The sequence below is a fragment of the Schistocerca americana genome, chromosome 11 (genome assembly GCF_021461395.2).
Source record: "Schistocerca americana isolate TAMUIC-IGC-003095 chromosome 11, iqSchAmer2.1, whole genome shotgun sequence".
Lineage (NCBI taxonomy): Eukaryota > Metazoa > Arthropoda > Insecta > Orthoptera > Acrididae > Schistocerca > Schistocerca americana.
Window position 1 is genome coordinate 125519332 of NC_060129.1, and position 72089 is coordinate 125591420.

At 44.2% G+C, this 72089-nt stretch overlaps 1 protein-coding gene across 1 annotated transcript; it reads left to right on the forward strand.

Moving 5' to 3' along the window:
• Window positions 1–4399: 4399 nt before the first annotated feature.
• LOC124554019 (poly [ADP-ribose] polymerase tankyrase-1-like) lies at window positions 4400–36522 on the forward strand. Its single transcript, XM_047128047.1, has 4 exons — window positions 4400–4453; window positions 23598–24174; window positions 31024–31227; window positions 35931–36522. Exons 2-4 carry the CDS (start codon window positions 23609–23611, stop codon window positions 36415–36417), a joined length of 1257 nt encoding a protein of 418 aa, XP_046984003.1. The 5' UTR covers window positions 4400–4453; window positions 23598–23608; the 3' UTR covers window positions 36418–36522.
• The last annotated feature ends 35567 nt before the right edge of the window (window positions 36523–72089 follow it).

Here is a 72089-nt window from a genome sequence, read left to right on the forward strand (position 1 = left end):
GATTCATTGGAAGAATCCTAAGGAAATGCAGCCCGAAAACAAAGGAAGTAGGTTACAGTACGCTTGTTCGCCCACTGCTTGAATGCTGCTCAGCAGTGTGGGATCTGTACCAGATAGGGTTGATAGATAGAGAAGATCCAACGGAGAGCAGCGCGCTTTGTTACAGGATCATTTAGTAATCGCGAAAGCGTTACGGAGATGATAGATAAACTCCAGTGGATGACTCTGCAGGAGAGACGCTCAGTAGCTCGGTACGGGCTTTTGTTAAAGTTTCACCGAGGAGTCGAGCAGTATATTGCTCCCTTCTACGTATATCTCGCGAAGAGACCTTGAGGATAAAATCAGAGAGATTAGAGCCCACACAGAGGCATACCGACAATCCTTCTTTCCACGAACAATACGAGACTGAAATAGGAGAACCGATAGAGGTACTCAAGGTACCCTCCGCCACACACCGTCAGGTGGCTTGCGGAGTATAGACGTAGATGTAGATGTAGATGCCTCCCTGTTCTTTAAATGGAATGCACAGAGCTGCGTCTTGAAAGGGTTCGGCCTTAGGTGGTTTTCCTGATAATACTGGGAGAGAGCTTCCAAGGTACTGGTTAATTTCTCCTCTACATCCATAAAATTATTAGCTTGGGCTGCAACTGCAGTGTCATCGGCATACATAAATTGGCGCGTGATGTTTTTTTTTTCTTTATTGTTATTTTGCTCCTCATACAAGGTGGGCTGGCAGCGAAAAATTGTACTCCGCTCTTCAGCCACAAGCAGTACAATAACAAAGAAAATGAAGACAAAAAAGTAACAGACTGGTGCTTAGAAAACAGTAGACACAATAATTAAAAACATGAAGCCATTCACACTCGACGAATAAACAAGGAAAACTGTCGGCACTATGCACAAACACTGATGATTTAGACGGCACACGTGAACGAAGAAGCGTGGCAGCGAAAAACACTAAATCACAAAGATGACGGCACACACACGAGAAACTGATGGCGATGATCTCCGGCGCGCGAATGTCCACTGAACGTGTGCGAGTCCGGGGACCTGCCAAGAGGGGAATAAGGTGGTGGGGGAGGGAGAGTGGAGAGCAGAGATGCCAATGGCAGGGGAGATGGTAGGAGGAATGAAGGTATGGGGGTAGGGGAAGCCCGGGGGAGGAGGGGGGAGAAAGGGAGGAGGGAGGAGGGAGGGAGGGGGAGAGAAGCGAGAGAGGGTGCCCATAGGAACAAACACAACGCTACCTACGTCACAGGCGCGCCGTCTCTCTTCAGTACAGAGTTGTGAGGCGCCATATTGGCATTCATTTCAAGCCTATATGTATATATGCCGTTTATGAGCACCAGCAAATTGAAAATCACTGGAAAACCCGTTGTTAACTGTGTGATTCGTTCCTATAAAATAATGAGAAACATCATATTCGTGGCAAAAGAATTATTGTAACTTGCGTATTATTAGAGTAGGCTATTTGGAGGCAGCGACACACTGAAGATCCACCCAAAACGTATTGTTTTTGGCGCAATTTGTTATAATTAAATTTCAATTACTAACATATCTAAGATTTTCAGCAATACATACCATAACATGTTGTTGTGATGTAGGTTTAGCATAATGAGTGGAGTCACTGAGCTCTGAAGAGTTTTATGGTGAAGCAGTGGTTCGCGTCTTGGCAGGAGGGGTAGATGGAGGGGATGAGGGCATCATCATGGTAGGGGAGCTGGCGGAAGTCACCTTTGGAGAGGGTAAGGAGAGTGGAAAGATGGAGAGCAGGTGGGACTTGGAAATACAGGCATGGCAGTGGGCAGGGGTGGGAGAGGATGTGAGAAACCAGTGGGTGAGGAGGATCGTGTTTACAGGAGATGTAGAGGATCCGTATCTGTTCGAGGAAAAGGAGGAGGTGGCGAAAGGGAATAAGGTCGTACAGGATCTGTGTGGGGGAGGGGAGACGGATGTGATAGGTGAGGCGAAGAGCATGGTGTTCGAGGATTTGAAGGGATTTGTAAAAGGTAGGAGGGGTGGAGATCCGGGCAGGGTGGACGTAGCAGAGGATAGGGCGGATGAGGGATTTATAGGTGTGGAGGATGGTGGAGGGGTCCAGACCCCACGTACGGCGAGAAGGGAACTTGAGGAGACGGAGGCGGGAGCGTGCCTCAGCTTGGATTGTCCGGAGATGGGGGGTCCAGGAGAGGCGACGGTCGAGGGTGACGCCAAGGTACATGAGGGTGGGGATGGGGGTGAGGGCGATAGGACGGCCATAGATGGTGACATAGAAGTCGAGGAGGCGGAAGGAAGGGGTGGTTTTGCTTACAATGATCGCCTGGGTTTTGGAAGGATTGACGTTAAGCAACTACTCGTTACACCAAGCGGTGAACCGGGCAAGATGGGATTGGAGAAGGTGTTGGGAGTGGTGCGTGGTGCGCGATGTTTGGCACTGGTTGGTCATTTGTATATATATTACACTCCTGGAAATTGAAATAAGAACACCGTGAATTCATTGTCCCAGGAAGGGGAAACTTCATTGACACATTCGTGGGGTCAGATGCATCACATGATCACACTGACAGAACCACAGGCACATAGACACAGGCAACAGAGCATGCACAATGTCGGCACTAGTACAGTGTATATCCACCTTTCGCAGCAATGCAGGCTGCTATTCTCCCATGGAGACGATCGTAGAGATGCTGGATGTAGTCCTGTGGAACGGCTTGCCATGCCATTTCCACCTGCTGCCTCAGTTGGACCAGCGTTCGTGCTGGACGTGCAGACTGCGTGAGACGACGCTTCATCCAGTCCCAAACATGCTCAATGGGGGACAGATCCGGAGATCTTGCTGGCCAGGGTAGTTGACTTACACCTTCTAGAGCACGTTGGGTGGCACGGGATACATGCGGACGTGCATTGTCCTGTTGGAACAGCAAGTTCCCTTGCCGGTCTAGGAATGGTAGAACGATGGGTTCGATGACGGTTTGGATGTACCGTGCACTATTCAGTGTCCCCTCGACGATCACCAGTGGTGTACGGCCAGTGTAGGAGATCGCTCCCCACACCATGATGCCGGGTGTTGGCCCTGTGTGCCTCGGTCGTATGCAGTCCTGATTGTGGCGCTCACCTGCACGGCGGCAAACACGCATACGACCATCATTGGCACCAAGGCAGAAGCGACTCTCATCGCTGAAGACGACACGTCTCCATTCGTCCCTCCATTCACGCCTGTCGCGACACCACTGGAGGCGGGCTGCACGATGTTGGGGCGTGAGCGGAAGACGGCCTAACGGTGTGCGGGACCGTAGCCCAGCTTCATGGAGACGGTTGCGAATGGTCCTCGCCGATACCCCAGGAGCAACAGTGTCCCTAATTTGCTGGGAAGTGGCGGTGCGGTCCCCTACGGCACTGCGTAGGATCCTACGGTCTTGGCGTGCATCCGTGCGTTGCTGCGGTCCGGTCCCAGGTCGACGGGCACGTGCACCTTCCGCCGACCACTGGCGACAACATCGATGTACTGTGGAGACCTCACGCCCCACGTGTTGAGCAATTCGGCGGTACGTCCACCCGGCCTCCCGCATGCCCACTATACGCCCTCGCTCAAAGTCCGTCAACTGCACATACGGTTCACGTCCACGCTGTCGCGGCATGCTACCAGTGTTAAAGACTGCGATGGAGCTCCGTATGCCGCCCGCATCTCGTGGTCGTGCGGTAGCGTTCTCGCTTCCCACGCCCGGGTTCCCGGGTTCGATTCCCGGCGGGGTCAGGGATTTTCTCTACCTCGTGATGGCTGGGTGGTGTGTGCTGTCCTTAGGTTAGTTAGGTTTAAGTAGTTCTAAGTTCTAGGGGACTTATGACCACAGCAGTTGAGTCCCATAGTGCTCAGAGCCATTTGAGCTCCGTATGCCACGGCAAACTGGCTGACACTGACGGCGGCGGTGCACAAATGCTGCGCAGCTAGCGCCATTCGACGGCCAACACCGCGGTTCCTGGTGTGTCCGCTGTGCCGTGCGTGTGATCATTGCTTGTACAGCCCTCTCGCAGTGTCCGGAGCAAGTATGGTGGGTCTGACACACCGGTGTCAATGTGTTCTTTTTTCCATTTCCAGGAGTGTATATAGAGCTGGGGCGAGAACGCTTCCCTGAGGTAGGCCATTCCTTTGATTTCTCCACCTGCTCTTCAATATCCACGTGGGAGTGGATAAGAAGATTACACAAGCCTACTTGAGTGGCTTACTCGAGAGCTCCGGCTCGCACACTTGACGGAAAAAGATTCGAGGCGACGAGAGCGATAAGCTGACAGGCGCCGCCTGCTCGCGATCACGCGAGGTGACGTCACGCGGCCGCTGCGACCTCCTGCAGGTGCCTATAAGAGGGGCGGGGAGCCGCGCCGTGGCTGTCTGTACGCCGTGTGAGCCGCACGCGACTCAACTCACCACCTGACGGAACTCCGCCACGACTGCAAGGTGAGTAGGGGCGCTGCAAGGTCTGCTTCCTCTGCGTAAGCCGTCGCCACAGGGACCGTGCTGTCGAACGTAAACGTCGAGTGTGCTACGTTCAGCGTGCTGCTCAACGCTCAGGAACGATGCGACTTGTGCATGCGGTACGTGGGCCACAACGTGGTATACCAACACTGACTCCAAGGGAGGCCTCGGCGCTTGTTGGTGACGTCACGTCAGCTAGGCACGGCGAACGCCAGGTCTGTTGCAGGCAGAAACGCCTGGGCGTGCTTATCACTATAAATCTCTTATTTTTGGACAAAATGTTTGGTATTGTTTTGGATTCTGCAGTTTTATTTACATGAAAGATTTTCTTACTATGGTTGGTTGGTTGTTTCGGGGAAGGAGACCAGACAGCGAGGTCATTGGTCTCATCGGATTAGGGAAGGACGGGGAAGGAAGTCGGCCGTGCCCTTTGAAATGAACCATCCCGGCATTTGCCTGGAGCGATTTAGGGAAATCACGGAAAACCTAAATCAGGATGGCCGGACGCGGGATTGAACCGTCGTCCTCCCGAATGCGAGTCCAGTGTCTAACCACTGCGCCACCTCGCTCGGTCTTACTATGGTAAAGCTACAAATTAAGATCGTAGTTCTGTATTACTGAATCCTGTCGAAACAAACGTAGATCAATATGAGACGATGCTTTGCCCCATTGTAAGCTTCGGAAGTTTTACATTCAAGTAACTTTATTTACTTGATCCATTTTGCTACCGAAACTTACCCCAACCCCCTCACAATTAACTCGTTTCTTATATTTATTTATTTATTTTTGTTTGACATCGTCACTGCAAATGTGAACTAATTTACATGTGTAAATGTCCAACTGTTGCCAGTCATTAGACTACAGACGTTTTCAACGAAAGGAATTTTAAACAGGAAAAATATAGTAATTAAAACTTCCGGGCTAAGAGGCCGTGGTCCAATAGTAGAAATACTTCTCCCTGACGTTTCGTTGCCAGCTGCGGGCAACATCATCTGAGGTGAGTCTACGACTGGCTGCTAGGCAGTGGAGGTCCTTTTTATATAGAACGCGTAGAGGGCGCCACCACTCGTCACGTGTTGTCAACAGTAAAACTATCTCTGGCTGGCGTCATTACTCTCGATCGAAGGTAATCGATTGTCACATCTTTGGTACAGAGTCGATCGCCATATCTTATCTAGCTTCAAGCCTTCTTCTTTCCTGTTAAAATTATTGTGGTGTTTAAAAATCTCTACAGCCTCTCTATACATACGAGCATAATAATGCGATGTCTTAGCTAGCACGCTCGTCTCACTAAATCTTATTTCATGGTCACCCGTTTCAAAAACATGTTCCGCTACAGCCGATTTGTCCGTGTGTCCCAGTCGACAGGTTCCTTTTATGTTCAGTTAGGCGAGTATTGATACTTCTTTTTGTGGTTCCAATGTAAACCTTCCCACAACTACACGGAATCTTATAGACACCAGGAGTAGCTAGAGGGTGTCGTGCATCTTTCGCCGATCTTAAGCATTCACTAATCTTCTTGGTGGGTCTGAAGATTGTTTCAACTCTGAACTTGGACAGCACTTTCCCGATACGGTCCGTAATATTGTGGATGAATGGAAGAAAAACTTTCCCCACCGATGGTTGTTGTTGTTGCACGTTTCCGGACATTTTTCTCCTGGGAGGGAGTGCTCTATCTATCTCCTTGCCAGCGTACCCATTTTTCTGGAAAGCGGTTCGCAAGTGGTTTAGTTCCTCTTTCAAATAAGCTGGCTCACAGATTTCATTAGCCCTGTCCACCAATGTATTGATAATACCTCTCTTCTGCCTGGGATGATAGTTTGAATGCTTATGAAGATAACGATCGGTATGCGTATCTTTTCTGTAGACTTTGTGACCCAGAGTCCCATCTGCTCGTTTAATTACTGAGACGTCCAAAAAATTTATCTGTCCATTACTTTCTGTCTCCATAGTGAATTGTATTTTTGAATTGATGCTATTCAAATGCTTCAAAAAACGGTTCAGTTCTTCTTCACCGTGATTCCATATGACAAAAGTGTCGTCCACATACCAATACCACTTCAAAGGCCTTTTTCTGGCTGACTGCAGTGCTTGCTGTTCAAAAAATTCCATAAAAATATTAGCAACGGCTGGACTTAGAGGGCTACCCATCGCCACTCCATTAATTTGTTCATAGAACTCATTATTATACTGAAAATAAGTCGTGGAAAGGCAATGTCAAAACAAAGCTACTATATCAGTCGGAAATATGTCAGATATGCAAGCAAGAGCTTCGTTGACAGGAGCTTCAAAGTCCTGCTCAGACACACAGCCATAGGCCATTCTATGAAATGGCCTCACGGTAAGTGAGGTCTCCTTGTCAGGGTGATTTAAGTAGGCAAATAAAAAAGTATCTTATCGCTACTGCATTTCATAATATGTTGTTACTTGACGCTACTGCATTTGTAGAATACGTTGTTAGTTGGTGTACGCGCGTTAAAGCGCGTGACCTTGATTCGGACTTAGAAATTTTCAGCGTGCCGTACATTTACTTAACCCGTGTTGCAGAAAAACTCACTTCCGCTCTGTGTTATTCTTATGGAGATTAAAGCGCTGGTAGGCAATAATTGCAGAAAACTAACTTCCGGCTTTTAATGAGCGCTGATAAGGACGTCCGCCGCGCTTCCCCCTGCTTGGAGTCACTGTGCGCCCAGCAGGCGGAATTTTTTGAACTGCAAGCACTGCAGTCAGCCAGAAAAAGGCCTTTGAAGTGGTATCAGTATGTGGACGACACTTTTGTCATATGGAATCACGGCGAAGAAGAACTGAACCGTTTTTTGAAGCATTTGAATAGCATCAATTCAAAAATACAATTCACTATGGAGACAGAAAGTAATGGACAGATAAATTTTTTGGACGTCTCAGTAATTAAACGAGCAGATGGGACTCTGGGTCACAAAGTCTACAGAAAAGATACGCATACCGATCGTTATCTTCATAAGCATTCAAACCATCATCCCAGGCAGAAGAGAGGTATTATCAAGACATTGGTGGACAGGGCTAATAAAATCTGTGAGCCACCTTATTTGCAAGAGGAACTAAACCACTTGCGAACCGCTTTCCAGGAAAATGGGTACGCTGGCAAGGACATAGATAGAGCACTCCATCCCAGAAGAAAAATGTCCGGAAACGTGCAACAACAACAACCGTCGGTGGGGAAAGTTTTTCTTCCATTCATCCACAATGTTACGGACCGTATCGGGAAAGTGCTGGCCACGTTCAGAGTTGAAACAATCTTCAGACCCACCAAGAAGATTAGTGAATGCTTAAGATCGGCGAAAGATGTTCGACACCCTCTAGCTACTCCTGGTGTCTATAAGATTACGTGTAGTTGTGGGAAGGTTTACATTGGAACCACAAAAAGAAGTATCAATACTCGCCTAACTGAACATAAAAGGAACTGTCGACTGGGACACACGGACAAATCGGCTGTAGCGGAACATGTTTTTGAAACGGGTGACCATGAAATAAAATTTAGTGAGACGAGCGTGCTAGCTAAGACATCGCATTATTATGCACGTATGTATAGAGAGGCTGTAGAGATTTTTAAACACCACAATAATTTTAACAGGAAAGAAGAAGGCTTGAAGCTAGATAAGATATGGCGATCGACTCTGTACCAAAGATGTGACAATCGATTACCTTCGATCGAGAGTAATGACGCCAGCCAGAGATAGTTTTACTGTTGACAACACGTGACGAGTGGTGGCGCCCTCTACGCGTTCTATATAAAAAGGACCTCCACGGCCTAGCAGCCAGTCATAGACTCACCTCAGATGATGTTGCCCACAGCTGGCAACGAAACGTCAGGGAGAAGTATTTCTACTATTGGACCACGGCCTCTTAGCCCGGAAGTTTTAATTACTGAAGACGTCGGCTGTGAAAGCCTACACGCTATGAGGAAACAAAATAGCTTCATACATCGAAAATACTGCTGATGTTAAACTTTTTTAACACGCACGTTAGAAAAGATAAATATTCCCCTCTTGCAACTGAAAGGAGAAACTTTATAAGATAAAAAAAAAAAATTATTTGATAAAACAAGTATCTCTCTTTTGCCTCTTCTTCTGTCCCCCCACTTCTTCCCCCAACGCGTAAAATCGCAAGAGATTTCATTAACATTCAGTGCTCCTCACCCCATAATCAACCAAGATACGTAAAGAAGAGCACCAATATGTTCACAGTGTCTTGTAAAAGCAACTCAGTACAAACGTAACTTCCTCAGATTTACAAATAAGGTAAAGAAGCACGAATTCTGTTGTTGCTGGACCATGAAGTTGTTTTTGTATGTCAGTCCTTAAAACAGGTGGAAATTTAAGTTCAGGAGGGCACTATTTGTTAAGAAATGTAATGAATTGCACAATTAATTGATTGCAGAAATCTCTCAGAACAATGTGTGTTGGTCAACTACCGCCAATAGTTTCACATTTTCCTGTGTCAGAGAGGGAGACACCGCCATTATGAGTATGCCTGCAACAGACCGGGCGTTCGCCGTGCCTAGCTGATGTGACGTCACGAACAAGCGCCGAGGCCTTCCTTTGAGTCGGTGTTGGCTATACGCAATCACAACGCACTCCAGCAGCAGTTGAGGAATGTTTCTAGTTCGTAAATCACACTGTTTGCTCAACGGGCGGGCGTAAAATTCCCACGTTAGCTCTATTAAAACGCACATTTCCTCCATCGTCCACCAGAAGGAAAGTACCATGTCCAATCAATAAGGATACAAGCTTCTAAAAGTTCCATTACAAACAGTGCGATACAAATTTACAATACTTCTCCAAGTAAGATAAACATTATTTCATCATTCCCACATTTTAGTAAAATCCCAGTGTCAGTCTTACTTGATCACTGTTCCTACCCAGTGGCAGAATCTTTGCAACATGTGAATTAGGAAGCTTAAAAGAAAAAGGAGCAAAATATCTTTATACAAGTAGCGCAAGCTGTCCTATAGATTAAGCCAATCGAACAAAGTCACCCCTCAAAAAAAGGTGAACTTACATTTACGTAACATCAAATATTATTGTATATGCTTATATTAAACTAATAATAAAGTAACAGAACCTAATAAAAACGCGAATGGAAAAAAAATTTGGCAGGCTCAAGACGCGAACCACTGCCTCACCATAAAACTCTTCAGAGCTCAGTGACTCCACTCATTATGGTAAACCTACATCACAACAACATGTTATGATATGTCTTGCTGAAAACCTTAGATATGTTAGTAATTGAAATTTAATTATAACAAATTGCGCCAAAAACAATACATTTTGGGTGGATCTTCAGTGTGTCGCTGCCTTCAAATAGCCTACTCTCATAATACGCAAGTTACAGTAATTCTTTTGCCACGAATATGATGTTTCTCATTATTTTATAGGAACGAATCACACAGTTAACAACGGGTTTTCCAGTGATTTTCAATTTGCTGATGCTCATAAACGGCATATATACATATAGGCTTGAAATGAATGCCAATATGGCGCCTCACAACTCTGTACTGAAGGGAGACGGCGTGCGTGTGACGTAGGTGGCGTTGTGCCGTCTCATTGGTCAAGGCTCAGACGCACGCTGAGAATATCTGACATCTTACAAGGGAACCTCCCCATCGCACCCCCTCAGATTTAGTTATAAGTTGGCACAGTGGATAGGGCTTGAAAATCTGAACACAGATCAATCGAGAAAGCAGGAAGAAGTTGTGTGGAACTATGAAAAAAATAAGTCCATCTGCAAGAGAGGCAACATCAAGGGCAGTGAGAGTTGCGAAGCGCCGCGGTCCCGTGGTTAGCGTGAGGAACTGAGAAACGAGAGGTCCTTGGTTCAAGTCTTTCCTTGAGGGAGAAGTTTATTTTCTTTATTTTCGCAAAGTTGTGATCTGTCCGTTCGTTCATTGACGTCTCTGTTCACTGTAATAAGTTTAGTGTCTGTGTTTTGCGACTGCACCGCAAAACCGTGGGATTAGTAGACGAAAGGACGTGCCTCTCCAATGGGAACCGAAAACATTTGATCGAAAGGTCATAGATCAACCGATTCCTCCACAGGAAAACACGTCTGATATATTCTATACGACACTGGTGACGGCATGTGTGTCACATGACAGGAATATGTTGTCGACCCTCCTAACTTGTACACTCGGCGAATGGGTAAAAAGATTTTTCTACCTTGCCCGATTTAGATTTTCTTGTGGATGTGATCATCACTCCCAAAAAAGGGATGAAAATATGAGTTTGTCACGGACGGACGGACAAATAATAATTGTCTGAAAATAAAAAATTAAACTTTTCACTAGAGGGAAAACTTGAACCTAAATCCTCTCGTTCCACAGCTGCTCGCGCTAACCACGGGACCACGGCGCTCCTGAGCTCACAGTACCCTTGATGTTGCCTATCTTGCACATGGACTACTCAGTTTGTATATTTTGCTTATTTTTTTTTCATAGTTACACACAACTTCATCCTGTTTTCTCGATTGAATAGTATTTCAAGGCCTATCCACTGCGCCAACTTATAACTAAATCTGAGGGGGTTGCGATGGGGAGGTTCCCTTGTTAGATACTGCTCTGCACGTCCGGAAAGACTCCCGAACGTGCTATTCCACGCTATGACGTTAGAAACTCGGCACGCTCAACGCTCAACGTTCTGATGCACGGTCCGTGTGCCGACGGCTTTAGTCTCCCAGTTTCTCCGGGTAATGGGCGGGCGCTGCTTTGCACTGTTTCCCGGTAATTCCTCTCCCAACTTCAGGCTCACAAGGGGAAGGCCTCAGACACGGTCAACCGATTCGGCTCAGATCTGGCAGGTCGCTTGTGTACAACCTAAAATAGCAATTGAGATATGGAAAGATATAAGCGAGAAGAATAACATCCGCAAGGTTTCCTCGAGATTCGAACCCAGCTTCTCCGCTTCCCAGCCATTTACTTTGACTGTCGCGTTGCGATGTGGGCAGGGGTCACTGTACAAGGCCTGGCCACTATGTCTCCATCGCCATACAGGAACATATGGAAGGGGTAAATGGCCATAGGAGAATATTCATTTATATTGACAAAAAATAAATCCACCGTGTCTTTGAAAGAAAGAAAAATAAACACAAAGCTACACTTCTGTAACACGCACATACAGCGTCGATACTCCATGGACGCTGCTGCCGCTTTTTCATGGCATGTTTTCTTGTAATGTCGTGTAGCTTCTTATCTGTTCATCTCCTTGTGCGTACGTATCAAATTAATCCCCTGCGGCCGGCCGTTGTGGCCGAGCGGTTCTAGGCGCTTCAGTCTGGAACCGCCCGACCGCTAGGGTCACAGGCTCGAATCCTACCTCGGGCATGGATGTGTGTGATGTCCTTAGGTTAGTTAGGTTTAAGTAGTTCTAAGTTCTAGGGGACTTATGACCTCAGAAGTTAAGTCCCATAGTGCTTAGAGTCATTTGAACCATTTTATCTCCTGAGATAAATAATCGAACTAAGGCGCGGATCGTGGACGATGCTCCGCAAGAAGTTCGAAAAGTATTGACCGCACTTAGGGTTCTTCACAATAGCGCAATGACGATCGTTTAAATAGTTCCAAAAACCCACGAGTTCTGTGACACCACGTCCAAATAAACAATGAATCACGTGACCTCTGATCCACGTGACGGCATTGTGTTTCGTCCTCGGGTAATAAACAGCGTCCGGGTAGAGGCGAGGGCGGGATTCGACGTAAGAGGGCGAAATGCGTAAAAAAAAAAAAAAAAAAAAAAAAGCAAAAATTTTAGCAACAAAATACCATATCTCTTCCGCCGTCCAACAACGGAGCCGGACTACTTGCGTTGCTGCTCTCGGCGAAGAGCGTTTACCATGCGGGTGCACAAGCGGGAGCTGTAAAAGTTTCTTTCTTCGATTTCTGGGAAAGTATGCATTTGTGGTCCCTACACCTCACGATGAGAAATACTCTAGTTACAATTGTCTTCCTATCCCGCCAATTTTGGGTCAGTTGCTGGACGTAGCCTTTAGGGGTGGTTTTCTCAAAAACGTGAGGGCGTTGAGCCAAAATACACTACCGGCCATTAAAATTGCTACACCACGGAGATGACGTGCTACAGACGCGAAATTTAACCGACAGGAAGAAGATGCTCTGATATGCAAATGATAAGCTTTTCAGAGCTTTCACACAAGGTTGGCGCCGGTGGCGACACCTACAACGTGCTGACATGGGGAAAGTTTCCAATCGATTTCTCACACACAGTCAGCAGCTGACCGGCGTTGCCTGGTGAAACGTTGTTGTGATGCCTCGTGTAAGGAGGAGAAATGTGTACCATCACGTTTCCGACTTTGATAAAGGTCGGATTGTAGCCTATCGCGATTGCGGTTTATCGTATCGCGACATTGCTGCTCGCGTTAGTCGAGATCCAATGACTGTTAGCAGAATATGGAAGCGGTGGGTTCAGGAGGGTAATACAGAACGCCGTGCTGGATCCCAAAGACCTTGTGTCACTAGCAGTCGAGATGACAGGCATCTTATCCACACAGATGTAACGGATCGTGCAGCCACGTCTCGATCCCTGAGTCAACAGATGGGGACGTTTGCAAAACAACAACCATCTGCAAGAACAGTTCGACGACGTTTGCAGCAGCACGGTCTATCAGCTCGGAGACCGTGGCTGCGGTTACCCTTGACGCTGCATCACAGACAGGAGCGCCTGCTATGGTGTACTCGACGACGAACCTGGGTGCACGAATGGCAAAACGTCATTTTTTCGGATGTATCCAGATTTTGTTTACAGCATCATGATGGTCGCATCCGTGTTTGGCGACATCGCAGTGAACGCACATTGGAAGCGTGTATTCGTCGTCACCATACTGGCGTACCACTCGGCGTGACGGTATGGGGTGCCACTGGTTACACGTCTCGGTCACCTCTTGTTCGCATTGACGCCACTTTGAACAGTGGACGTTGCATTTCAGATATGTTACGACCCGTGGCTCCACCCTTCATTCGATCCCTGCGAAACCCTACATTTCACCAGGATAATGCACGATCGCACGTTGCAGGTCCTTTACGGGCCTTTCTTGATACAGAAAATGTCCGACTGCTGCAAATGGTTCAAATGGCTCTGAGCACTATAGGACTTAACTGATGTGGTCATCAGTCCCCTAGAACTTAGAACCACTTAAACCTAACTAACTTAAGGAGACCACACACATCCATGCCCGAGGCAGGATTAGAACCTGCGACCGTAGCGGTCGCGCGGTTCCAGACTGTAGCGCCTAGAACCGCTCGGCCACTTCGGCGGACTCGACTGCTGCCCCGGCCAGCACATTCTCCAGATCTCTCACGAATTGAAAACGTCTGGTCAATGTTGGCCGAACAACTGGCTTGTCACAATTCGCCAGTCACTACTCTTGATGAACTGTGGTATCGTGTTGAAGCTGCATGGGCAGCTGTACCTGTACACACCGTCGAAGCTCTGTTTGACTCAATGCCCAGGCGTATCAAGGCCGTTATTACGGCCAGAGGTGGTTGTTCCGGGTACTGACTGCTCAGGTTCTATGCACCCAAATTGCGTGAAAATGTAATCACATGTCATTTCTAGTATAATGTATTTGTCCGATGAATACCCATTTATCATCTGCATTTCTTCTTGGTCTGGCAATTTTAATGGCCAGTAGGGTATCTTAGAGTCCTTGGTTTTGGATTGTACATAAGCGACCTGCCTAATTTGAGCCGAATCGGTTGGCTATGCCTGAGGCCTTCGCCTTGACAGTCAAGTCTATAGTTGGCGTGGCCGATCCCAAGTGTCCAGCTTTTGCCCAAAGCGTTGGGGGAGTTCATTCATTTGTTCTGTCGGCGATGGCAGAACCGACGCGCATGCCGTGCAATCTTTCTCGGACGATTTTACCGAAACTATTCAGTAAAAAAATTTCAGTTTTGCTTCACTTGTATCTTTATACGTCAGCTCCATTATGATGTGCCTATCGTTTCGTTGACGATCATAGTTATTGTGATATTTGCGTACAAGTAAGACACTGCTCGGATTTCTAAAGTTTGCTACGATAAACAGGAGTCGCTATGATTTTCCGTCTGGTGCATGTTACATAATATGTTGCTGAAATTTAGCTAACATATTGAATTTTTCTTTAGACTTGGGTGTAAGTCTGTATCTGTCACCCATGTCGAGAAAATTGGTTTCCGACCGCATTGCGCCAGAGATAAAGCCAGACATCCACAACATTCTTCGTGTATCATAAACGGTTTGAGATATTGGAATGAGATTTTGGCGAGTGATAGCACAGAAACAGTATTTTGCTGTATGGTTATTATGCAATACTTCTTTATGTACCTTGTTATTCGTGGCCGAGCAGTTGTAGACGTTTCAGTCTGGAACCGTGCTACTGCTTTCGCAGGTTCGAATTCTACCTCGGGCATGGCTGTGTGTGATGTCCTTAGGTTAAGTTAGGTTTAAGTAATTCTATGTGTTGTGTTGGCAGAAGAGCCAACACCGCGTTACTAGAGGAGGCCGAAAGGCACGCGTTTTAGCTCACGCAGGCTGGCGTGAGGAGGGAAGGGCTATACTGACGTGAGTTCTGGAACATGACAAGGAATTAGAATTCAGAAAGCGGACGTAATTAGTTTGATACTTAACTTTAATCCATTAATGATGAACGTCGCTCTCGACGGTACATGATTCACAATATTATCTGTTCAGAAGACATATAGTAACTGAATATGGCGCCTTGCTAGGTTGTAGCAAAGGACGTAGCTGAAGGCTATGCTAAACTGTCGTCTCGGCAAATGAGAGCGTATGCAGACAGTGAACCATGGCTAGCAAAGTCGGCTGTCCAAGTGGAGCGAGTGCTAGGGAGTCTCTCTAGACTAGACCTGCCGTGTGGTGGCGCTCGGTCTGCAATCACTGATAGTGGCGACACGCGGGTCCGACGTATACTAACGGACCGCGGCCGATTTAAAGGCTACCACCTAGCAAGTGTGGTGTCTGGCGGTGACACCACACTAGGTTCTAGGGGACGGATGACCAGTGCTCGGAGTCATTTTAGCCTTGTTATTCCACTAACTACAGACTGTTCCGATGAAAGGACGTAATTGGTGAAACGGGAAATCCTACTGGTTTTGGAACAACGTACGTGAAGTCATTACACGTTTATTTTATACCAAGGATGTGCGTTTTCATAAGATGCTGACCTTGCTTTTCCTTAGTTCCTCACCTAATAACGCTCGCAGCGCCCGCTGCCGTCTACTCTGCAGTCATTGTACAGGGCCCATTTCGCAGCGCCGCTGCATCGAGATAGCAGTCAAAGCAAGCTAGGTCGGTGATATCGCCGCTGGGGTAGCGGTTATCGTCCGCGCTTTACTGTCCCTGTCACTCGTACATGTCGATAAGATGGATATCGCACTAGATCAGTCGGGAACCGCTCTATCGAATGGCCACGTAAAATTCCGTTTCAAAAATTATTTTGCTCGTAACGGGAAACAAACCGACGCTCTGCGTTGACACTGGGTGACGCATGAAAGACGTGATGACGTGATGAGCAGCACTTCTTTGGTATAGCTCCAGCTACACAATACGAAATAGCTATTGGAAAACGACTTTCACCGATATTAATGTAGGGCTGGGGCCCATGAATGTACATATTTGGAAACATTCTAAAACGAAAGCATATGTGTTTTTTAACACAAACTTATGTTTTTTTTAAATGGACCTCCTATATTTTTTCTTCAGCAATCCATAGTATGACAAAGCACATACAAAATGGCGTTGATTGCATCGCAATATTCCCAATGCATCCCGAGACATTGAGACGCGAAGTTGACGCTTGAAACACCCGACATGCGCTGCTAGCGCACGTCCTGAGGCTCAGGCGTGAACCCCATGCTGCCCGTAATCGCGATGTGATTGACATGCGTAATCACACCTCCATACTTATCAAGAGGGACGCTTACTATATACACTATATATATATATATGAGGTGTTACATTTTAAACATAATGTTTAGAAAAAACTCAAATTTTATAGTCATTATCTCAATTTTTACCATAGTTTTTAATAGATTCGGAAAACTCTAGAGTTTAGCATTAAGGATTAAACAATAGTATATACTGATCTACAATTTTAATTTGATAGTATCTAACTCAGCTGAAGGACAAGCAGGTTCTCTATGACGCTCAGACATATCCCTGAAGCATTATCAGGTGTTGTCCTGTTTTAATATTTCAGACGCGTTGTACATGAGCTGCAGCCTGAGTATGCCTGCTACCCTAAGGTAACGTTTTCCTGGAATGCATCTCAGCCTTAAGCAGGAGATGACTGATCTTCTGTGTAAACCAACTCCTCAATGGTTACATGCAAGACTAATGGTTAAAAGCAGAATAAATCAGATTCCGTTCATAAAATATCTTTGTCTCCTTAAATAACTGGAGAAATCAACAGAATAACGCGTTGAATAAAATCCTGCTATAGTTACTTACGACCTCTTTAGTACTGTGGTACATCTTCATTTCGAATTATTTCCTGGTCAAGTAACATTGCAGTGTTCTACGAAATCAGAAGAAGTGAGGTCTCCGTCCCTTCTGAGGCTTCCTATGCAAACGAAATGTGCTGAAACCGAAAGGAAATTCTTTAAAACGGTATTATTACAGATTTGTGTCTATTCTCCTGTCGCATTAAGTTGACATGGCAACGATATTGTTGCGTTGAAGCTGACCCAGATATCTCTGTGCCTCATACAAGTATCGAAGGTGAACTGTGAACAACCACTTACCTGCATTGTTGAATTATGATTACGAAACCCGGTTGACATAATTGGCCTGTCTGAACATCACGACACACTCTTATAGACGTGTGATGTGTTGCAGGACTCAGGTTAGCATCTCACTTTTGTAGGACATAAATGGAGAAAAGACGGAATTGCCACACTCATCAGTAATTCTCGTATCAAAAAGTTTGCTTAGAAAAGCATGTCGAAGCATATGCGGCCGATGTTGAATTTCGTAATAAATCCTTCATAATACACCGGCGGAACAAAAATCCCACTACCAAGAAGGAGTTTTGCGGGATAAACTAAAGTTGGTAGGCGTGTTTCTACATCTAAAAGATGATGTCTATTGAAATTTGGCGCCAGTCGCATGGGAGTGGCTCTAGTGGCGCCACGATGAGAATGGAAGTCTAGTTGGCTTTAAATATGCGCTGTAACGATCGTGTGAGTTAGTTATCTTTGAGATTGGAGGTGGTGAGTTGATTTTAATCAGGAATGCACGTAAGGCAATATTGACCTTACGACTTATCTTAGAAGGAATATTCAGGAAAGGAAAACCTACATTTCTAGCATTTGTGGACTTAGAGAAAGCTTTTGACAATGTTGACTGGAATACTCTCTTTCAAATTCTAAAGGTGGCAGGGGTAAAATACAGGGAGCGAAAGGTTATTTGCAATTTGTACAGAAACCAGATGGCGGATATAAGAGTCAAGGGGCATGAAAGGGAAGCAGTGGTTGGGAAGGGAGTGAGACAGGGTTTTAGCCTCTCCCCGATGTTATTCAATCTCTATATTGAGCAAGCAGTAAAGGAAACAAAAGAAAAATTCGGAGTAGGTATTAAAGTCCATGGAGAAGAAATAAAAACGTTGAGGTTCGCCGATGACATTGTAATTCTGTCAGAGATAGGAAAGGACTTGGAAGAGCAGTTGAACGGAATGGACAGTGTCTTGAAAGGAGGATATAAGATGAACATCAAGAAAAGCAAAACGAGGATAATGGAATGTAGTCGAATTAAGTCGGATGATGCTGAGGGAATTAGATTAGGAAATTAGACACTTAAAGTAGTAAAGGAGTTTTGCTATTTGGGGAGCAAAATAACTGATGATGGTCGAAGTAGAGAGTATATAAAATGTAGACTGGCAATGGCAGGGAAAGCGTTCCTGAAGAAGAGAAATTTGTTAACATCAAGTATAGATTTAAGTGTCAGGAAGTCGTTTCTGAAAGTATTTGTATGGAGTGTAGCCATGTATCGAAGTGAAACATGGATAAATAGTTTGGACAAGAAGAGAATAGAAGCTTTCGAAATGTGGTGCTACAGAAGAATGCTGAAGATTGGATGGGTAGACCACATAACTAAGGAGGGGGTATTGAATAGAATTGGGGAGAAGAGGAGTATGTGGCACAACATGACCAGAAGAAAGGATCGGTTGGTAGGACATGTTCTGAGGCATCAAGAGATCACCAGTTAAGTAGTGGAGGACAATGTGGAGGGTAAAAATCGTAGAGGGAGACCAAGAGATGAATACACTAAGCAGATTCAGAAGGATGTAGGTTGCAGTAGGTACTGGGAGATGAAGAAGCTTGCACAGGATAGAGTAGCATGGAGAGCTGCATCAAACCAGTCTCAGGACTGAAGACAACAACAACAAGAACACATGCCTTTAAGGCGACAAAGTCGCCATTATCAACAGCACACTGAGTTTGAACGATGTCGTGTAGTGGTGCTACGAGAAGCTGGATGTTCCTTTCGTGATACTGCAAAAAAACTTGGCAGGAATGTAGTGACTGTACGTGAGTGTTGGCAGCAGTGGTCGCGGGAAGCTACGGTCACAAGAAGACCGGACTCCAGACTGCCACGTGACACTACCGAGAGGGAAGGCAGGCTCGTCCGGTGTATGGATGTGGCGCATCGTACTCCATCTGCAGCAGCGACCTGTGCAGTAGTTGGAACCACAGTGACACAACTGTTACAAATCGGTTACTTCAACGACAATCTCCGAGGCAGATTCCCTAAAGCGGTATTCCACTGACCCCAAACCACCAGCGTTCGTAGCATCAAACGTATCAAACGAGAGCGCACTGGAAGGCAGGGTGGAGGTCAGAGGCGTTTTCTGATGAAAGATGGTTCTACCTCGGTCCCGTTGATGGCTATGTGTGGTCAGAAGGAGGTCAGGTGAGCGACCCAACGACCCTGTGCCTGCAGCCTAGATACACTGTACTGGAGGGCGATTTGGTATGACAGTAGGAGCACCCTCGCGGTCACCCCATGAACTCTCACCGCAAATTTGTACGCGAGATTCGAGCTGTTCAGCTGTCACTAATGAACAGCATTTCAGGGTATGTTTTCCAACAGGATAACGCTCGCCCATGTATCCCTGTTGTGGCCCTACATGCTCTACAGATGGTCGACATGTTGCATTGGCCTACTCGATCACCATATCTGTCTCCAATCGATCTCGTCCTGTGGAACATCATTGTACTAGAACTTAAGCATCATCCACCACCAGCATTAGCCATCCTTGTATTAACCAACCAAGTGCAACAGGCATGGAACTCTATCCCAAACTCACATCCGGCACCTGTACGACACAATGCATGTCCGTTTGCACACTTACATTCAACATTCTGGCAGTTACACTGGTTGTTATGAAATAGGATATCACATTTGTATTGACTTCTATCACACTTACATGAACCAGTAATTATGTAACGTTAACCACGTTGCCTAGCCAAACGTACCCCAAAAATTTCATTACTCTACATTACTTGTTTCTTGGTGCAGGAATTTTTTTCTGTCATTGTAGTAAATGTAGTAATTTAGTAATTGTAGTAAATGTATACCAAGCACCTACAGATAACTTTAGTCTGTTTATAGTGGGTGTACCATAATTAATGGTGTAACCGCATATAGTTGAAAGTACATGATATTAGATGCAAGCAATCCAGCAGACAAAGGCTCTAAAATGCATACCAGAAGAGCTATGTGCATTTCTTCTTCGACACTGTGAAACAGAGCTCTTCTTCTGCAAGCTCTTTGTTTTCCATATTATGGGTGGAGACAGTATGGACCAAAACAGGCTGTAAAATGAGTATAGCTATGTGCACTTGTTCAGTAGAAGAGATGTCGACATAAAAGTTTTCTGGGTATGGTACCGCATCATAGTCTATAAAACTACTGCATTTATACAATATGACGTGGTACAATTTTTTTTCCAGAAAACTTTTATGTCGACTGACTCTGGCCATGGAAGCCTACGCAATATATTAGAAGAGATGTATTTCACTATAGCGAAGATGGCCAGGTGTTTATAGTTCTTATAGTACACACTTTAGAACCTATGTTTACTCAACATTTTTATCTTGTTTTGGTCCTTACTACCATCTCCAAAATATGGAAAGCAAAGAGCTTCAATATAAGAGACTTGTTTCACAGTATCGAAGATGTTCTTCTGATAGACGTTTTAGAGCCCACGTTTACCAGACTTGTTTGCATCTAGTGTTGTGTACTCTCAACTGTGGGCATTTACACCATTTGTTATGATACAAGCCACAAATCACCTTGAAGGTGTTTTGCCCTATTTAACGACAAAAAGAAATAGTGACAATTGATGATTTTGGCATACATGTTCTCAAAAATTTCTCCAGTAAAAATTCATTACAGTCAGTAACATTAGCATTAAGCTTAATTCCTACTGCAAATTTCCCAACTAGCGTAGCTAATTGCTTGAAAACAGCCAGTGATAATATCTTTGTACAAATAGCTAATGAAGAAATTATGTTACAAACCGTTAATATCTTTGTACAAAGAGCTAATGAAGAAAATTATGTTACAACTGTTAGTCAATGACCTCATACACCAGATCATGCAATTTCTTTTGTTAAATGTTAATAATAAGAAGGATATGAAACTTACTAAATCAGAGCTCAAGAGTGTAGCCAGCAAGCCACAAATTGATCATTTTGGCAAACTGCTCACAGATATGAACTGTAGTTGTGTATACAGGCTCACAGCATTAATGGAAAATACAAACAACGATTAATAATATACTTACCGTTTTTGAGAGCTGCTTTTGCCAAAACTAACCCAGATTAGACCAGAGTCTACAAATACACTGTGGATTACTCAAGGAATAAAGGTATCTTGGAAGACAAATAGGAATCTGTATCTGTCACTCAGACACAAGTCTGGTTTTGATACTGTAGCTTATAGCAAAATGCACTGCAAAATATTAAAAGTGGTGCTGTGGGTGTCAAAGCAAATGCATAACAAGAACCAGAGAATCACATCAGGCAAAATGAACAGAATATGGAATTTAGCAACAGGAGAGACAGGTAGAGAATTTGAGATGAAGAGGGACAGATAGTATTAAAAGTAAATGATACACTGGTAACAGATGTGTGCAATGTTGCAAAATTTGTATCAAGCGTTTCATAACTGTTACTGAAAAGTTGGTGATGCTGCCATGAAACATCTTGGACCATTCATTACAAATAACTTCGCCAACATATAATTCCTGTAGAAGTGATGTCAACCAATAAATATTCAAAATCAAAAAGGTCAGGTGGTTTTCATAAAATAGCAGCAAAGTTAATTAAAGAGCGTGCTTCTGAGTTTGGTAACATATTAAGTTATCTGTGTAGCCAGTCATTTATCAGTGGAACATTGCCTGAATTGTTGAAAGATGGTGAAGTTAAACCATTGTTTAATAAAGGAGATAAAGAAATACTGTTATGTTTATGTCCATTTTCACTTTTCCCATTGATCCAAATTTTAGAAAAGGTAGTATACAATCAGCTTCTTAACCATCTGACAACAAATAATATATTTTCATGTCACAGTTTGAATTTCTATAAATGGTTTCGATATTGGGAAGGCTGTTTATACACGCAGAAAGGATTTACGATTTTCATTATACAATAAATTACAAACTACTAATATATTTTGCAATCTCTTAAAAGCATTTGACTGTGTAAATTAAATGTATTATTGTTTTTATTTTATTTGATAATGTGCTTACATACCACACAGCAAATAAATAACTCCTTTTGAGTAAATTAGGATATTATGATGTAAGAGTAAATGCTGCAAATTGTTCACAATATTCTTTATGTCTGAAAAGACACAAAGGGTTTCATATACGGAAGGGACATGTATTAACGTTTCAGGCTTCATTCATCTGTGTACCAATGATAAGTAAAATCCCACAAGGTTCCATCTTAGGGCTCATAATTTTTCTTGTGTACATCAGTGACCTTTCGTCAATGACATTATGAGATGCCAAGTTAGTTTTGTATTCAGGTGTTATAAACATTGTAATAAATAGCACAAAAACTATTCAGTTCAGAGTTTATAAAGGTTCCCCACGAGCATATGCCTAAAATATGACATGGAGCAGATAGAAGAAGTTGACGGTGTTAAATTCTTTGGATTTCAGCAAGACAATAAGTTCAGCTAGGTGGAGCATATCACAGAATTGCTGATGTGCCTAAACAAATCTCTGTATGCATTGGAAATGTTGTAAGACATAATGGATATAAAAATGATAAATCTAGCATACTATGCACACTTTCATTCCATAATGTCATATAGGATTATTATTCAACATAATTCATCCAGTCAGCCTAACTTTCTGTGAGTTCAAAAACGTGTAATGAGAATTATTTGAGACATGAATTCAAGAAATTCTGCAGGAGACCTGTTTACAGAATTAGGTATACTAACTACTGCTTATCCATACATTTATTTCGTGGTGAAATTTCTCATTAAAAATATATCTCTTTTTCAATGGACAGTTCAGTTCATGGAATCAGTACTGGAAATAAGAATAAACTTCACAAAATTTTAATGTTAAAACTTGAGTCCAGAAAGGTGTCCATTATTCAGGAACACACATTTTCAATAAATTGCTAGCAGTCATGAAGCGTTTAACTACAAATGGAGTTCAGTTTATGAAGAGCGTGAAGAATTTATTGACGGGCAATTCCTTCCACTTCAGTAATGAATTTTGTTAGCAGAAACGACTGATGTGTAGATATACTGATAATATCAAACAATGTATCATGTACAATTCAGTCCAGTAATGTAGTCGTTGTTGATAAGTGTAGTAAATATTTTTCTCTGTCTAAAATTTTTCACCTGGAATCCATGGAAGATAATTTAGCATATCTATTTCTCTTTGTAAATGTTTATAGTGTATTCTTGTTTCCTGACATATTCTACATGTGGGGGGATCTACTCACTACAGATACATAATCTACGTCTGGGGGGATCTACTCACTACAGATATATTAGAACGACAACATATCGATTCTAATCTAGACAAAAGGCTGCTAAGTGATGCTATGTTTCAGAATCATCCACAATGGAAACAGTTAAGAAGGTTGAGGAGACGATGGCCACAGACCTGGGAGCCCTTCTGGACGCTGGGGACGGCGCCATCGTGATGCTGGTGGCAGGTGACACACGGCTGGCGGCGCACCGGGCAGTCCTGGTGGACAGGAGCCCTGTGTTCACTGCCATGTTCCAGCACGACACGCTGGAGGCCAGCAGCGGAGAGGTGGCCATCGCGGACGTGGAGGGCCCGGTGCTGCGCCAGCTGGTCTCATACCTGTACACCCTGCAGGCGCCCCAGCTGCCCAGCATAGCCCCCCAGCTGCTTGCTGCAGCAGATAAGTACGCCTTGTCGGGGCTTAAGGCAGAGTGTGAGAAACAGGTGGCCGCACAGCTGGCTTTGGAAACCGCAGCGGCCACAGCGGTTCTCGCGGTGAGGCACTCTTGTGGCAGCCTCAGGCAGGCTGCAATCACCTTCATCAAGGCACACACCCACCAGGTGATGGCCACCCAGGGATGGGCAGATGCGATGCTTCGTCAGCCTAAAGATTTGATTGAAGTGAGCCGGCTGCTCTCTGATCCACCGGCAGAAACCAGGTAGCTGAAGGCAAACCACTCACCTTTGTTTCTCGTGTATGTGTGTATTTCCAAGCCTACAATGCTTGTCACTGAGTTTCCTTAGATGTGTCTCTGCTGTAAAATACACCATTACAGACATTCGTTTTCTGGTAGCTCATGGTTCTTTAACTGCCTCCTCATAACAGGTTCATTGAACCTCTAAATTTAACTGTGTTTATTAGCAGATAAACAGGGTGTACATAAAGTCCGGGAACACTTTCAATTATTATTTATTGCACAAGAACTAAACATTGTACAGATGTCCTACGTATTGTATTTTGAAGAGAAACTCCGAAGGTTTTTTTTACAAACTTTTGATATACGAACCATGAGTGACCCGGCAGACATCAATACGGTAATCGAATTCTTGCCATAGCCGTCCCAGCATGGCATCGTCGACTGTGGCAGTCGCTTCCCGTATTCTCTCCTGGAGCTCTGCTACATCACATGGTAGAGGCGGTACGTACACCAGATCTGTAGTGTGGCCCCACAGAAAAAAGTCACACGGAGTGAGATCTGGTGATTGGGGAGGCCATTTCATGAAACAGCTATCCCCTGCGAACAAAAGGCTTGTCTTCGTTGTTGTCATTGAGCTTCTGCACCTGCTCCAGTTTGAATGGTTTCATAGACAGCTGCTGTCGCAGGACTTTCCACACTGGCATTGGAGACGAAATGAGTTCACAGAATGCACGACACACCGATATCTTTGTACTCATTACTAATGGCCGGCCGCTGTGGCCGAGCGGTTGTAGGCGCTACAGTCTGGAACCGCGCGACCGCTACGGTCGCAGGTTCGAATCCTGCCTCGGGCATGGATGTTTGTGATGTCCTTAGGTTAGTTAGGTTTAAGTAGTTCTAAGTTCTAGGGGACTGATGACCTCAGAAGTTAAGTGCCATAGTGCTCAGAGCCATTTTTGAACCTTACGAATGAATGTCTCTCGCACACGGTGCACATTCACTTCACTCACATTGGGATGTCCGCTTCTCTCTGCCGCACACAAGCAAGCCATCGTAACGAATTTGCTGTGCCAGTGGTAAATAGCCTTCCTTGTTGGTGGCTTCTTACTGAACTTGGTTCTAAACATCTGTTGAACAGCTGTAGCACACTTGCTTTTGTCGAACTCCAACACACCGAAAGTTCGCTCCACCCCTGAACTCGCCATGTTTGCGTCTAGCGCTATCAGCAAATTACAAAACTACGCTGTGGCGGATACAGAAAAAAAACTTTCAGGTTTTTTTTGTTTCAAAATGACATATGTATGATATCTGTACAGTGTTTGGTTCTTGTGCAATAAATAATTGAAGTTTCCAGAATGACATTTTCACGCTGCAGTGGAGTGTGAGCTGATATGAAACTTCCTGGCGGATTAAAACTGTGTGCCGGACCAAGACTCGAACTCGGAACCTTTGCCTTTCGCGGGCAACTGCTCTGAGCTACCCAACCACGACTCACGCCCCGTCCTCACAGCTTTACTTCCGCCAGTACCTCGTCTCCTACCTTCCAAACTTTACAGAAGCTCTACTGCGAACCTTGCAGAATTAGCACTCCTGAAAGAAAGTTTACTGCGGAAACATGGCTTAGCCACAGCGTGGCTTTCAGGAGTGCTAGTTCTGCAAGGTTCGCAGGAGAGCTTCTGTAAAGTTTGGAAGGTAGGAGACGAGGTACTGGCGGAAGTAAAGCTGTGAGGACGGGGCGTGAGTCGTGCTTGGGTAGCTCAGGTGGTAGAGCACTTGCCCATGAAAGGCTAAGGTCCCGAGTTCGATTCTCGGTCCGGCACACAGTTTTAATCTGCCAGGAAGTTTAATATCAGCGCACACTCCGCTGCAGAGTGAAAATCTCATTCTGGAAACATCCCCCAGGCTGTGGCTAAGCCATGTCTCTGCAATATCCTTTCTTTCAGGAGTGCTAGTTCTGCAAGGTTCACAGGAGAGCTTCTGTAAAGTTTGGAAGGTAGGGGACGAGATACTGGCGGAAGTAAAGCTGTGAGGACGGGGCGTGAGTCGTGCTTGGGTAGCTTAGCTGGTAGAGCACTTGCCCGCGAAAGGCAAAGGTCCCGAGTTCGAATCTTGGTCCGGCACACAGTTTTAATCTGCCAGGAAGTTTCAATAATTGAAGTATTCCCGGACTTTATATACACCGTGTATTACCCAGAAGTCGAGTAAGAGTTAAGTTTAACATAGCATCATGAACCATTTTGACCTTTAGGTAATCCAACCTTATTTGCAGTCATTAATTGTGTTAAGCAAACGCTAGTTATTTAATTGTCTGGACAAATGCTCCATTGACTGTGTGACTACAGCTTGGGGTGTAGTAAATTTCATTCTCCTGCTGAAAAAAATTAAAAAAATTAGAGACGACTGTACAAAACTTTTTGAACGCCCTTTGTACTCAAGGAACACACAAGCACACTACAAGCAAACATAACAACAACGCACCCAGCAACTATGCAGGTTTGACTAACAATCTGTCCTGCGAAAACCGCACATCAGTAGCATTTTCAATTTCCGAATTATCTGCGGGGTAGGTTCGCCCTGTATATGCAATATCCCAATAACCTGCCCAACACAAGTTTTTGTTATTTTGGAAATTACTTACAAAGCACATCAAACGAAAGAGTGATTGCTTTTCCAGTCAGAGCTTGTATTTCGATGTGCAGAGAGAAAAGTGAAAGCAGCATTTGTGCTCCAATGGGTGGCTGCCTACTCCTCACACAGACACTCTGTGACCACCTCATGGTACCACAAACCACTCCTCATGGCAGCTGTGGTTGATCGTACACTATGCTGAGTCTACCCTTCTCGGTTTCTTCCCCTTTCTGTTCAGCCATAATCCAGAGCACACACAGTATGTGGGTGCATTCCACAGAAAAGGGCTGTAGTTGTCAACACACTTTCGTGCACCCTGGGTCAACAGGTGTCAGATCCCTATCCGGTTCTCCTGGTTGCTCATGGCTCTACTACCAGGCCTCAGCCGATGATCTTCTCTACCCCATCTGTTGTTGCTGCCGTTCCATCTCAACTTGGACACTGAAGAATCGTTTACATCTAGATTTTCCTTTATTCCACACCATCTTACAGTTATATATGCCACCTACAAGTCTGCTAACCAGGAACACTCATACATGTTTCAGTTAGATTTTAATATTATGCAATACATTATGTCCTATTTGACCTACTGGAAACCTTGGCGTGGAGGTGACATTGCTAGTACTTCCTCAATTACGTCTAATCAACTTATAGCCTGCACGGTAGTCGTCTGATCTCTATTGTACAGTGTAGATTAAAACGTAAATACATGTTTGAAGCAAGAAACATACACTCCTGGAAATGGAAAAAAGAACACATTGACACCGGTGTGTCAGACCCACCATACTTGCTCCGGACACTGCGAGAGGGCTGTACAAGCAATGATCACACGCACGGCACAGCGGACACACCAGGAACCGCGGTGTTGGCCGTCGAATGGCGCTAGCTGCGCAGCATTTGTGCACCGCTGCCGTCAGTGTTAGCCAGTTTGCCGTGGCATACGGAGCTCCATCGCAGTCTTTAACACTGGTAGCATGCCGCGACAGCGTGGACGTGAACCGTATGTGCAGTTGACGGACTTTGAGCGAGGGCGTATAGTGGGCATGCGGGAGGCCAGGTGGACGTACCGCAGTACATCGATGTTGTCGCCAGTGGTCGGCGGAAGGTGCACGTGCCCGTCGACCTGGGACCGGACCGCCGCGACGCACGGATGCACGCCAAGACCGTAGGATCCTACGCAGTGTCGTAGGGGACCGCACCGCCACTTCCCAGCAAATTAGGGACACTGTTGCTCCTGGGGTATCGGCGAGGACCATTCGCAACCGTCTCCATGAAGCTGGGCTACGGTCCCGCACACCGTTAGGCCATCTTCCGCTCACGCCCCAACATCGTGCAGCCCGCCTCCAGTGGTGTCGCGACAGGCGTGAATGGAGGGACGAATGGAGACGTGTCGTCTTCAGCGATGAGAGTCGCTTCTGCCTTGGTGCCAATGATGGTCGTATGCTTGTTTGGCGCCGTGCAGGTGAGCGCCACAATCAGGACTGCATACGACCGAGGCACACAGGGCCAACACCCGGCATCATGGTGTGGGGAGCGATCTCCTACACTGGCCGTACACCACTGGTGATCGTCGAGGGGACACTGAATAGTGCACGGTACATCCAAACCGTCATCGAACCCATCGTTATACCATTCCTAGACCGGCAAGGGAACTTGCTGTTCCAACAGGACAATGCACGTCCGCATGTATCGCGTGCCACCCAACGTGCTCTAGAAGGTGTAAGTCAACTACCCTGGCCAGCAAGATCTCCGGATCTGTCCCCCATTGAGCATGTTTGGGACTGGATGAAGTGTCGTCTCACGCGGTCTGCACATCCAGCACGAACGCTGGTCCAACTGAGGCGCCAGGTGGAAATGGCATGGCAAGCCGTTCCACAGGACTACATCCAGCATCTCTACGATCGTCTCCATGGGAGAATAGCAGCCTGCATTGCTGCGAAAGGTGGATATACACTGTACTAGTGCCGACATTGTGCATGCTCTGTTGCCTGTGTCTATGTGCCTGTGGTTCTGTCAGTGTGATCATGTGATGTATCTGACCCCAGGAATGTGTCAGTAAAGTTTCCCCTTCCTGGGACAATGAATTCACGGTGTTCTTATTTCAATTTCCAGGAGTGTATTACTATTGCTCTGTATTTTTATTGTAAAGAAATTGTTTTCTTAATACATTATACATAAATATATTTGTCTGCATTAAGCCAAACTTGTTCTGCATGCAGTCTCATATCACAAACACCCACAATTTTGAAGAGTTTGTTATTATCACGATAGTCACATCTGGCTGTGCATTTTTCAATTCCTGTTAATGATGTACATGAGATTCTTGTCCCATTACTCACAGCCTAACACTTCACACACATTTTGACATTAGTCATAGGTGAGGATCTAAAGGTCAGTTTTTTGGTTGCCACGCTCTCTTACTGATTTCTTCCTCTGCCCAAAACGTAGCGCACCATCACAACTACATCAAATGTGCTCCTCTCCCAAAAAAACAAGTTACTGTCACACCTACATTTAATGTGCCACCCTCGAAATGCAACTTGCCACTACACCCACTTTTAATGTGTGCCCAAAAATGCAACTTACCATCACATCCACATTTAATGCGCCACAGATGCTGTGGATTTTAATGATAATAAAAGTGAAACATATAAAATATTTTAATATAAACATAATAATTTTTTACATTTGTGGATAATAAAATGCTGTAAGGGGAGAGTTTCATGACCCCATGACTCAACCCATCCTTATATCCATGCTATTTTTAGTTTTCTGGCTCCTATTGGTAAATTTCTCATTGAGTTTAGCATTCACATCTACATGTGAATGACAGGCTTCATATACTATAAATCGTAGCATTCCTCATCACACAAACACACACACACACACACACACACACACACACACACACACACACACATACATACACATACAAAGACACACACACAAACTAACACATACAGATGATCCCTCCAGTGTCATCATTCAGGTCACTGTGAGTTCTACTCACTGGGCCGGCCGTGGTGGTCTAGCAGTTTTACGCGCTCAGTCCGCAACAGCGTGACTGCTACGGTTCTAGGGGACTGATGACCTCAGAAGTTGAGTCCCATAGTGCTCAGAGCCATTTTTCTACTCACTGGTAAATGTCACTGCTGATTTTAAGCACTTCATGACTTCATAGGTACTTAGAGAGTGAGAGCAAATGTTTTAAAATATCCAGTCTGGAACCGCGCGACCGATACGGTCGCTGGTTCGAATCCTACCTCGGGCATGGATGTGTGTGGTGTCCTTAGGTTGGTTAGGTTTAAGTAGTTCTAAGTTCTAGGGCACTGATGACCTCAACAGTTAAGCCCCATAGTGGTGAGAGCCATTTGAACCATTTTAAAATATCTAAATTTGTGAAAAATCTATGTACTGGATAAAATTTCAGTTTCTGCGATAAAATTTTTAATGCTCCCACTACCATAGGTTGTTTCTATCACGAAATCTTGATTTTCGCACTCCTGCACTATTTACTACTCTGAATTTTTTTCTCCAGTCAGTTAAAAACCAGCTGTCCACGTTTTAACGTCTGTGCCTTCACAACCCCAATTTTTAATACACAGTTTGAACACTGCATCATGATGATAGTATGACAATAGTGAAATTTTTAATTACTGTCACATCCAACATAGTACACTTCTAATTCGTCTGCAGTTGTTGTTGTTGAGGGAACTTGCACTGACCTGTATAATAATTCTGTGATTAAATTTAACATAACTGTCAGTCACTGTATGTACCTGTTCTTTGTGCTCAATTTTAAACCATCTTATGCTTGGTGTAGTGAATTACTGCTGTGGCGAACTCAAGAGAAGCAGTTCAAATGGTTCAAATGGCTCTGAGCACTATGGGACTTAACATCTGTGGTCATCAGTCCCCTAGAACTTAGAACTACTTAAACCTAACTAGCCTAAGGACATCACACACATCCATGCCCGAGGCAGGATTCGAACCTGTGACCGTAGCAGTCGCGCGGTTCTGGACTGAGCGCCTTAACCGCTAGACCACCGTGGCCGGCAGAGAAGCAGTACTTCAGTGCTACGTCATTTGTATTAACTGAAGCACTACCCTTGTTGTTGGTGTGTGTTCTGCCTATTGCCTGTGTGTGGACAGTGCTTCAGCTGTACTGGCTACAATAAGCCACCGCATGGTTCCCACATGGTCACACGTGCTCACACTGTGCATCTCACTTTTTGTGTGCAGCACACCAACCGCTACACAAGTGAGGTCCACCACCACCACCACCACCACCACCACCACCGCCAGCGCCACCCGCCAGTCCCACAGCAGTCAGATTCCTGCTGCAGCTGTGCCGGCAACAGGAACAGCAACGACAACGGCAACAGCAACAGCAATGGCAACAACAACGGCTCCTTCACTTGATGGCGATGCAGTCTCTCGCATACAGTGAGTTCCCTCTCCTATATACACACTCATCGTGCAATTACGCGGTGAGGAAGCTACTAAAACAAAAAGAAAATGTAAATGCTCAATATAGGTTCAATGGTAGTCAGAGAGGCGAGATGAAAAGATAAGGATATATGGTCAGATGAATAATGTTGTGAAAAATTGTATCTTAGGAGGAAGCTAAAAATGAATTAGAAAGATGAGCAAATAGTGAGTTATAGTGAACAGTTCAGTGATTTTATTTTCATCTGAGCCAGCAAGTTTGGGAGGTAGGAGACGAGATACTGGCAGAAGTAAATCTGTGAGTACTGGGCGTGAGTCATGCTTCGGTAGCTCAGATGGTAGAGCACTTGCCCGCGAAAGGCAAAGGTCCCGAGTTCGAGTCTCTGTCGGGCACACAGTTTTAATCTGCCAGGAAGTTTCATATCAGCGCACACTCCGCTGCAGAGTGAAAATCTCATTCTGGAAACATACCCCAGGGTGTGGCTGAGCCATGTCTCCGCAATATCCTTTCTTTCAGGAGTGCTGGTTCTGCAAGTTTCGCAGGAGAGCTTCTGTAAAGTTTGGGAGGTAGGAGACGAGATACTGGCAGAAGTAAAGCTGTGAGTACCGGCCGTGAGTCGTGCTTCGGTAGCTCAGATGGTAGAGCACTTGCCTGCGAAAGGCAAAGGTCTCGAGTTCGAGTCTCGGTCGGGCATACAGTTTTAATCTGCCAGGAAGTTTCATATCAGCGCACACTCCGCTTCAGAGTGAAAATCTCATTCTGGAAATTTTTATAATCTCACCAAAATGGCAAAAATCCATTGAGGAATTTCTCACACAACAGTAGAAAACGCATTTTTCAACCAGACTGAAAGAAAATTATAAAATAGATTCTTTTATCCAAATACCGATTACTAGCCTCACACAGATAATCCTTAAAATCTTTGCTTGTGCATTCTTAAATGGTGTGAATACTTGTAAGATCCGTATCAAAAATTGTGGGATGCATGCAATACACAACTGATGCATCAATAGTACACCTCCTATCATCTATCACATAGGTCCTACTTTTTCTTTATAAATGACACAAATATTTTCATAACAATTAAAAATTCACAAGCAAAAACTCTCAGGGCTGTCTGGATGAGGTTAGGATTTTGAATCGGGCTAGGAGAAATTATTCTATCCATTTTAGTTCTATTTAAAAATGTGTTATACTAAGAATGTATTTTTATTTGAATCATTGTGTCTTATATCTTGCTTCCATTATCAATTACATGTTAGAACTGCTTCTCTGGAGCCTTTATTTTTCCTAGATTCAAACATTCTGTCGTCTAACAGATCTTCAATGTAGTTTTCCATTCATCTGTATGTTATTCCAGTGAGTAGCTTGGATATGTTAAGCTCGTTGTGTGAAGGTACTTTCAGCTATTGGCCCTTGTTCGATTCTGGAGTGTCTGGTTGATATTTTTTTCTGAAAGTTTGTTGGTATATTTCTAGTCTCATAGATTCTGTAGATCTACTAGAATAGTTATTTGCTTGCAACTTTCCTTAAATGATTACAGAAATTCTGAAGGATTGTTATCTAATTGCATTCCTTGTTTGTGCACACTGCCTCCAAAGATTTATTGAACACTGAGTCTGGTACTGAATTATTATGTTTTCTGATTCGACTTCCATTTATTCCTCCCTTAAATCATTTGACAGTTTTCCTCCTCACAGAGATTTTCATCCCTTCTCTCCTCTGAGTTTAACTACGCAACTCCTTTTGAACTCTTCATGTTGGCACCTTGGGGGAGTGTGGTTACTTTTGTCCTGCACTTACCTGTGGACTCATTACAGCAGATCACTGGTAGGAAAGCTAAACGGAAACCTACCGTACTGCAACTCGGACTTAACATATTATGATACAAAATTCCTCGTCGTCTGCATTCACACTGCCTTAAAAATTTGTCACGTCAGTTCCTACAGTAGAACAATGATTTACATATTTACTTTAGACCACATTCACGCACCATTCACACTACTAAAAGCATATACAAAGCTGTACCAACATAAATCAACAAAAAAAAAACACGTTCAAGAAATAAACAGAACATTTTAGAAAACATTCTCTTGACCTGTTTCTTGAATGTCTCTGTGCACTGCTGTCCTCTGATGGATGAAAATTAGAATATATACTCAACTGGACCCGCTTCAGACCATCTGTCACTGTACATGCGTGACTCATTCTCCTTATACACAGGCTCTAGACAGGAGCGATATAAGGTGCCACACCTCAATGTTTGTTCTTTATTTTATCGAATGTTGTTTGTTCTTTTCTATGTGCCAAAGCTGTCCTTCCTACAGTCATTTCATTTTCGATTTCTTCTAATTCTTCCTGCAGCCATTGTGTTTTATCTTTCCTTCTACTAGCTATTTATTTCACTCCAGAGTGGTTTACATTGCTGTATTTCTATCTTCTACTGAATATTTTTCTATTTTTTTTATTTCCTCAATGAGTTAATATTTCTCTTTGTTTACCAAAAATTCTACGGGGATCCTTTCCTTGAAGTCGTTTGAGTGACAAACTTTTGTGGTTGCCCTTTTTGGAGATGCTCAGTACTGTTCACCGATCTTCGAATGCAATATCAGATTATCTACAACCTTGTATTTCTCAATACTTCAGTATTCAACTTATTTACACACTGGTTCTTCTTTAAGCTTCTCTTCAACTTTGGTGTACATTACAGCTGAATTGTAATCTCAGTCTGCACCTGCCCATGAATACCGCTCATAATTCAATAACCGATTCCAAGATCTCTTTTTGACCACGATATTATCCAGTTGGAATATTCCAATGTCCCCAGGCCTTTACCAAGTAAACCTCCACCTCTCTTCTTAACAGCCAAAAACACTGAGACACAGAAGCACTTATACAAATGTCCCAGCATATGTGATGTAGACTTGCAGTAGCTCTACCATCCAGCACAAGTACTGGAAAGAAGTGGGAGGTCTCTTCCACAGGGGATTGGTGTGGAGAGAACTGGCTGCTGATCAGACAATGGGTCTCAGAAATTGCACTTCAGTGGTGAGGTTATTTGGTAAGATGAATTTCTTAGACTGTCACTGTTCCTTACTAGTTGACTGTTCATTACTATCGCAAAAGGTTTGAAGATAGAAACACGTACATATGTCTGTACATGAAGCAACATGGTTGCTTCTCCCAAAATCTTGGATTCCACTTGTCAGGGATTGATTCAAACAGTCCTAGAAAGTTTTAACCTGGCTTTCACATCTGTCATCTGTGTGTTTCAAAATGAAAGATCACCATTGTTAGTCTTCCATGTCAGGAAGTGTGTGTGTGAACCAGTTAACACATTAAATGCCTGAAAAGGTGTACCAGCTCCACCAGAGCTGTCCCTAGGGAGACACTTTCAAAATAACTTCCAAGTGTCAAGTACTGTAAAGTCGTTCAAAATCCACATCTATCTTATTATTCGATCTAAGATTAGGCGACATGTCATATAAAAAGTTAGAAAGCTAAGATTTCTCTTTAAGAAAAGAAGTGCATCTGAGGTCATTAATTTTTCATTTGCACAGGTTTATTTTTAATTGGAAAAGAAGCCTTAGCATCTTCCTGTGCATCTAATTAGAAATGAAACTGAGTTGTTGAAAGATGAACATTAAGTTGGACAGCTGTAATACCTCCCTTGACAGACTGAGAAAACTACATTGTTTTTATTTATTTAAGGCATATTGCAGATATTAGCACATATGATGCACAGGTCATACTATGAGTAAATAGATATTTCATGCCATGGTGATTGCAATGAGATAGTGCCACAGCACATTTTCGAGTACTTACATCAGTGTGTGAGGTAATCAGTATTTCCACTAAGACAATGTTTGTTTACAAGTACGTTTCTAATGGTAGTCTAGCAAAATGCATGAAAGATCAATTTACTTTCATGGATTGTAACTTTTGCAGTAGCCAGAAGACATGGGACAGCAACAAGAATTTAGTCAGAAGTGTGTGTGTGTGTGTTTGGGGGGTGGGGTGGGGGGGGGGATGTATGAATGTTAGTGTACTCTATCAGGTACTTCAGAGTGGCAGTGCGCATATGCACATGTGTTCACGTACAAGTCACACAAACAAAAGCGACACACATACACACAGTATGAGTGTGGGTGAGTAGCAGTCCACTTAAAGTGCTTCTTTCAACAAAATCATTTTCTGCGAAACTTTCGCTATTTGGCATGTGTGTGTGACTAAATGTGCTGATAACTGGACTGAACCTTTTTGGCTCCTTGTCCGGAAAATCTCATTAAATGTTTGGAGATGGAATTCATTTTGTGTATCACCTACGGTAGTTTAAGGAAGGACTGCTGCCCACAGAAACAGTATTAACTGTGTGAAGCATCTGTTTCACTTGAGGTCAACAGAACAGATTTCCAGCAAATGATTGGTGAAAATGTGACAACTCAATTTCTTGAAAGACTGAGTAAAGGAATTTTTAATGGACAGAGGATGAAGACTTTGACAAGGGGCTGCAGCACTACTTCTATACCTTGATATACACAGAGTTTGACACTCATTTGTATAATAGAAGTGGGAAATATAGTAGGTTTGTTTCTGGACAGATGTACATTCAGAACTCTTCTGTTTGCTTGTTTGATAGTTTCCTTCATAAGGTGTGTTTGCTTATAGTAAACTGTAAGAATTTATCTGTTATATGCAGGAGACTTTCTCAACAAGGGAAAAACAGAAGGCTGATCCAGGCAGCTGAGCAGGGGGCCGTAGAGGAGCTGAGGGCACTACTTGCTGCAGGGGCGGATGTGGGGGTGAGAGACAGGGGCGAGCACGGGATGACTGCCCTGCACTGGGCAGCGGAGGGGGAACATATGGAGGCCGTGAGGTGTCTACTGGATGCTGGGGCGGAGGTGAACGACAGGGACAGCAACCAGAACACACCTCTGCACTTGGCTGCATACAATGGTGATGTGGCTCTGGTGCGGATACTGCTGGAGTCATCTGCTGATCCCAACGCAAGGGATAAGTGGGGGAGAACGCCGCTGCACGACGCAGTGTGGCGTGGCCACATGGAGGCGGCGACTGTTCTGCTCGACGGAGGCGCTGATGTGGATGTTATGGATGACGATGGGTTCACCCCCCTGGACAAAGCCAGGCAGAAAAACAACCAGCAGCTGATAGATTTGTTATCATGAGGCAGGCTGATCTACAAAATTTTGTGTAATAGTACTGAAATAGTCTCTCTAAATCTGTTTCTTATGTTTTAAAATAAAGAATGAAAAAAGTTGTTGCTACAGCTACTCATTTGTACCCATCTTTAAGTAGCGTGTGTAAATGCTCTAATAACACTGCAGCAATACTGAGTGAACTAATTTAAGTAACAGGAGGCAACCTCTCTCTGAAGAAAAATTTCTAAGCTGCTCTTTGCAGAAGCCAACAAGAATAGATAAATACATGCTTCATACCTAACAAACACAGTACTCTACAATATTTGATTATTGAAAAGCATTTCATACTGGCATATGATGATGTCAAACTACTGTAAGCTTCATCGTTCCCAGCTTACTTGATATGAGCTCTGCAGTTAGAGTTTTCAGCTTTGATCTCAGACTGAACTTACTTGTGCATCTGTAGCAAGATGGTGCAATGGCTTCCGTTTTTAAATACAACGTGACATTCGTAGAAACATTCACACCACAATACGTGCTTGTCTTCTGGAATCATATAATCAATTCACATTCAACTCAGGAGAAGGTACACTACTGGCCATTAAAACTGCTACACCAATAAGAAATTCAGATGATAAACGGGTATTCATTGGACAAATATATTATACTAGAACTGACATGTGATTACATTTTCACACAATTTGGGTGCATAGATCCTGAGAAATCTGTACCCAGAACAACCACCTCTGGCCGTAATAACGGCCTTGATACACATGGGAATTGAGTCAAACACAGCTGGGATGGCGTGTACAGGTACAGCTGCCCATGCAGCTTCAACACGATACCACAGTTCATCAAGAGTAGTGACTGGCGTATTGCGACGAGCCAGTTGCTCGGCCACCATTGACCAGACGTTTTCAGTTGGTGAGAGATCTCGAGAATGTGCTGGCCGGGGCAGCAGTCAAACATTTTCTGTATCCAGAAAGGCCCGTACAGGACCTGCAACATGCGGTCGTGCATTATCCTGCAGAAATGTAGGGTTTCGCAGGGATCGAGTGAAGGGTAGAGCCACGGATTGTAACACATCTGAAATGAACGTCCACTGTTCAAAGTGCCGTCAATGCGAACAAGAGGTGACCAAGACGTGTAACCAATGGCACCCCATACCATCATGCTGGATGATACGCCAGTATGGCGATGACGAATACATGCTTCCAATGTGCGTTCACCGAGATGTTGCCAAACACGGATGCGACGATCATGATGCTGTAAACAGAACCTGGATTCATCCGAAAAAAGACACGTTTTGCCATTCGTGCATCCAGGTTCGTCGTCGAGTACACCATCGCAGGTGCTCCTGTCTGTGATGCAGCCTCAAGGGTAACAGCAGCCATGGTCTGTGAGCTGATAGTCCATGTTGCTGCAAACGTCGCCGAACTGTTCGTGCAGATGGTTGTTTTCTTGCAAACGTCCCAGTCTGTTTACTCAGGGATCGAGATGTGGCTGCACGATCCATTATGGCCGTGCGGATAAGATGCCTGTCATCTCGACTGCTAGTGATACGAGGCCATTGGGATCCACCACGGCGTTGCGTATTACCCTCCTGAACCCACCGATTCCATATTCTGCTAACAGTCATTGGATCTCGACCAACGTGAGCAGCAATGTCGCGATAAGATAAACTGCAATCGCGATAGGCTACAATCCGACCTTTATCATAGTCGGAAACGTGGTGGTACGCATTTCTTCTCCTTACACGAGGCAGCACAACAACGTTTCACCAGGCAACGCCGGTCAACTGCTGTTTGTGTATGAGAAATCGGTTGGAAACTTTCCTCACGTCTGCACGTTGTAGGTGTCGCCACCGGCGCCAACCTTGTGTGAATGCTCTGAAAAGGTAATCATTTGTATATCTCAGCATCTTCTAGCTGTCGGTTAAATTTCGCGTCTGTAGCACGTCATCTTCGTGGTGTAGCAATTTTAATGGCCAGTAGTGTAAGTGCGAACTCAAATTTTATGAGTCCCACACAGCAGTAATGCTGGTCTTGTGACACACTCTCCCAACAGTCAGGTAACATTGATCTTCACTCTGATATTGCAGGATGCTGCAGCAAATGTTCTCGCTTTCCACATTTCCCTTCTGCCAGTCTTCAGTGCACTGGCCTCAGCCAGGTGTCGTATGGGCAGAGCGCCTGCAGGGTCCACCGCACAGCAACAGCAACTCTGGCTGGACAGGCGCCACTGATGACAGCGCCCTCACTGCACTATTGCCCAGTCTGCTGAACTACGGCTCTCGTGAACTCTGCAACTGGTGGCGGAGTGTGACGTATTTGTGTTGGCAATTGGATCATAAAATTGAACATTTAACACGAGATCTACATTCTGTTCCATGCCAAAATAACAAAAACCAATAGTGTTTCTAACCTTTTATGAAATGACCAAGCAAATTTGCGAAAATAAATAAGTAAACAATACGCTCAATGGTCTCGTTCGTCAAATAGGTTGTTACAGCAGAATATAAGTAGCAACGACAGATTATCTTCCAAGCTGTGATATGGTGGCAATGTAATATAAACTGTTCCAAACTGAGTAAAATTAGCTGTAAAATTTACAGGTGGCTCATTGTTGACTGCTTGGTTTTTGACAACGCCAACCATACATTTTAATTAGAACATAAACCTGTACCTAAATGCAGTACTGAAGTTAGAAGCTAACGAAGGCACATACAAAAAAGTAAAGAAAATACTATCCTTGTAGTAACGTCATTTTAATTCACATAATCGAATTGCAACACTCAAAATAATTGTGGTTGAATTTGGGGCAGAAGACTGATTGCCAACTTTGAACATGAGTAGCAACATTGGTTTCACAATGTTGATCTAACTTGACACTCATCAGAAAGAATTACACAGGTGAGGTGGTTGTATAAGTCACGAAAATACAGGTGATAAAATTGTATTGCCTTTGGCTTGTAAATCAATTATATAACTATAGTAAATAGTGCAAGCCTTAGAAATGAAATAGGTCCTACTGTTAAGTTATTTAATTCGTTGATTCCTTTATTGATGATAATCCGACAGTGTCTCTTACTTTAGATGCGTTTTAGAAAAAGGGCATCAATGTACCTTTTTTATACTTCATATTTTGATACAGCTATGCCCAAAATCTGAAATCGCCTTGCATGTATAATATTGTCATAATGTTGACAATTATTGTGAAAATTTGAAAGGTAGGAAGTGACAATATCTCCGAAGCTACAAAGTAGTGACTGTATAGGAGTTTCATGGAAGACGCTGTGTCATATGGTGCAGATGTATGGACGCTGACAAAGAACAGAAAGACCCCCCCACAGTGGAAGTTACATGTCCGAGAAGGTGTTGGAAAACTGCAATATCGTCCAGGTTAAGGAAATCAGCACACAAACGAATAATGCTACAGTGGATAGAAAGGAAGCAACTGGAATGGTACGATCATGTGAGACCTGTGGATTCTAACACAGGGAACAATGGGCTGGCTTAAGCTTCCTATTCTTGTGTTCAGTCACCTCTGTACGCGCTAGAAATCCGATCCCTGGTCTAGTGCGATGAGCAGTGTAACTCAGTCAACTGAAATTGTGGGAAAAATGACTGAAATATTGTTGTCCTTAAATTGCGTTATGTTGCCTCTTGATCTATTGTAGGTCTGTTCTACATATTGGGTAGAAGTACAGTGTATATTATTAGCTAAAAACAGTTTCAAATGAACTTGAATTTTCGAATATATTTACGGAAGCATATGGTGCACTTCAGTTGTTATACGCTGTTGTTACGACCATTTGACCATACAGTATAGCTAGGACACTTCTAAGTATAAGGAAAAATAAAATTAAAATAAGACAGATTTTATAATGGGCGTGGAGTTGACATTGGTAATGCAGGTGGGTTTGTGTATCATAGTTGGTAATCAGGAAGGAACGGCGCGAAAATTTACCACTGTGCCATCTCACCATCATCATCATTACCATTACATGTGAGTGTGTGTGGAATAAACGATTTCGGGAAGGTTGGGTATCACTGGAAGGTAGAATTCGGCCAGGACAGCCTCATTCTGTCATTACTTACCAATTGTGTGGTGGACACTGCCATCAGTAATAATCGACACTGGATGGTGGAAACCATTTGGCTCCTGTTGGGGATCAGTCACACTGCCGCTCACACCACCATGGCAGAGCATCGGAAGTTTGGGAGAACCTGTGCACAATGGGATTTCCACAGACAGGTGGAGTAGCAGAAGTTGAACAGTACCTCGACATCACTGCAGCACCTGCTGCAATGTCATGGTGTAGACCATATTGTAATGGGAGATGAAACATGGTGTCATCATTTTGAGCTAGAGAACAAACGTCAGAGCCAGCACTGCAAGCACTTGAATTCACCCCTGATGAGAAAACCCAAAGACGTGAAGGCCACATGTCTGAAAGACATGATTACCTTTTTCTCTGCTGTTCATTGATTTTCTGCAACATGGCATCACAGTTAACGCACAGTGTACGTGGACGCTTTGCAAAAATTGAAGTGTGCCATTGACTCCAAACACCTAGGAATGTTGTGGATGGCACCATTCAGTTGCAGGATAATGCCCTCCTACAATCTGCCAAGGTTATTTCGGCTACATTGCAGAAATTTTTCTGGGAAACCCTCACACATCCTCAAAACAGTCCTGATCTCTCCCCGTGTGACTGCCTTATTTTTGGAGCCCTGAATAAAGTCATTTGTGCACACTGATTTGATTCAGGTGAAGAGGTGCTTGTCTGGTTCAATCATGCGACTGAAGGCAATTGCAAACATTTTTTCATGAACGCATTGACCATCTTGTCCCACAGTGGGATAAATGTACACTCCTGGAAATGGAAAAAAAAACACATTGACACCGGTGTGTCAGACCCACCATACTTGCTCCGGACACTGCGAGAGGGCTGTACAAGCAATGATCACACGCACGGCACAGCGGACACACCAGGAACCGCGGTGTTGGCCGTCGAATGGCTCTAGCTGCGCAGCATTTGTGCACCGCTGCCGTCAGTGTCAGCCAGTTTGCCGTGGCATACGGAGCTCCATCGCAGTCTTTAACACTGGTAGCATGCCGCGACAGCATGGACGTGAACCGTATGTGCAGTTGACGGACTTTGAGCGAGGGCGTATAGTGGGCATGCGGGAGGCCAGGTGGACGTACCGCCGAATTGCTCAAAACGTGGGGCGTGAGGTCTCCACAGTACATCGATGTTGTCGCCAGTGGTCGGCGGAAGCTGCACGTGCCCGTCGACCTGGGATCGGACCGCAGCGACGCACGGATGCACGCCAAGACCGTAGGATCCTACGCAGTGCCTTAGGGGACCGCACCGCCACTTCCCAGCAAATTAGGGACACTGTTGCTCCTGGGGTATCGGCGAGGACCATTCGCAACCGTCTCCATGAAGCTGGGCTACGGTCCCGCACACCGTTAGGCCGTCTTCCGCTCACGCCCCAACATCGTGCAGCCCGCCTCCAGTGGTGTCGCGACAGGCGTGAATGGAGGGACGAATGGAGACGTGTCGTCTTCAGCAATGAGAGTCGCTTCTGCCTTGGTGCCAATGATGGTCGTATGCGTGTTTGGCGCCGTGCAGGTGAGCGCCACAATCAGGACTGCATACGACCGAGGCACACAGGGCCAACACCCGGCATCATGGTGTGGGGAGCGATCTCCTACACTGGCCGTACACCACTGGTGATCGTCGAGGGGACACTGAATAGTGCACGGTACATCCAAACTGTCATCGAACCCATCGTTCTACCATTCCTAGACCGGCTAGGGAACTTGCTGTTTCAACAGGACAATGCACGTCCGCATGTATCCCGTGCCACCCAACGTGCTCTAGAAGGTGTAAGTCAACTACCCTGGCCAGCAAGATCTCTGGATCTGTCCCCCATTGAGCATGTTTGGGACTGGATGAAGCGTCGTCTCACGCAGTCTGCACGTCCAGCACGAACGCTGGTCCAACTGAGGCGCCAGGTGGAAATGGCATGGCAAGCCATTCCACAGGACTACATCCAGCATCTCTACGATCGTCTCCATGGGAGAACAGCAGCCTGCATTGCTGCAAAAGGTGGATATACACTGTACTAGTGCCGACATTGTGCATGCTCTGTTGCCTGTGTCTATTTGCCTGTGGTTCTGTCAGTATGATCATGTGATCTATCTGCCCCAGGAATGTGTCAATAAAGTTTCCCCTTCCTGGGATAATGAATTCACGGTGTTCTTATTTCAGTTTCCAGGAGTGTATTTTTAACACCTTCTTGCTTCCCACTGTTGAAGAGCAATTCAGGGATGGCGACTGCATCTTTCAACAAGATCGAGCACCCGTTCATAATGCACGACCTGTGGCGGATTGGTTACATGTCAAAAATATCCCTGTAATGGAATGGCCTGCACAGAGTCCTGACCTATAGAACACCTTTGGGATGTTTTGGAACGCCGACTTCACGCCAGGCCTCACCGACCGACATCGATACCTCTTCTCATTGGAGCGCTCCATGAAGAATGGGCCGCTATTCCCCAAGAAACCTTCCAGCACCAGATTGAACGTATGCCTGCGAGAGTGGAAGCTATGATCAAGTCTAAGGGTGGGCCAACACCATTTTGAATTGCAGCATTACCGATGGAGCGCGCCACGAACTTGTAAGTCGTTTTCTGCCAAGTGTCGTAATGCGGAAACGGAGCGGTTTATCTGACGTCTAAAAGGGCTTTCAGGACAAAGGTGGATGCATTTCCAGAATAGCTAGGCCGAAGCGACGAGGCTGGCGGAGGGTGACTCGCGGTCTGGACAATGTTTTTGTGGCACTCCCTGCAAGATTTCGTCATTCTGGAAGGGACAATGGACAACACAAGTGTGAAGCTATTCTTGGGGACTATGACCAACCCTACATACAGTTCGTTTTTCCTCGGCACGATGGCATCTACCAGCAGGACAATGAAATATGTTACACAGATCGCAGTGTACATGCTTTGTTCAGAGAGCTCGAGCGTGGGTTTACCCTAGTCCCCTGGCCACCAAACTCCACGGTTTAAATCCAATCGAGAATCTGTGGGACCACTTTGGATCCTCAACAGAAAAATGTAGCACAGCTGGCCATGGGAGTGGAGTGGGCATGGCTCCACATAGCTGTCGGTAACTTCCAGAACCTCACTGACACTCTTCCTGCACATTTCACAGCGGTCTCGACTGCGAAAGCTGATCATTCAGGCTTTTGAAAGTTGACCCAATTGATATGACCTGGCAGTCCACTTCCAGGGGCGTATGTGGCCTGACCTTAATTTGTTGTTAATAAACTACAGTCTAAAACTAAAGAAATTGTAGAGTAGGAAATTTATGAGATGAGAGCTCAAAAAATTGAAAGGAAATAATCGATTGAAACACGGGAAGCGAATAAAATATGAGAGGAATGGGTACCTTTCAGAAATGGAACAGCGAAGGGAGCTGAGAATCAGAGGGCATTTAGCTCATGAAATGAGTCATTATATACTGAAGAGCCAAAGAAACTGTTACACCTGCCTAATATCGTGTAGGGCTCCCGCAAGCAAGCAGAATTGTCGCAACACGATGTGGCGCGGACTCGACTAATGTCTGAAGTAGTGCTGGAGGAAACTGACACAATGAATCCCGCAGGGCTGTCCATAAATCCGCAAGAGTACGAGGGAGTGGAGATCTCTTCTGAAAAGCACGTTGCAAGGCATCACAGATATGCTCAGCAATGTTCTGTCTGGGGAGTTTGGTGGCCAGTAGAAGTGTTTACACTCAGAAGAGAGTTCCTGGAGCCACTCTGGAGCAATTCTGGAGCAATTCTGGACGTGTGTGGTGTCGCATTGTCCTGCTGGAATTGCCAAAATTCGTCGGAATGCACAATGGACATGAATGGAGGCAGATGATCAGACAGGTTGCTTAAGTACATGTCACCTGTCGGAGTCGCATATAGGCGTAACAGGGGTCCCATATCACTGCAACTGCATAAGCCCCATACCACTACACTTCCTTTATCGGCTTGACCAGTCCCCTCTTGACATGCCAGATCCATGCATTCATGAGGTTGTCTCCATACAGGCAGACTTCCATCCTCTCTATACAATTTGAAACAAGACTCGACCTACCAGGCAACGTGTTTTCAGTCATCAACAGTCCAATGTCGGTGTTGACGGGCCCATGCGAGGCGTAAATTTTTGTGCCGTGCATCATTAAGGATACACTAGTGGGCCTTCAGCCCCGAAAGCCTGTATCGATGATGTTTCGTTGAATGGTTCTCACGCTGACACTTTCTGATATCGCAGCATTTAAATCTGCAGCAATTTGTGGGAGGGTTGCACTTCTGTCACGCTGAACGGTTCTCTTCAGTCGTCATAGGTTCTGTTCTTGCAGGATCTTTTTCTGGCCACAGCGATGTCGGAGATTTGATGTTTCACCAGATTCCTGATATTCACAGTACATTCGTGACGTAGTCGTATGGGAAAATCTCCACTTCATCGCTACCTCCGAGATGGTGTGCCCCATCGCTTGTGCGCTGACAGTAGCATCACTTTCAAACTCACTTGAATCTTGATAACCTTCCATTGTAGCAGCGGTAACCGACCCAACAACTGCGCCAGTCACTTGTTCTCTTATATAGGCATTGTCGTCCGCAGCGCCGTATTCTACCTGTTTACATATCTCTGTATTTGAATGTGCATGCCGATACCACTTTCTTTGTGGCTTCCTTGTAAGTAATAGTTGAGATTTGCCATCAGGGTAACGAGAAAACAGGCGATAGCTGAAGAAGAGGGGATGAGAAATACAAAGTATCAACAGCAAGAAAAGTATTCCTGAACAGCAGATATTTACTATCATCAAACGTAAATGTAAGTGCTGAAAGGCTCTTCTGAAGATATTTGTGTGGAGTAACGTTGTACGGAAGAGTAAGAAGACACTAGAAGTTTCCGAAATGTTGAGTTACAGGAGAATGCTAAAGTGTTAGATGGATACAGCTATGTTACAGCTAGTGAAAAGAGGCACTGAACTAGATCCAGGAGAAAAGAAATTGTTGTCGTCCGAGGTGAATCGTTTGCACCTCAGAGCCTTTTCAAGAGGACCAAAAATGGTGTAATCACAGGTGGAGAGGTCCGGACTGTATGGAGGGTGGCCAAGAACCTCCCATTTGAATTACTGTAGGCGTGCCGCGTCTGTGTTGGCCGTACGAGGCTTTGAATTGTGGTGAAGCTCAATGACCCCACAGGTGAGATTGCTTGGTTGTTTTGATTTGATCGCTTGGCGAATGGTGGTCAAGGTTTGCGACTAACGCTGGGCATTCACTGTTGTCCCGTGCTGCAGGAAGGGAATCAGAAGGGGGCCATCTTGGTCGAAGGAGAACGTCAGCATAACGATTCACCTCGCTCGGCGACTGTACGTGTGGAACTGGTTAAAATCGCAGCCCAGGAAATTCGTGAGACAGCCATTCACCACCTTGTGTCACAGTGGGACAAGTGTCAATAACGCCCCTTATACATTCTGCAGTTACTACTCGCACATTTGCAATGTTAGTTGATATTCTGATTCCAGTGTAAGGTCCTAACACAACGTTTACTGACTTTAAGATACACTGACCATCAACAATGTGCTACACTCATCGTTGGTGTAGTAGCCCTAGGTGCGCAGAAGTGAGTAACTTGCATCTTTTTAAAGTTGAGGATGAGACCGTTCACAGCAAACCAGTCAATGATACTTTTAAGAGCACTGTTTACCATTCTTTTGTTTCTGTATGTATGCTCAGATTGACTGCAACACTAGCGATATCTGCGAATAGAACTAGTTCTGCTAGTTGCATATTAGATGGGAGGTCATTTACATTCAGGGTATCCATAATTAAGTTCCAGTTTCAAAGCGCTGCCGTCAGAGAACCACTGCTCAGAATGATGTCAAATTTGAACAGCATATTATTGAGACAAGGAAAACGTCACGGAACAAAGAGAGGTAACGAAAATTTTTCTACAGTTGGCCCCGTAAGCGTCTTAGCATAAATGGAGTCGATTATGAATGACATGAATCCAAAGACGATGGCTGTGGTTTGTCTTGCACGTTAACCCAACCATTCTGAACAATGTGCATGACTGCTCAAGTTCAGCAGTCAACAGATGTGGCATTGTTAGTTAGGTAAGCTCATCCACTACACTAGGTCGTACCGCATCGGTTGGGAAAAATCGGTTTTTAACTGACATGAGGCGAAAACCACGTAAATAGCTAAATGACATTTGTTTTGAATTGTTCTGGGGCCAAAAACCGCATTAAAAGCAAAATGACTTTGGTTTTTAATTGTCCTAAGGCCCAAAAACTGCATGATAAGCATCACCTTCTAACTGGCGTGACCCTTCTCTTCACTGCTTTCTGCCAGAAGTTGAAGGTGAAGTTGAAGTGTCTTGGAAGCAATGTTCAGAATGCATTGTGTAATGCATGCCTGCGATTCAGCTACATTCACAACTGGAGCACTGGACACGACATCTTTCAGACAATCGCACAGCCAGAAGTCATACAGATAAAAATCATGTGATCTGTATGGCTAGGCTGTGGGGAAATGACGACTGGTAATTTTAGCATTTCTGTAATTCCTCTGCAACAGCTGCTTCACTGGCTGTGCAATGTGCAGAGGAGTGCTATCTTGCAGAAAAATAATTCTAACGACACTGTTGAAGGGTTGTAATTATGATGGTGCACAAAAGACTCTCGTGGCATTTACCAGTGCTGGTACAGGTAACAGGCCCCACAGGACTCATCTCCTCACAAAAATTGAATCTACATCTCAATCTATATCTACATGGATACTCTGCAAATTACATTTAAGTGCCTGGCAGAGGGTTCATCGAACAACCTTGACAATTGTCTATTATTCCAACCTCGTAGAGTGTGTGGAAAGAGCGAACACATATATCTTCCTGTACGAGCTCTGATTCCCCTTATTTTATCGTGCTGATCGTTTCTTCCTATGTAGGTCGGCGTCAACAAAATACTTTCGCATTTGGCGGAGAAAGTTGGTGATTGGAATTTTTTGAGAAGATTCCATCGCAGCGAAAAACAACAGTCTCTTAATGATGTCCATCCCAAATCCTGTATCATTTCTGTGACACTCTCTCCCATTTTTCGCGATTATACAAAACGAGCTGCCCTTCTTTGAACTTTTTCAATGTACTCTGTCAGTTCTATCTGGTAAAGATCCCACACCATGCAGAAGTATTCGAAAAGAGGACGGACAAGTGTAGTGTAGGCAGTCTCCTTAGTAAATCTGTTACATTTTCTAAGTGTCCTGCCAATAAAACGCAGTCTTTGGTTACCCTTCCCCACAACATTTTCTATGGGTTCCTTCCAATTTAAGTTGTTCATAATTGTAAGTCCTAGGTATTTAGTTGAATTTACGGCCTTTAGATTTGATTGATTTATCATGTAACTGAAGTTCAACGAACTCCTTTTAGCACTCATTTGAATGACCCAACACTTTTCATTATTTAGGGTCAACTGCCAATTTTCGCACCATTCAGATATCTTTTCTAAATCATTTTGAAATTTGTTTTGATCTTCTGATGACTTTATTAGTCGATAAACGACAGCATCATCTGCAAACAACCTAAGAAAGCTGCTCAGATTATCTCCCAAATCGTCTATATAGATAAGGAACAGCAAAGGGGCTATAATACTATCTCGGGGAACGCCAGAAATCACTTATGTTTTACTCGAAGACTTTCTGTCAGTTACTACGAACTGTGACCTCTCTGACAGGAAATCACAAATCCAGTCACATAACTGAGACGATATTCCATAAGCACTCAATTTCACTACAAGCTGCTTATGTGGTACAGTGTCAAAAGCCTTCCGGATATCCAGAAATTGGGAAACAATCTGAAATCCCTTGTCAATAGCAGTCAACACTTCATGTGAATAAAGAGCTATTTGTGTTTCACAAGAATGATGTTTTCTAAACCCATGTTGACTGTGTGTCAATAGACCGTGAGTATTGGAGCAATTTACGTTCTGGGTGACTCTGCATCATTACCAGATGTATCCAAGATGGTGGCGATGACGTCATCCCAGATGGCGGTGTGTAGACCTTTCAACAGTGCATGATGTCAGCTGTTGATGCAAGTACCGTTATCCAAGATGGCGGCAAACAGTGTGTGCACCAAGAGGTCTAGATGTAGTACACAGTACCACCACCAGAGAGCATTGTCATCTGTTGAATGACGTGATCGAAGATGTTGGGGGGAAATGGTGGGAAAACGTCTCTGCCTGATATGGACATAAGTTTTTATTTTGTAGGCAATGATTCCACCACGAGATCTAGACTCCAACTGACCTAGTACACAATACTGCCACCAGGGGGTACTGTCATCCCTCCTGTGATGTTATCCCAGATGGTGGTCTGAAGGGGAAAATGGCGCGAAAATGACTCAGCCTGCGCTGGGCTGCTGGGGAGAGTAAGGTAGGAGAGTACTTTATTTATATTGGAACAATTTATTTATAGATGGAGTATATTTATCACACTGGCACAAAACACATGCTGGGGTCACAGTACACAGTCTGCAGACCTGTAACCTACTTCTAAATAACACTCTCCAGACATGTGAACAATTCCTAATTTAACGAAATGATTTCAGTACAGACATGCAAACTGCTTGTAAATAATGCAGTACAGTGATGTGCAGACATGAAATCGTAAACTGTCCAAATAACACAAAGCACAGCTTAGACCTGCTCGCAAAATAATGCAATCAACGTGCGCAAGCACCATCCGCCACCTCCTGTCCACTAGACTGCACAGAAGGCTACAGCAAAGTGACGCAGCTGTCAGCTGTCACACCACACACAGACGCCCGTTAGGGTCACGCACACATGAGATGGCAGCATTGCATTCATACTTGACACCTGAGAAATTTCTCGTGGTCATGCACTCACAGCCACGAGCCGCGTACGGTTGCAGGTGTAAGTTGCCTCTATTTTCGAGTATACCATCTCTGTTATACCGACGTCACAGAACTCTAAGGCGCGCTCACGTCCATGAGACACCTCTGGACAACACTTGTCATTTCCACTGATGACAGAATAGCACAGGCTGCTTTCCCCCTAACGGAAGATACGAGCTGCGTCCAGCCATGCGTACCCACCCCAGAGTCACTGACACCTCGCCGAGACACATCAGCGTGGCGACCCGCCACCTCGCCATCTAAAACACTCTAAATGGCTCTGAGCACTATGGGACTTAACATCTGTGGTCATCAGTCCCCTAGAACTTAGAACTACCTAAACCTAACTAACCTAAGGTCATCAGGCCCCTAGAACTTGGAACTACCTAAACCTAACTAACCTAAGGACATCACACACATCCATGCCCGAGGCAGGATTCGAACCTGCGACCGCAGCGGTCATGCAGTTCCAGACTGAAGTGCCTAGAACCGCACGTAAAACATTCTCAATGTTATTATTACGCCACATGGCTTTGTAAAAAATAACAGCCAAGTCGACCTCTTGGGAATTGTATAGCGTCCCAGAAATAGTTAACGCTCGCTTTCTTGATGTCTCAGCTCGTATGCACGGAAATTCTTGCCCTAACAGAACCTGTTTACGAAAATAACATCGAATGCACTCTTCCCAGCGCTCTTAACGTGATACCCCTCCCGCTCTCAACATACGCAGATGTTCTCACCACTATGTAGGGGCTCCTATATCCCAGCACAAAAGGTTGTGAATGAATCGAGCATTATGATTGGCTCTTATCGAATTTACCCGCCGAATTACTGATGCCGCTGGTATCGAAGCTCCGTCCGCCTTTCTTCCTTCTGGAGACTTTCTGCAGTTATTTTACACTGATGGCCATATTACGCCAACAACAAAACCTCGCACAGTGCCATACGTACCGTCAAATACGAAAAGAGTCCTACTCAATTAAAAAGCTCTCCCATAGAAAACAGTGAGCAAGATGACGGAAGTGTTGTGTTCCAGCGAAAAACGAAAATAATGATGGTAAAAGTAAAGTGTGTGCTAGTTGTAGGATCGAAATAGTTAAGCTAAATGAGCGTATCTCTAGTCTGCAGTTAATCATCAGCTCACTGAGTAGTGAGACGTTGCAACTTAGAAAGGAAATGTGTGTGCCGTTAGCTAAACAAAAGTGTAGTTCTTTTCCGCTTAAAACCTCAAACGAGTGGTCGAAAATATTGCATAAAAACAGAAATCCGATCATTAAAAAATCACCAACGAGTGAAAACACCGATCAATTGGCAGTTGAAAACAAATTTCATGTTCTTTCCGTTAGTGAAGGAGCTGAATTAATACCGGAAAGTAAAAATGGGTTTTTTAACCACGAGTGTCGACAGATAGTTGAAACAAAGTCAAAGTCAAGCATTAGGGGAAACAGTGACAGTGAAACAGTGTGTAGGTCATCCATTGCACGTAAAAATGAAACGAATGAGAACACTATCAACAAAAATGTAAAACAGCACTTTTATGAAAGTAGTGTATTATTTTTAACCGACAGCCACGACAAAAACGCGACAAAACTTTTCAAAGGACACGGGAAATGCTACGCAACAAGTATTGTTAAGCTTGGAGCAACAACAAAAAATATTATTGGCGTCAATCTGCATGACAAATTGCTAAGAAAAAATGACTCTGTGGTGTGTATTGTGGTTTCAAACGATCTCGGAAAAAATGAAGCAGATTGCCTAACGGAGATAAAGAAATTCCTAGAACGAAATGAACAACGCTACTATTGCCTTAACATTACCACACGGATATGACTTGATGTATCACTCGTATGTCAACAAAGAAATGCGAAAAACTATCATGAAAATAAAACAAATGTGTTCTTTGTTCATAAAATGCGGCGTCCGTGATATAGGCAAATTGGACAGATGAGAGAATAACAGGCATGGGTTGCATCTGACTTATGAAGGAAAGAATTTTATATGTAAAATGGTAAACGAAATTGTTGAAAGCAGAGAGAAAATGAACCAAACAGTTCCTTGTATGGGACCAACCTCACTAGCACCAGAAACAGCAACTGTCCCCCTGTGATTATCAGCAGCAGATTCGAAAGTCCCATCTGCTGTTGATATTTCATCAGTGGCTCAGGACCTTTCATCAGTATTAGCCCCTCCTCAGTCTTCAACAGTGAAAGACTTTTCAGCAGCTTCACCATCATCAGCAGTCACAGAAGCAAACAGAAGGAGCACAAGAACCAGGAAACATACAACTCTGCAGGATTTTTGGTACCCAGCCTCAATTCCAAGATACCTTCAGGTAGACCTGCTATAATCTCTAATTGCAGTTCACAACAAAGAAGTGTCATTGAATCAAAGAGTTGAGGAGCTGACAAACTTTGCTTATTTCATCAAAATATAATGGGTTTAAGGAACAAACCGGACCAGTTGTCTGTTTGCATTTATGAAAGTGATGCAATAAACAATGCCCATATTTTATGTTTTACTGAACATCATATGAAGGAAAGGATTGAACTGCTGCAACTAGACAAGTACACCTTAGCAACTTTTTATAATATAAGTAAAATGGGCAAAGGAAGAGTGATAATGTATGAGGGGGGACCCAAAAGTAACCGGAATCGTAATGCTGCACATCGTGTACTTAAAGTAGCAGGTTGCGCCGCCAGAGGGTTGTAGTAGGAGCTCTGCTGAGTCATTCTGCCACGCAGCGTCACCCAACAGTGAGAAGTGTGGTTTCTTTGGCAGTTCTTTGAGTGTGCGTACAGTGCAGACGTGACACGAGGAAATGGCTAGTTCTTACGAACAATGTGCGGCAGTGAAGTTTTGTTTTTTGCACAGCAAGAACGCAGCAGAAACTGTTGCGATGATTCAGACAGCCCACAAAGACCATGCTCTTAGTGAAACGCAAGTGTATGAATGGTTTTCTCGGTTTGATGGTTGAAGATCAGCCCCATTCCGATCGACCTTCAACTGCTCAAAGCGAAGACAACATCGACAAAATACGTGATCTCATCAGCAGGACAATCGACCAACTCGAGAACTTGTGCGGGTTGTCCTGGAGCTAAATTCAGCACATCTTGACCATCGATTTGGGGATGCGAAGCTTCTTACCAGAGATCAAAGGGATCGTCACGTTCAAGCCTGTGTCGAAATGAAGAACGCAGTCAAAGATGATCCACATTTTTTCATCAAAATCATTACAGGTGATGAGTCATGGTGCTATGGGTACGATACAGAAAGTAAACAACAGTCATCACAATGGAAGTCACCTGGCTCATCTCGACCAAAAAAGCTCGACAAGTGAAATCGAATGTGAAAACGATGTTGATCTGTTTTTTGACATCAAAGGGATCGTACACTCTGAATTTGTCCCTGAAAACCAGAAAGTAAACCAACAACTCTATTTGGAGGTTATGAAACGGCTTCGCAGAAGTTTGTCGCGAAAACGTCCGGCTTTGTGGGATTCTGGCGTGTGGTTCCTGCATCACGACAATGCTCCCGCGCACACGGCTCTCAGCGTTCGTCAGTTTTTGGCCTCAACGAAGATGACTATCTTGACCCACGCACCCTATTCGCCGGAGTTAGCACCCTCGGACTTCTTCCTATTCCCGAGAATGAAAAGAGACTTGAGAGGTAAGCGATTTGCGAATGTGGAAGACTTAAAACGCAATGTCATGAAAGTGCTAGCAGGTATCAAAGAGGACGAATTTAAAAGGTGCTTCAAACATTGGAATGAACGTTTGGACAAGTGTATTAATGCTAACGGAGAGTACTTCGAAAGAGATTAAGGTTGTATTTGAAAACAATAAAGTATATGCTTTGTAGAAAGAAATCCCGGTTATTTTTGGTCCCCCCCTCATATGTTAGAAATAATGTAGTGTACAAATCTAAAGATGTCAAAAAATATTGTGTTGACCAGCATTTTGAGGCTTGTTGCATTGAAGTCCTTGTCAACACGTTGCCTATTTATGTTACTGCTGTTTACAGAGCTCCATCAGGAAACGTCAGTGTATTCCTCAAGCAAGTAGAATTACTTTTAACTTACTTGTATTCAAAAACCAAAGAAATAATAATGGTTGGTGATTTTAATGTGCATTGATAGAACAGAGTTTAAGAATGTAATGAATTTTTTCAATCTGAGGACAGTTGTTGACTTCCACATTAAGGTAACAAAGAACTGTTCGAGTCTGATTGACAACATTTTTGTAGATAATAATAGAATCGAAAATATATTTGTAACAAAAATCTTAAATGGTCTATCTGACCATGATAGGCAGCTGTTGGAAATACACGATGTAAGCCTTGCTAACAAGAGCAGTTCTATCAGTAGACCATACAGGTTAATCAACAGTGAGAATCTGGAAACCTTCAGTAGGCATTTGGAGCAGTTAGAATGGGAGGCAGTATATCAGGCTAAAAATGTAAATGATAAATTCAACCTTTTCCTAAATGAATTTGTTACCCTTTTTGAGGCTGTATTTCCTACGAAAATTTCAAAAAGCACAAACCAGAATGATTGTAGGATACAGTGGCTCACTAAGGGAATAAAAACTTCATGTAGAAAAAAAGAGACTGCTTTATGTTTCACTCAGAAATTCTGATAAACCTCAGGATAGGGAACACTACAGATTGTACTGTAACATCCTAGAGAATGTTATTAAAAAATCCAAGAGTATGTTTATCAAATCCGAAATTGACAGAGAAAATCATAAAATAAAAACAATTTGGAAGGTGGTAAAAATGGAGGCAGGAAAATTTTCAGATGATACAGACAGTATCCAAGTGTGTCAAATGGAAGCATGGTAGATGGGGGGAAATAGTTGCCAATATCTTCAACAATCATTTTCTGACAGCAGCAGATCAAATTGGATGTAAATGGTCTATGGATAAAGCCATGAACCTTCTACAAAAAGCTGTGCGGAGAAAAATTGGCCTGATGTATGCACCCTAAATCACAGCAGATGAGAGTGAGAAGATGATATGCCAAATGAAAAACAAAAATTCCACTGGTGTGGACAATACAGCGTGTCCGAAATTCTTTCCCTGATTACATAAATTGATAACTCAGGCTAGAAGTAAGATACAAATATGAAACTTGTATCGAATTGTTTACAACTATCAAAGTTTTTTTCTGTTTTAGGGTCGCAGTATGTAAGTAGTGGGTGAGGTGCAATGCCCAAGAAGCCATGTTAACCAATCAGGAGGAGGCACAGTGTGTCCTGTGGTACCATGAGACACGATCACCAACCACAGCGCAGAGACACTTCCAGATAACATTTGGAAGGAATCCACCTGATGTCAAGAGGATTAAAGCCTGGTCTGAGAAGTTCATGAACACGGGATCGGTTGCTGACCTTCCGAGGTCTGGTCGACCAAGAACCTCAGCAGACAGGGTGGAAGCTTTAACGCAGTCTTTTCTGCGAAGTCCGAAGAAATCAGTGCGCAGGGCCTCATGTGAATTACAGATGCCAAAAAGCTCTCTCCATGACATTTTACGCAAACGTTTATTGTTTCGTGCACACAAAGTGCAAATCGTTCAGCCCTTGTTGCCCAATGACAGTACACATTGATATGACTTTGCAGTCGAAATGCTATCACGTATTGAGGACAATGATGGTTTTCTCAGACAAATTGCCTTTTCCAACGAAGCGACCTTTTCTGTCAGTGGAGTAGTGAATCGCCATAATGTGCGCATTTGGGGTTCACAACTTCCTGGTGAGGTCACGGAGTGCACCAGAGGCAGTCCAAAGGTGAACGTTTGGTGCGCGGTATTGCACGATCGAATTTCCGGGCCCTTCTTCTTCGCTGAGGCTACCGTCACATCTGCAGTGTATCTGGACATATTGCAACTGTATGCTGTTCCTCAGCAGCTTCAGTATCAACCCGATGTCTTGTTTCAGCAAGACGGTGCACCGCCTCATTGGGGTTTGGACGTCCGTGCCTGTCTCGATATGACCTTTCTTGGGCGATGGATTGGTCATGATGGGCCAACGGTTTGGCTCCATGCTCTCCTGACATAACCCCATTAGACTTATTTCTATGTGGTTATGTCAAGGTCGAGGTCTACCGAACATGTGTACCAGATCTTGAAACCCTGCGTCAATGGATAACCACAGTCGTTGAATCGATCCCTTCAATGATGTTGGCTAATGTGTGGACAGAAATTGAATATCGCCTAGATGTGCTACGTGCTACCGAGGGTGCTCATGTGGAAGTTTACTGATGTGTGAAAAAAACTTTGATAGTTTGTAAACAATTAGACACCAGTTTCATATTTGTATCTTACTTCTAGCCTGAGTTATCAATTTATGTAATCAGGGAAAGACTTTTCATACACCCTGTATATCTATCAAAGTACTCAAACATTGCCACAAATATATTCTTAAAGTTCTGTTTCACATATTTAATGAATCTCGAAATCAAGGTACTGTCCCTAATAGACTAAAATTTGCAGTTGTTAAACCACTCTTCGAAAAGGGTGACAAAGCAGAGGTTTCTAACTACCGCCCAATTTCATTGTTAACAAGTCTTTCAAAAATCCTTGAGAAACTTATGTACAATAGAATCATGGCTCACCTTAATAAATATAACATCCTCAGTAAAAATCAGTTTGGATTCCAAAAGGGTGTTTCAAGTGAACAAGCCATTTTCTCATTTGTCAACCAACTCCATGAATCAATAAACAAGAAAATGTCACCAGCTGGACTCTTTTGTGATCTGTCAAAAGCATTTGACTGTGTAGATCACAAGATTCTACTAAGAAAGGCTGAGCATACTGGCTTAAAAGATAATTTAGGGAAGTGGCTTGAGTCGTATCTAGATGACAGAAATCAGAAGGTAGTATTAAACAATTGAGCAAAGGCGCCTGCCAGCTCTGATTGGGATACATTAAAATGTGTTCCGCAGGGCTCGGTGTGTGACCCAAGAAGCATGCTTCACCCTATTTGCAGATGACTCAATCATTATGATTGACAAGGTACCCAACTGCAGTCCAGAGAATACTGTGATCACTATATTCTAAGAAGTTCTAGACTGGTTCACTGCAAATGGTCTGTCCCTCAATGTTAATAAGACTCATTTCATTCAGTTTCAAACAGTAAGCAAAAAAGTGGGAAATGTTGAAATAAAATGTGGAGACAAAAAAATAGTGGAAGTTGTATCTTCCAAATTTCTGGGTTTACATATTGATAACAAACTAAACTGGTCTGTCCACATCACTGACCTATGTAAAAGACTGAATTCAGCAGTATTTGCCATTCACTCAATTTTATCTCTTTGTTGCACAGAAGAGAGTTATCAGGATTATGAGTAGAGTGCATCCTAGATCTTCTTACAGAAATTTATTCAAACAGCTGGGGACCCTCACCATGCCTTATTAATACATCTTGTCACTAATGTGCTACATGAACAAAAATTATGCAATTTACAAAATGAACACTGGGTATCATGATCACAATACAAGAAGAAAATATTATCTTCACAATGAATTAAAATATCTCACCATGGTACAGAAAGGAGTTCCTTATTCAAGTATAAAAGTGTGCAATAAACTTCCTGTCCATATCAAATCAGTCATTGGGGATCTTACTAAATTCAAAACAGAGCTATAACTTTATCTTTTGGATAATACTTTCTATTCTTTACAGGAATTCTTTGATAATGTGTAATACTTCTTGAATTTGTGTTTAATTTCATGCATTTCTAATAGAACTGATTATGTAGATTAGCATACCACTTGTTGGCAGAATATTTTCTAGATGAATTACTTTAAATTTGTTTATGTAATCATCTATGTCATTACTGCACTATTATTTGTGAAATCATCTATGTCATTACTGTACTATTGCCCGTGCTGTCATCTGAATTTTTGTGTGTAATTATTTGACATGTGGATGTCCTTTTTCATGTACCTGCTTATATATGTTAAATTGGTTGCCTCATGATCATCTACATGTGGCTATTACTGTAATTACCTGACACGTTCTACAACCTAGCGATACAATCGCGTCAAGGATCCACGGAACTCGAAAATAAATAAATAAATAAAATAAAACGAGCTTGAATATTGAGCTGCAACGGCTACACAATAGAATGAACTCCAAATAGTATATTTCAAAGGGAAGAGTGTCACGTACGTAAAAGTGTACTAAGGTGCACTAATGCGTTTCTAACACGTGCGCGTTTCCCCTCGTCACAAACGCGATACTGTTTCTGGTCCGAACCTGCTTCCTTGCTTGATCGCTTTTCTACACACATTCAGGCTCAGCAACTCGCACCTGCCATCTGTTGGCGGGAATCCATACTATGCATGCCGGACTACTCGTCACTCTCGGCAGCTGGTGCTATCTAGCGTCGCTATCCTACACTACATGCAGTAGGCCAAGTGCGGTGTGTCCACGCTTACACCTCCTAAGGACCTCAGCATCGGTGGTGCCCCACAACAAAAAGCGAAGCAACAGACAAGATTCGTGATCCCACTTTATCAAACGAATTTGAGATAAGCAGTGTGTGAACTCGTTCTGGAATCAATTACCAAAGAACGGTTGACCTCAATTATTTTAAAAGAGAGGTCCTGACTCTGACAAGGCGAGCTCGTCGATTTCATTGAGATATGGTGAAACTGTATCCGACTCCTCTCCCTCTCCCACTCCCCTTCCTCCTCCTCCTCTCTTGGCAGGTCCCCGGACTCGCACACGCATGGTGAACATTCGCGCGCCGGAGATCATCGCCGTCAGTGTCTAGTGTGTGTGCTTCGTTTTGTGTTTCGTGCAGTTACAACTCCACTGTTCACATGTGCCGTCGCAGCTCTCCGTGTTTTGTGCGCCGTGTCAACAAGTGTTAGTGTTTTTTCGTCCAACGTGAATGGCTTCTTGTTTTTTGTTTTTTTGTAACTACTTTCTTTGCCCGCCATTTTTTGTATTTTCTGTGTCACCTATCTCATATTATTGTACCCCATACGGCTGAAGAGCGGCGTATTAAGCTGCTGCCAGCCCGCCTTGTATGAGGTGCTGAAAATTACAATAAAGGAAAAAAAAAAAACTGTATCCGACGTCAGGGAAGAAAGGTTTGGAACATGTGAAGCAATACTGACCCTACGAGTTATACTTGAAGGTAGATTAAGGAAAGGCAAAGCTATGTTTGTAGCATTTGTAGACCTACAGAAAGCTTTTGATAATGTTGACTGGAATACTCTATTTGAAACTCAAAGTCTGGGTAAAAGACAGGGAGTGAAAGGCTATTTACAACTTCTGCATAAACTATAAGGCAGTTATAAGAGACGAAAGGCATGAATGGGAAGCTATGGTTGAGAAAGGAGTGACGCAAGTTTGTAGCCTGTCGCCGATGTTATTCAATCTGTACATTGAGCAAGCAGTAAAGGCAACGAAAGAAAAATTAGGAGTACAAATTAAAGTCCAGGCAGAAGAAATAAGAACTTTGAGGTTTGTCAATGACGGTGTAATCCTGTAAGAGACAACAAAGGACTTGCAACAGCACCTAAACAGAATGGACAGTGTCTTGAAAGAAAGATATAAGATGAACATTAACAAAAGTATGACAAGGATATTGGGATACAGTCGTATTAAATTAGGTGATGCTGAGGGGATTAGATTAGGAAACGAAACACTTAAAGTAGAGTCTGAGTTTTGCTGTTTCTGCAGTAAAACAACTGATGATGGCTAAAGTAGAGAGGATATAAAATTTAGACTGGTAATGGGAAGGAAAGCTTTTCTGAAGGTATTTGTCTGGAGTATAGCCATGTATGGAAGTGATACATGGACAACAAACTGTTTAGACAAGAAGAGAATAGAAGCTTTTGAAACGTGGTGCTGCAGAGGAATGCGGAAGATTAGATTGGTGGATCACGCAACAAATGAGGAGGTACTGAACAGAATGGGGAGACAAGAAATTTCTTTCACAACCTAAATAAAAGGAATCGGTTGATTGGACAGCTTCTGAGATGTCAAGGGATCACCAATGTACTATTGGAAGGATGTGTGGAGTGTAAAAATAGTAGATGGCGACCAAGAGATTAATACATTAGGCAGATTCAGGGTGTAGGTCAGCAGTTATTTGAAGATGAAGAGGCTGACACAGGATAAAATAGCTTGGAGAGCTGCATCAAACCAGTCTTTGGACTGAAGATCACAACAATAAGAAAATGAAAGATGCTAAAATACTAAGTTTAAAATTAAACTTCAGACTCAAACACAGCAAGAGTAAAGAAACTTAAAAGCAACATATAAATAAATGCCATAATAGTAAGAATAAGTTTTTATGTTTACAGAAGCTGAAGTTGATAACTGAGCGGCCAGAAAAGTAATTAAAGAGAAGACTAAACTGGGCCGTTTTTCTGTAAACTCAACAGGGTTTTCAGCACTGAACTTCGGAAATGTCCCAAAGGGATATTAACGAAAACTTTGATCAGGGATTTTGGTAATTATGTCAATGCGAAAACTATTTAAATGCTGAGGGTTGTTTTGACAGCAGTGGGCAAGGAGTCTGAGAGAGAGGAATATACTCAAATCGGTTTGTTTGCAATGGCAGGCATAATCACAGTTGTTACGGAAACGGATTAATGTGGGCAGGACATGCATGAATGTGTGACTGTTGCTGCGATTCGTTTATCAACATACTCCTACTTACGGCTGACAAGTTAGCGGATCGGATTATTTAACCCGAATCTTCCAATAATTAGTCATGTAAATATTCTCGAATGGCTGCATAACATACAGAGAAAGTGACACACATATGAAGAACACCAAACCACAATAAGTGCTAGATATGAAGTATGCTCCTCCTAAATTATTAGGAAATATGTCTGTTTATAGCAACAGACTAGAAAAAGGTGATTGTTAGTGCAAAGATGATGTTTGTCACTCCCAACGTCTTCCTGAAAAGCGTCTAATTGCAGATTGAAATCGAATTGTTCATAGCAAATCTCCGGCACGCAATGTTGCTTGGTGTCTCCGACAAATGGCAGTTCGACACGTTTCATGGGAAGTATGGCCTTTCTATCGTCTGCACGGCTCACTACTGTCGGCAGCTCCCGAACATTTGAAGGCAGACAAGATGTTTACGTTGTTCGTTGCATATAGGGGCTGTTGTGTTATTTTTGTCAGCCTTTGGCCGCACTTTCTCCAGCGAAGGAGAGAGAGAGACACTTTATGGGGTTCCTCCTGAAAAGACAGATAAAGCAAAAACCAGAGGTAGGCTGACCATCTCCAGCGGTAATTCGAAAGAATACCGCCCTTCGATTGTGACATTCCGGTCACTGATCGAAGTGAGAGGTTTTGCAGGTGCCAGCCAGCAGCGGTCCCAGCCTGCAGCGGTCACAGCCTGCAGCCAGCAGCAGCCAGTAGCAGCCAGTAGCAGCGTCCCCACCGGCCAGCCAGCTGGGTCGCCCCCTGCCAGCAGCAGCAGAGTGGGGCTTCGGCCCCAGTTTTCTTTGTCGCTCTCCATCTTTTTCCTTCTATTTTTCGTCCGCTTGCCCATCCCTCGTTTGCCACTGTTCTTTTGTCCTGTCCTGTTTCTTTCTCCTTATCACAATGTCAACACCCACCGCCACTACTACAGCCACCACCACTGCCATCATCTGCACATCTCCCTCTGCCGCCGCCACCACTATCACATCGTGTGCCCAATCACCTCCCCCTCAGTCCATCCCCCCACTCCTCACTCTCCCGTCTCCCTATCTTTTTGTCGCCCCATCCCCAGCTCCTCCCTCCCGCGCCTCCTCTGATCCCTTCCCTCCACTCCCTTCCTCTGCTCCTTCCGTTTCCACGGCCCCCGCTAGGGTGGTGGCCCGGAGGGCCACGGCCCATGCTCCACTTTCACCTTTGCCCTCTTCATCATCTACGTCATCGCCGTCGCCATCACCTTCGCACTCACCATCTCCGGCGCCGACTCCAGCACTGGGACCTGCCACTCCACACCACCTTCCAGTTACTCCTGTCCCCCACACCTCCTCTGCTGCCATCAAACGCCCCAGTGGCACCCCTGCCTCCTCTGCACCTAAAAAGGTTCCACCTCATCCCCCTTCCCCTGCCCAGGATGCCATGGATGTCTCCCCACCTGCCCCTGCCCCCCGCTCCTCCTCTTCCCCCTCCTCCTACCGCTACCTCCTCACCTGTCCTGATCCCTCCCTTCTTGAGGCCAGGAACCTCACTCTCTTTATTCGCCAACATTTTCCCGGTGCCCCCATCTCCCTCCTCACTCCTCGCCATGACTCATCCTCACCACCAACCCCACCCTTCACACAGACATCCTTTCCCGCATCCCTGTCACCTGCTTTGGCCCTAATGCCTCCCTCACCCCCGCCCCATCCCCGCCTCCCTCCCACCAACCCCCACCACCTTGATCACTCGGCTTAGTCTGACGATCACGGAGGAGGAGGTGTTGGCGGAGCTCTAGCCACATTCCCACCTGGAGGTGCGTGCAGTTCGCCGCATTCACAACTCTGCCGGCCCCACCCGCCTTATGCGGGTCTTTTCCGAACACGCCCCCTCCATAGACCGTCTCCTGAAGGAGGGTGCCCTCCTCTTTAACCAATGTTACAAAGTTGACCCCTCCCGTTCCCCTCCTCAATCCCTCCGCTGCCAGAGGTGCTTGCGGTATAACGCACACCCAACATGTGAGTGCCGCGAGGCCCCCACCTGCCCGCACTGTAAGCAAGCACACTTCTTATGGCAGTGCCCCAACCTCCAGTCTCCTCCCTTCTGCAACACCTGTAACCTCCCTCATCCTACGTACTCTCAGAAATGTAAGGCCCGACCCCCTCCTACCACTGCTGAACTCACTGTCCCTGTCCGCCCTCTGGACGCCCCCACCCCTCCTGGGAATTCCCTTGTCCCCCCTACTGCTGAGGACATCATCAGATTCCTTACCATCGTCCTCCAAAATGTTCACCCCTTTCAGCGCCCCCACACACTCCAACAGATATCCCTCGCCACCCGTTCTGTCTTTCACCTAAAAATGTATGCCACCTACTCCCATAACCAGGCCCATTTCACATTCTCCCGACTTGACACCCTCGTCTAAATCCTTGTCATGGCGCGACAGCACCGTATCCTTTTCAACAACATCCGCTCCCTTCCTGCCAACAAGAACCTCTTCGTGCACACCCTTGCCACCCACCGCGTGGATGCCTTCCTCCTAAATGAAACCTTCCTCCAACCCCACCACACCATCCACACTTCGCCCTACTTCCTTCACCACTCCGATAATCCATTCCCGATTGCGCGTGGCTGAGTTGCCAGACCCCTAATCTCCTTGGTCGCATCACGGTGAATGTCCTGGAGCCCATTGGTAGCGACCATCTCCCTGTCCTCCTCACCATTTCAGACTGTCGTCGCCCCTGCCCCGACCCTCGCAGTGACCCTCCCCCGAAGTACATCCATGATTATTCCTGTGCCGACTGGAATGCCTACCGAGATACCCTCTCCACCCAGGTCGATAGCCACCCCTTCACCTACCACCACCCTGACGATGTTACCCATGCCGCCTCCTTTCTCCAGAAGACCTTGTCTGAGGCTGTGGAGGCCCACGTCCCTACTGTCGCCATGCACCCTCACCTACCTTACCCCCACAGGCCGTCCTCCTCCTCCGTGAATACCGCCATCTTTACTGTGCCTTCCTCCACATGCGTGACCCGGACACACTATGACGCCACCGGCAACTCCAGTGACACATCCGAAACATGCTTGCAGCTAAGAAACACCGGGACTGGCGACAGACATGCACCCGTTTAAATGCTACCCTACCTATAAACTTGTCCAAGTTCTGGTCAGCCTTCCGTCGCCTTACTGGAACTAAACCCTCCCCCTGATATCCTCTTCCCCATGTTATCACCCCTTCCCTGACACACTTAGTAAGGCCAATCACTTTGCCTCCTACCTCTCCGATGTCTTTTCAATCCCTGACGATCCCCAGTTCGATTACTCCCTCTTCCCGGATGTCCGCAATCGAACTGACACCTCTGTCCCTCCCCTCGCACCTGGTTTCCAGTACTTGGACAACATTGCACTCGTGGAACTCAATGTCCCTATCACTACACAGGATCTCATTGCTACACTCCGCACAAAACGCAACACCGCTCCTGGTCACGATCGTGTCACCTACCGCCACCTTCGTGAAGCTCCTCTCTCTTTCCTCTCCACCCTGGCCAGGCTCTACAATGTAGTCCTGTCCACCGGCTACTACCCCGACCTGTGGAAAACCTCCCGTATCCTGATGTTCCTTAAACCCGGTAGAACGCCATCCGCCGTCTCCTCCTACCGTCCCATCAGCCTTACCTCGGTCTTCAGCAAGGCCCTGAAATCCATCCTCACCCGATGCATCCACCAGCATCTTCGCCAGCACCGCCTCCTTCCCGTTACCCAGTGTGGCTTTCGGCCGTCCTTCTCTTCCGATGACCTTCTCCTTCACCTCACTCATCTCCTTTCCAAACAGCTTAATTCCTGTTGCTCTGCAATCTTCCTCTCCCTGGACCTCGAACGTGCCTATGACCGCATATGGCATTCCGGTCTCCTCTTCAAGCTCCAAACCTTCGCCCTTCCCATTAACTATGTCCGTCTGATCAGCTCCTTTCTTTCCCACTGTCCTTCCTACGTCACCATCCATAACACGGATTCCTACAACTTTTTTCCCTCCGCTGGTGTGCCGCAAGGCTCCGTCCTCTCCCCCCTTCTGTACCTTTTGTATACGGCGGACATGCCGCCGCCGTCACCCCCCCATCCACCTTCTCCAGTTTGCCAATGACACCACCTTCCTTGTCCTTGCCCCCACCCTGCAGCATTCCCAACACCTTCTCCAATCCCATCTTGACTGGTTCACCACTTGGTGTAACCAGTGGTTGCTCAAGGTCAATCCCTCCAAAACCCAGGCAGTCATTGTAGGTAGAACCACCCCTTCCTTCCGCCTCCTCGATTTCTATCTAACCATCTATGGCCGTCCTATCGCCCTCACCTCCACCCTTAAGTACCTTGGTGTCACCCTCGACCGTCGCCTCTCCTGGACCCTCCATCTCCAGACAATCCAAGCGAAGACACACTCCTCAAGCTCCTTTCCAGCCATACGTGGGATCTGGACCCCTCCACCACACATATAAATCCCTCATCCACCTAATCCTCTGTTACGCCCATCTGGCCTGGATCTCCGCCCCCCCCCCCCCCTACCTTGAGATCCTTGAACACCATGCTCTCCACCTCGCATATTGCATCCATCTCCCCTCCCCCACACGGATCCTGTATGACCTAATTCCGTTCCTCCACCTCCTCCTTTTCCTCGAACAGATACGGATCCTCTACACCTCCCGTAAACTCGATCCTACTCACCCGCTTGTCTCACCCATCCCACCCCTGCCCGCTGCCACGCCTGTATTCCCATGTCCCACCCAGTCTCCATCTCTCCACGCTCCTTACTCTCTCCCAAGGTGGCTTCTGCCAGCTCCCCCTCCCTGATGAGGCCCTCCTCCCCTCCATCTACCCCTCCTATCAACTTTGATCCTCCCCTCCCACTTCCTGTGGTTTTCCTTTGGACACCCTCCCTCCCTTCTCTCTCCTTTTCCCCCCATCCCCCCTCCTCCACCCCTCTTCCCCTGGGCTTCCCCTCCCCCTTCCTCCCTTCCTTCCTCCCCTCTATCTCCCGTGCCCTTGGCATCTCTGCTCTCCCCTCTCCCTCTCCCTCTCCCACCCCCCTCCTCCTCTCTTCGCAGGTCCCCAGACTTCTACACACCCAGTGGACATTTGCGCGCCAGAGATCATTGCCATCAGTGTCTCGTTTGTGTGCCTTCGTTTTGTGTTTAGTGTTTTTTCACCATCACGCCACCACTGTTCACCTCTGCCGTCGCAGTTGTCTGTGTTTTGTGCGCAGTGTCAACAGGTTTTAGTGTTTTTTTCTTGTCCAGCGTAAACGGCTTCGTGTATATTGTTTTTCGTGTCTACAGTTTTTGCCCATCATTTTTATTGTATTGTCTGTACCTCCCTTATGCCATATATTATACCACTCGCGGCTGAAGAGCAGCGTCCTATGCTGCTGACAGCCCACCTTTGTACAAGGTGTTTAAAATAACAATAAAGAAAAAAAATCGGCTGACGAAAATGTGCAAAGCGGATAAAACAAGCTCTGTTGTATGTAGTAAGTACGAGTTTCACGTAAATCAAAAGATTTAATATACTCTGAGAATATACCACGTAGCAAAGATATGCAGTATTCTACCTTCAATTAATATGTCATGATAACTACTGCAGCGCTGCATAATGTCTGAGGTGAAAGTTTTGACGAATCGTTGCTTTTATTTGTGGTAAGTTGGAATGATACAATAAATGCGACGTTTGACACAATCAAGAAAACAGTGTCATGTCTGTTTATAGTGCAGTATCTAATTTATTTGTTTATTTGTTCATAGTGTGTTATTACTTTCGGCAAGGAATTGCAACAAGACATGATAACCATTATAGACATGCAAATGTAATACGAACAGTATGAAAAATTTTTTAATTTCTCAGTATTTCGTAATTTTTTTATACCACAGTGAACCATGTCAAGTGTAAATAGTAGGTTCAACGTATGTTTAAAATGATGTTCTACATGATAGTTAATGAAAATGGTATGCTGAGGAATGAAGGTTAGCTATGGAAGATGTTAAGGTTTTTAATTAAGAGTTACATTATTTTCGAGCAGTTCAGTATGTGGTATGTCGCTAATGAGAAACTGTCATTGTGTATTGCCGTTATCAGTAATATTTAATTCTAAAGATAATTGTAATGGACAGTTAGGAAATTTTAGTTTCTTTAATGGCATCAGTCGTAATGAGATCAGCAAACTATTGTTTGCTGATTTTAAAAAGACACAACTTATTCAATTCTGCTCATCTAGGGATGCTAAACAAGGGATTAGAGTAAAACTTTGTGACGAAATAATAAATTTGTTGGAAAACTGAAATTCTTACATGTCTGTCGTGATACGAATTTTAATTGGAAAGAGCACATATTAGGACTCCTAAAACAACTTAGTTTAGTCACATGTACTTTTAGAATAATTGCAAATCTGGCAGACACACAAATCAGTAAGTTGACGTATTTTGCAAATTTTAATTCAATAGTGGCACATGGAATAATGTTGTTGGGAAACTCATCTTTAAGAAAGGAAATAATAGCTCAAAAACGAGCTGTAACACTAGTATCTGCCGCTGACATATGATCATCTTGTAGACATCCGTTTAAGGAGTTGGGTATTGTGACTACTAGGCCTACTTCACAGTATACTTATTCCCTCGTGAAGTTTGTTATAAATAATCATTCCATTTCAAACGGAATGGTGATCTACATAATTACAATACCAGAAAGAAATATGACTTTCATTAGGCCACATTAATGTTGTTTTTAGCAACAGTGCACAGTGTTACAGAAAATGTTCTGATCAGTTACCATGTGATATAAAATGCATGTCAGACAGCAAAATAAAGTTCGAAAACAAATTGAGAAAATTTCTTCTTGTCAACTCGTGTTCCACAGATGAATCTCTATTATGGTAAGGTGTAAATGAAGGTGAGTAGGAGTTACTAATTCACATCTGTATATCATTTTTTCTCTTTATTATATGTCTCACAAACAATCAGAATTGAACCACATGTACAAATTAATTTCTGTGAATGCAGGATGACAATTTCCACATCACTGACTGATAGTTATACTTACATGTTCCATGGATCATTTTGCACTATCTACAGTTTACCATGATTTTTTGACCCCAGACCATTTTTAAACCAAGTGAGCTGATGGATTAGTGGAATGTAATACTGGAACAACCAATTTTCGTTATCATAAACCAATAATAGTACACAAGGTCTGTGGTGAGTGAAACACGTATCTGATTTATGCCCTGAGAAGAAAAAGACTTGTACAACTTGAGTACCTTACACATAATAGTCATACTATGGTTACTGCTGGACCAAAATTGCCTGAAATACTATTGCAACAATTCTGCTGTGGTGGTTTTTATTGATAGGAAGTACAACATATTGTCCCATCAGCCTGGTGACTCAGTTTGCTACTATAATATATTTAAGTAATCCTATTAAATAAGTCATCTGAATTACCTTGTAAGTTCGTGAGGGAGAACACTACCTTTAATAATTATTGACATAAAAATCAGTCTTTACTACACCACATTCTTTAAGTAGCACAAAAGTGGAGAAAGATTTTTCCCAGCCGTGCACATTTTCCTAAACCCATACAGGTAGTTGTGGAAATTACTGAGTGCGAATTTTTAATAACTTTGAAATACTTGTAAGGTTCAAATGGTTCAAATGGCTCTGAGCAATATGGGACTTAACATCTATGGTCATCAGTCCCCTAGAACTTAGAACTACTTAAACCTAACTAACCTAAGGACAGCACACAACACCCAGCCATCACGAGGCAGAGAAAATCCCTGACCCCGCCGGGAATCGAACCCGGGAACCCGGGCGTGGGAAGCGAGAACGCTACCGCACGACCACGAGATGCGGGCTGAAATACTTGTAAGATTTAAAATGAAAAACATGGTGCATAGGCAGTAGATAATTAATGCCTCAACAATACAGATAGCCGTACCGTAGGTGCAACCACTACGGAGGGGTAACTGTTGAGAGGCCAGACAAACATGGGGTTCCCGAAGAGGGGCAGCAGCCTTTTCAGTAGTTGCAGGGGCAACAGTCTGGATGATTGACTGATCTGGCCCTGTAACACTAACCAAAATGGCCTTGCTGTTTTGGTACTGCGAACGGCTGAAAGCAAGGGGAAACTACAGCGGTAATTTTTCCCCAGGGCATGCAGCTTTACTGTATGGTTAAATGGATAAAATAGTCCCCCATTCAGATCACCGGGCGGGGACTACTCAAGAGGACATCGTTATCAGGAGAAAGAAAACTGGCGTTCTACGGATTGGAGCGTGGAATGTCAGATCCCTTAATCAGGCAGGTAGGTTAGAAAATTTAAAAAGGGAAATGGATAGGTTAAAGTTAGATATAGTGGGAATTAGTGAAGTTCGGTGGCAGGAGGAACAATACATTTGGTCAGGTGAATATAGGGTTATAAATATAGAATCAAATAGGGGTAATGCAGGAGTAGGTTTAATAATGAATAAAAAAATAGGAGTGAGGCTACACTACTACAAACAGCATAGTGAACGCATTATTGTGGCCAAGATAGACACAAAGCCCACACCTACTACAGTAGTACAGGGTTATATGCCAACTAGCTCTCCAGATGATGAAGGTGATGAAATGTATGATGAGATAAAGGAAATTATTCAGATAGTGAAGGGAGATGAAAATTTAATAGTCATGGGTGAATGGAATTCGACAGTAGGAAAAGCAAGAGAAGGAAACGTAGTAGGTGAATATGGATTGGGGCTAAGAAATGAAAGAGGAAGCTGCCTGGTAGAATTTTGCACAGAGCATAACTTAATCATAGCTAACACTTGGTTCAAGAATCATGAAAGAAGGTTGTATACATGGAAGATCCCTGGAAATACTAAAAGGTTTCAGATAGATTATATAATCGTAAGACAGAGATTTAGGAACCAGATTTTAAATTGTAAGACATTTCCAGGGGCAAAATTGGACTCTGACCACAGTCTATTGGTTATGAACTGTAGATTAAAACTGAAGAAACTGCAAAAAGGTGGGAATTTAAAGTGATGGGGCCTGGATAGACTGAAAGAACCAGAGGTTTTACAGAGTTTCAGGAAGAGCATAAGGGAACAAGTGACACAAATGAGGGCAAGAAATACAGTAGAAGAAGAATGGGTAGCTTTGAGGAATGAAATAGTGAAGACAGCAGAGGATCAAGAAGATAAAAAGACGAGGACTATTAGAAATCCTTGGGTAACAGAAGAGATACTGAATTTAATTAATGGAAGGAGAAAATACAAAAATGCAGCAAGTGAAGCAGGCAAAAAGGAATACAAAGTCTCAAAAATGAGATCTACAAGAAGTGCAAAATGGCTAAGCAGGGATGGCTAGAGCACAAATGTAAGGATGCAGAGGCTTATCTCACGAGGGGTAAGATAGATACTGCCTACAGGAAAATTAAAGAGACCTTTGGAGAAAAGAGAACCAATTGTATGAATATCAAGAGCTCAGATGGAAACCCAGTTCTAAGCAAAGAAGGGAAAGTGGAAAGGTGGAAGGAGTATATAGAGGGTCTATACAGGGGCGATGTTCTTGAGGACAATATTATGGAAATGGAAGAGGAGGTAGATGAAGATGAAATGGGAGATATGATACCGCGTGAAGAGTTTGACAGAGAACTGGAACACCTAAGTCGAAACAAGGCTCCGAGAATAGACAACATTCCATTAGAACTACTGACAGCCTTGGGAAAGCCAGTCCTGACAAAACTCTACCATCTGGTGAGCAAGATGTATGAGACAGGCGAAATTCCCTCAGACTTCAAGAAGAATATAATAATTCCAATCCCAAAGAAAGCAGGTGTTGACAGATGTGAAAATTACCGAACTATCAGTTTAATAAGTCACAGCTGCAAAATACTAATGCGAAATCTTTACAGACAAATGGAAAAACTGGTAGAAGCCGACCTCGGGGAAGATCAGTTTGGATTCCATAGAAATGTTGGAACACGTGAGGCAATACTGACCCTACGACTTAGAAGAAAGATTAACGAAAGGCAAAGCTACATTTCTAGCATTTGTAGACTTAGAGAAAGCTTTTGACAATGTTGACTGGAATACTCTCTTTCCAATTCTGAAGGTGGCAGGGGTAAAATAGAGGGAGCGAAGGCTATTTACAATTTGTACAGAAAGCAGATGGCAGTTATAAGAGTCGAGTGACATGAAAGGGAAGCAGTGGTTGAGAAGGGAGTGAGACAGGGTTGTAGCCTCTCCCCGATGCTATTCAATCTGTATATTGAGCAAGCAGTAAAGGAAACAAAAGAAAAGTTCGGAGTAAGTATTAAAATTCATGGAGAAGAAATAAAAACTTTGAGGTTTGCCGATGACATTGTAATTCTGTCAGGGACAGCAAAGGACTTGGAAGAGCAGTTGAATGGAATGGACAGTGTCTTGAAAGGAGAATATAAGATGAACATCAGCAAAAGCAAAACGAGGATAATGGAATGTAGTCGAATTAAGTTGGGTGATGCTGCGGGAATTAGATTAGGAAATGAGACTCTTAAAGTAGTAAAGGAGTTTTGCTGTTTGGGGAGCAAAATAACTGATGATGGTCGAAGCAGAGAGGATATAAAATGTAGACTGGCAATGGCAAGGAAAGCGTTTCTGAAGAAGAGACATTTGTTAGCATCGATTATTCATTTAAGTGTCAGGAAGTCGTTTCTGAAAGCATTTGTATGGAGTGTAGCCATGTATGGAAGTGAAACATGGACGATAAATAGTTTAGACAAGAAGAGAATAGAAGCTTTCGAAATGTGGTGCTACAGAAAAAATGCTGAAGATTAGATGGGTAGATCACATAACTAATGAGGCGATATTGAATAGAATTGGGGAGAAGAAGAGTCTGTGGCACAACTCGAGTAGAAGAAGGGATCGGTTGGTAGGACACGTCCTGAGGCATCAAGGGATGACCAATTTAGCACTGGAGGACAGCGTGGAGGGTAAAAATCGTAGAGGGAGACCAAGAGATGAATACGCTAAGCAGATTCAGAAGGATGTAGGCTGCAGTAGGTACTGGGAGATGAAGAGGCTTGCACAGGATAGAGTAGCATGGAGAGCTGCATCAAACCAGTCTCATGACTGAAGACCATAACAACAACAACAATTGATGCATGAATACTTTACCTCAGTTCTACTAACTATTGCTTGAAATTGTTCTACAATACATTACTGAGTGGCAATAACTGTATCTGCATTATTGTCATCTCTCAGGATAAGTATATTTCTGGGCATTTTAATAACTAACCCATAAAATATTATAGTAATTTTTGATGACTGAAAGTATCATTTGATCTTTACTTACCCTGGCCTTGAAGTAAATACCTTTTTCCTCTGACATGAGTTTTTAATCCCTTTATTTACCCATAGCTTGGCTAGTCTTTTTATAATGGTCTTTCTGGATAGCTGGTTAGGGAAGCTACTTCAAAATGTTAATGGAGATTGACTGTATAATGTACTGAATTTCACATTAACATCTTGTTCCGTATATACCTTACACCATACAGCCTCTTTTAACTTAATCTTAAAACACTGTACTCTGTCATCATTAATAAGCCTCAAATCTGTAAGGTACTGCATTGTTTATATCAATTAATTGCTCATCCTTATCAGATTCTCCATTAACAATTTACTCCATATCAATGTTCCAGCCTCAGCACTGGCTATAAAATTTTTTTCAAGCAGGATCCTACTATCTCGTTGCAAATGAGTCGGAAAATAAGTTACTGAAAACAAATGGAAACGCCCAAACAGTGATTGCACTTCACTTTCCGTGCCACAATCTTTTAAGAGATCTACATTGAAATCTCAATAAACTACTAACTATTTCTTCTTGTCTAACGGGTTGTTCAGCTGCACATCTGGTCTTCTCCTAGTAGCCAAAATTATGCAAGAGAGTAACTGTAGACTGTTACAGTTACAACTGCAATATTCTGCAGTAACAACACAGAAGCACATGCTTTGATGTTGTGATGGACACAAAATGCTTGGTTCAATATTTTTGCCTGTGTGTT

Coding starts and splice junctions, on each gene's coding strand:
- LOC124554019 (XM_047128047.1), top strand. CDS start 23,609: ATGGAAACAGTTAAGAAGGTTGAGGAGACGATGGCCACAGACCTGGGA. Junction 24,175..31,023: donor GATCCACCGGCAGAAACCAG/GTAGCTGAAGGC, acceptor TTTTGTGTGCAG/CACACCAACCGCTACACAAG. Junction 31,228..35,930: donor GATGCAGTCTCTCGCATACA/GTGAGTTCCCTC, acceptor TGTTATATGCAG/GAGACTTTCTCAACAAGGGA.